The sequence below is a fragment of the Amblyraja radiata genome, chromosome 3 (genome assembly GCF_010909765.2).
Source record: "Amblyraja radiata isolate CabotCenter1 chromosome 3, sAmbRad1.1.pri, whole genome shotgun sequence".
Lineage (NCBI taxonomy): Eukaryota > Metazoa > Chordata > Chondrichthyes > Rajiformes > Rajidae > Amblyraja > Amblyraja radiata.
Window position 1 is genome coordinate 3,764,631 of NC_045958.1, and position 72,089 is coordinate 3,836,719.

Consider the following 72,089-nt stretch of genomic DNA (forward strand, 5'->3'; position numbering starts at 1 on the left):
ACTACCTCCTCTGGCAGCTTGTTCCATACACCCACCACCCTTTGTATGAAAAATGGTTCCTTTTGCTCCTTGCATTAGAGCATATTTAGCTCGTAACTGTGCATCTTTGCTCCAATATAGGTATTGGTTGCACGTAATTAAGTTTCACGTCCTATGTGTAAAAGGCCAGTGTAGTTCTCCACGTCATCTCTCATTCCGCATCCTGTCATTGCTCTTTAACATCTTCAGAGTAGAACAGGACAGGGCAAGGAATAGATTTCCAATTTATTAGGCATGGTTGTTGTCTGTGACATTTCAACATAGGTAAACTGAATACATTGAATGCCAGTATTAAATACACAAAAAACAACAGCGAAAGACCATTCTGCATCGTATCCTCTCACCAAAATGTTTAAGCTGACAGATAAAGCATCGTCAGATCCTTCATCCTTATTGACACTGTAAAACAGCAAATCTCTAGCTTGTAACTTTTCAACTTTTCATCGTAGAGCCTCTTGAGCAAGTGTGTAGGGATGTAATCTTTGTGGAGTGGAAGGAGCCACAGCATCACTCTATTCATGTTCATAAATTATAGTGGCTGAATTAGGCCATTTGGCCCATCAGGTCTACTCCATCATTTTATCGTGGTTGATCTATCTTTCTCTCTCAACCCCAATCTCCTACCTCCCCACAACCCCAGACACCCGGACTAATTAAGAATCTGTCAATCTCCACCCTAAAAATGTCCATTGCTTTCTGTGGCAATGAATTCTAAATGACGTCAACTATCTATATGGTTTCAAGTTGGGAAAAGGGGAAGTACAGCGGGATCTGGGGGACCTTGACCATCAGTCTATGAAAGTAAGCATGCAGGTACAGCAGGCAGTGAAGAAAGCGAATGGCATGTTGGCCTTTATAACAAGAGGAGTCGAGTATAGGAGCAAAGAGGTCCTTCTGCAGTTGTACAGAGCCCTAGTGAGACCACACCTGGAGTATTGTGTGCAGTTTTGGTCCCCTAATTTGAGGAAGGACATTCTTGCTATTGAGGGAGTGCAGCGTAGGCTTACAAGGTTAATTCCTGGGATGGCGGGACTGTCATATTCTGAGAGAATGGAGCAGCTGGGCTTGTACACTCTGGAGTTTAGAAGGATGAGAGGATATCTCATTGAAACATATAAGATTGTTAAGGGCATGGTCACACTTGAGGCAGGAAACATGTTCCCGATGTTGGGGGAGTCCAGAACCAGGGGCCACAGTTTAAGAATGAGGGGTAAGCCATTTAGAACCGAGACGAGGAAACACTTTTTCTCACAGAGAGTTGTGAGTCTGTGGAATTCTCTGCCTCAGAGGGCGGTGGAGGCAGGTTCTCTGGATGCTTTCAAGAGAGAGGGCTCTTAAAGATAGCAGAGTCAGGGGATATGGGGAGAAGGCAGGAACGGGGTACTGATTGGAGATGATCAGCCATGATCATATTGAATGGTGATGCTGGCTCCAAGGGCCGAATGGCCTACTCCTACACCTATAGTCTATTGTCCATTGTCTATTGAATTCCACAGATTCCACAACCCTCTGACTAAAGTAATTCCTCCTCATCTTCATTCTAAATGTATGTCTTTTTATTCTGAGGCTCTGGCCTCTGGTCCTAGACTATCCCACTAGTGGAAACATCCTCTCCATATCCACTCTATCCACACCTTTCACTATTCGGTAAGTTTCAATGAGGTGCCCCCCACAATCTTCTAAACTCCAGCGAGGACAGTCCCAGTAGCATCAAACGCTCATCACATGTTAACCCACTCATTCCTGAGGTAATAAGATGATTGTATGCCTCTTTATTTCCACTGCTCATTTCATCTTTTAAAATGTGAACCCTATGCTGGCCAAGAAAGAGGGCTGTAGTCTTTACAGACTTTGGTCTCTCTTTGTTTAATGTTGTTCTTGGAGCAGACGTGGCACAATTCCTAATCCTTAGCTCAGTGTTCATTAAAACATCTATATGGCTATTTCCGAATGGCCGTGCTCTGATACTCAGATGTGATGTTAAGACATTATGAGGTTGTACTTCACCTTTCGCTGCAATCATAATACGTAATTATGTCTGAACATTCAATGTTTGGACCTGAATTTAAAAACCTCTGAGTTTTATTCGAGGAGGAGATTTACCTTAATTACTTCCAGATGAAAAGCTTTTGTTTATTCCAGCATTTAATTTCCGATTGTCTGCTAACTGTAGTAGCAAATAGGCAATTTCCATTCATTACAGTTGACTCACCAATTGTACATGGGCCTTGTCACTGCAAACATCCAATAGTTTTTAATAATGGAAGTTCTTGCTGAAATAATATATGAATCCAAAGAGATCCCAAGATTGAAGTGTGTAGTACTTGTTAACACAATGAAACACTTCCAATTTGTGCAGTAAATCTTCCCCGACCAAACCTTGGTACAATACAATTTTTATTGTGCTGTTGGTTTCACTAATTAAGTAGACAACTGGAATGATTTGTATACAAAACAAAGGCAGTAGCTGTAATAATTAATCTTGAGTGATCAAGTATCATCCATCCCTTCACCCTGATGTTCGCATACATCTTGGCCAATATATCGTTCCTTTTTTTCACACTGTGATTTGTTATGTTTGGAATTCAACCACCCCCAACAACCCTCTCGCTAAATATTTGGCTGTCTTATGAACACTCAACAAATCATTCCTATTGAATCCTCCCTTCACTACTGCCAAAATAAATGGCACTTCTTGACCTCATGAACTTACCCACCTTTATTAACCCGGAGCTTACATCCACTGCTGCAATCATCTCCTATACAAGCAGAAGACCCACTTTTCTTTTGTATCTGTCCCAATTTAGCAGAGCTTGCATTCATAATAGACGCGCAAGAGGCAATAATCAATAGGATTTATGGGGGTCAAGATGGCGGTGGTGGCTGATGGAGGAAAAGAACCGAGCCAGTGAGTGGGCTGGGGTGTTCATATCCTGTACCCTCAGAGGTGCTGTTGGGTTCCAAGGTCAGCTGAGGGAGACACTCTGGGGCACAGAGGCTGAGTATGGCCATGTTGACGATTGTATTTATGTGTAGAATATAGAAACATAGAAACATAGAAAATAGGTGCAGGAGTAGGCCATTTGGCCCTTCAAGCCTGCACCGCCATTCAATATGATCATGGCTGATCATCCAACTCAGTATCCTGTACCTGCCTTCTCTCCATACCCCCTGATCCCTTTAGCCACAAGGGCCACATCTAACTCCCTCTTAAATATAGCCAATGAACTGACCTCAACCACCCGCTGTGGTAGAGAATTCCACAGATTCACCACTCTCTGTGTGAACATTGTTTTTTCTCATCTCGGTCCTAAAAGATTTCCCCCTTATCCTTAAACTGTGACCCCTTGTTCTGGACTTCCCCAACAGCGGGAACAATCTTCCTGCATCTAGCCTGTCCAACCCCTTAAGAATTTTGTAAGTTTCTATAAGATCCCCCCTCAATCTTCTAAATTCTAGCGAGTACAAGCCGAGTCTATCCAGTCTTTGTGTGTAGAAAGGAACTGCAGATGCTGGTTTATACCGAAGATAGACACAAAGTGCTGGCGTAACTCAGTCAGAAGAACAGTTCCAACCCGAAACGTCACTCATCAATTAACTCCAGAGATGCTGCCTGACCCACTGAGTTACTCCAGCACTTTGTGTGTTTTTTTTAAAATCAGCACCTGCAGTCCCTGTGTCTCCAATCAGAATAAAGATCCATAATTGCAGGAAAATGCTATCCTTGTTAATTGAGGGCAGCAGTTGGAGTTACTGCCTAACAGCACTTGCAGCACTGGAGACCCGGGTTTGATCCCGACTATAGGTGCTGTCTGTACGGAGTTTGTATGTTCTCCCCATGACCGCATAGTTTTTCTATGAGATCTTCGGTTACCTCCCACACTCCAAATGTAAATGGTCCTTAGCGTGTGTAGGGTAGTGTTCGTGTGCGGGGATCGCTGGTCGGTGCAGACTCGGTGGGCCGAAGGGCATGTTTCGCTAAAACTAAAAGCAAATTCAAGTTTCAGAAGTCTACTCAGCTGGTATCATTCTTGCACTTCATCTGAGTATTTTAATCAAGATGTAACACACATATACGAGATGCTGCATCTTTTCTTGCCTGGTTGAAAGTCTTTGTGTCGAGAGGCAAAGTGGAGAGGCTGTTATGTAATGATTCTACAAAGTCCACCCTCTTTCTGCCTTCACCCAGTGGCTGATGAGTGTGCCTGTCCTCAGCAAGAATAAACATCATGTGCAGTGTGTGTGCTCTGTGGTCATTAACCTCTCCAAATCCATTACAGAATGTAAAGATGTGGACACACGGAAAATGATGGACTTCAACAAAATGCGTGCTCTATTTCAAGGGTTCTTCACAGACCACTTCTGCATCTTTCTACAAACAATACTGGATTTCATGGAACTGGTACACACATGGCATTAACTTTAAAGGACTGCCGCCATAACGTAACAATTATTGTTCTTAATCAATGCCCAAAAATATAGCTAGCTTTAGGCAGTATTTCAGCAATATGTTCCTTTGGCTCAGAATGTTCTTGACTTCTATGCCTGAGACCAGTAGTGAAGTTCAAATTTTAATTTGCTTTATATTTATAACACATGGAAGGAAGGAGACCATTTGGGCCACTGGATCTTAGATTAGATTTATGTTTATTATTGTTACATGTACCGAGGTACAGTGAAAAGCTTTGATTTGCATGCTTTCCAAACAGACATATACTGTATAAGGGACAGAAGTTTAGTGGTAACATGAGGGGGAACTTCTTTACTCAGAGAGTGGCAGCTGTGTGGAATGAGCTTCCAGTGGAAGTGGTGGAGGCAGGTTCAAATTTTATCATTTAAAAATAAATTGGATAGGTATATGGACGGGAAAGGAATGGAGGGTTATGGTCTGAGTGCAGGTAGATGGGACTAGGGGAGAATACGTGTTCGGCACGGACTAGAAGGGCCGAGATGGCCTGTTTCCATGCTGTAATTGTTATATGGTTATATGGTTATATGGTATACCATACATTAATGCAATCAATTCAAACTCAACTAAGATAGAGCAAAGGGCAAGATGCAGAGTGCAGAATATAGTTCTCAGCATTGTAGTGCATTGTAGTGCATCAGTTCCATAGACCATGTCCAATGTCCCCAATGAGGTAGAGGTGAATCGAACAGTACCCTGGCATATGGAAGGAATGTTCAGAAGCCTAATAACAGAGGAGATGAAGCTGCTCCTGAGTCTGGCATTGTGCACTTTCAGGCTTCTGTACCTTGTCCCACATGAGAGCAGAGAGAAGAAGGAATGGTCGGGGTGAGGCAGTGTGAAGTGTAGATAGATAGATAGATAGATAGATAGATAGATAGATAGATAGATAGATAGATAGATAGATAGATAGATAGATAGATAGATAGATAGATAGATAGATAGATAGATAGATAGATAGATAGATAGATAGATAGATAGATAGATAGATAGATAGATAGATAGATAGATAGATAGATAGATAAATACTTTATTAATCCCCTTATTCAGGGGAAATTCTGATGTCCTTGCAGCACACTAATAAAAATACAACACAGTATTCATAAAGAAATTCAACACCAAAACATCCCCCCACAATGATTCCCACTGTGGGGGAAGGCACAAAGTCCAGTCCCCATCCTCTTGTCCACCCATAGTCGGGCCTATTGAGGCCTCCACAGTCGCCGCCACGGCGCCCGATGTTCTCGCCGGGTGATGGTACTCCGGCGTCGGGAGAACCCCCAGCAGCTTGGGGTGCCAGGAACGGCCACCTTCCCACCGGAGCCTGCGGCTTCCAAGCCAACAAACCACGCCAGACGGAGCTCCGCACACTGGTGATCTCGGCGAGATGTAAGTTCAAACGTCGCAGCTGGCCGCTCCGCAGAACCGCGGCTCCACGATGTTTTCCTCGGCGGTACCAAGCATACTGGAGTCCCAGCGCGGCGACCCAGGAAAGGCATCGCCCGCTCCGCAATAGCGCTCCAGCGCTGCGCCGCCGCCAAAGCCGATGTTCTGCGCCGCCGCCAAAGCCGATGTTCTGGCCAGGTCCCCTCAGGGAAACGTCGCTCCAGGACCCGCTGGTAGGCCGCGAGGACAGGTCGAAGACGCTGCTCGGAGGAAGGCAACCCCTCCGACCAGGTAGGGACTTAGAAAAGCAGTTTCCCCCTTCCCCCCACCACCCCCCACACATAAAAGATTTAGACCCCCTGACTGTACATTTAACGAACTAAAAATAATAAAAAAGAAGGGGAAAAAACGGACAGCTGCAGGACAGGCAGCCGTTCAGGACAGCGCCTCCTCCTCAATGGTGGAAAGTGTGATGGACTGGGAGTGGGCTACATCTACAACACTGCAATTTATTTCAGTCTTGGGCATAGCTGTTCCCAAACCAAGCTGTGATGCATGCCGACAGTATGCTTTCTGTGGGTACAGCTGTAAACGTTTGTAAGAGTGACTGAAGACATGTTAAATTTCCTCAGTCTCCTCAGGAAGTAGAGGAGTTGATGTACCATTTTGGCTGTCACTGCAGATCATTGTTAATATTAACGCCAAGGAACACGAAGATCTCAACCATTTCCACTTCTGCACCATTGAAGTCTGAAGAAGGGTCTCGACCCGAAACGTCACCTATTCCTTCGCCCCATTGATGCTGCCTCAACAGACAATAGACAATAGACAATAGGTGCAGGAGTAGGCCATTTGGCCCTTCGTGCCAGCACCGCCATTCAATATGATCATGGCTGATCATCCCCAATCAGTATCCCGTTCCTGCCTTCTCCCCATATCCCCTGACTCCGCTATTTTTAAGAGCCCTATCTAGCTCTCTCTTGAAAGCATCCAGAGAACCTGCCTCCACCGCCATGTGAGGCAGAGAATTCCACAGACTCGCCACTCTCTGTTGAGTTTCTCCATCATTTTTGTCTACCTCCGCACCACTGATGGTCACTGGGACATGTGCCCCGTCCTGCTTCCTGAAGTCAATAACTTACTCCTTCATCTTGCTGACATTGAGGAAGAGGTTATTATCCTGACACCATGCCACTAAGTTTACTCTCTCCTTCTTGTTCTTCCTCTCGTCATTGTTCATGGATTTTGAAAATGAGAAGGATCATGCTGGTTCCCAGAGAGGAATCCTATTAGTCCCCTTCCCACTCTCCTTCTTGCCCTGTAACCCTGCCACCTATTCTCTTCCACATGCCCATCAATGGTTCAATTGTCTTTGATTGTCACTCATACAAAGCTACAGTGAAATACATTTTTTGCATATAGATCAGTGAGATTATTGCCAGACAATGTCAAGTCAGTGGATATTTTTAAGACAGAGATAGATAGATTCTTGATTGGTATGGGTGTCAGTGGATATGGGGAGAAGGTAGTATCTACCTCTTTGGTGACCTTCAGACTATCCTTGATCGGACTTTGCTGGCTTTGCCTTGCACTAAACGTTATTCCCTTATTGGGTATCTATACACTGTCAATGGATTGATTGGAATCATCTATTGTCTTTCTGTTGGCTGGTTAGCATGCAACAAAAGCTTTTCACTGTACCTCAGTACACGTGACAATAAACTAAACTGAACTGAAACTGAAGGCAGGAGAATGGGGTTGAATGGGAAAGATAGATCAGCCATGATTGAATGCTCAAGAAGACTTGATGGGCCGAATGGCCTAATACTGCTCCTATCACATGAATTCACGAAGATAAAGGCCATCCCCAATTAAGTACCCATGCATGGGAACAGGCCACTGACTTCATTCCTCCTTCCTGAGTCAGTCTTCCATCCGATTCTTGGTCTTCGGGGGTGAGCAGCAACCTCGGTCCACTCCAGTCGGGCTCCCTTGGTTCCGCGGCTGGCAACCGTCCACGCAGCCTTCACAGAGCTTCCACCGTGTGGCCCTATGTCTGTCATTGCTGGTGGCTCCTCAGGTCTTCGTGGATGAGCAGGGCCAGGTTCGGCAGCAGGTTTCGGCAATCAACTCCACTTGATTATTTTTGCCATCAATGCATACTAAAGGGCCTGTTCCACGAGCATGCGACTGCATGCGGCGAGCGCGATCAAACCGGAAGCGGGGACCGCGCGCAGGTCGAGTGATCCCCGTACAGGGCCGGTCCCACCAGCATGCGCCTGCATGCGGCGAGCGCGACCAAACCAGAAGTAGGGGCCACGCGGAGGTCGAGTGAGTGACGTGAAGTTCGAGCGAAGTCTGCGGGAAGTTCGTGCGTGACGTACGGCGTCAAGATGCTGCATACTGCGTTGAGACGCTGCGCACGCCCGTCAAGGCGGTGCATACGGCATCGAAGCGGCTGCGGGCCGGCAGGTCGTTGCTGTGCGGAATTTTTGAACACGGCCAGTTTTTCGGAGCCCAGCTCCGCACAACTCCATACGGCTCCGGCGATCGAAGTGGGACCGGCCCCGCGAGGCCATACGGCTCAAGCGACCACGTTAGGTCATGCTTGCCGCATGGAGTCGCATGCTCGTGGGACCGGCCCTTAAGGGATAACTTACATTTATCAATGACCTTACCGGCATGTTTTTGAGATAGAGCACAAAACATAGAACATTGAATGTTATAGAGAGAAGGAATGGGTGACACAAGGGGCTTGACCCGAGTTACTCCAGTTTTTTGTGTCGATCTTCAGTTTAAACCAGCATCTGCAGTTCCTTCCTACACATTGCGCAGGAATATAGTGCAGGAATATGCCTTTTGTGCTGGCCGCGATGCCAATTGAAACTGCACATCCACTTACAAGTGTTTGACTAAACGTCTCATAAACATGGAAGGAAACCAAAGCACCCAGAGGAACTATCCTGAACCGAGGAGCCTGTTACATTTTACAATTGTCCGCACAGTTTTAGGCCAGGTTTATGCAATTGATCTGTGTGTTTGAACTGAATGTATGAAGTAAATGAATGTAAGTTGTTTGTTTCGAAGGTAGATACAAAATGCCGGAGTAACTCAGTGGGACAGGCAGCATCTCTGGAGAGAAGGAATGGGTGACGTTTCGGGTCGTGACCCTACTTCAAACTCCATCTGCAGTTCCTTCCTACATACGTTTGTCGTATATTTGCATTAGTATTCATGGGTTTTAATTATTTTATATATATATATCTTTAACAATTTAAAATCATTTAAAAATTTATTTAAACAATTATCAGAAACACCAAAAAATAATGGCGAAAGCCTTTGATAACACAATGTTTTCCAGCAGCCAGAAATGCAGTAAAGGTGTCCTCGCTTTTGGTCTATCTGTACATTGTTTGTCCTAATCTGAGACAGGAGATCCTGTGAAAGTTTTCCCTACAGTGTGCAGCCAAAAAGTAAGATGAGCTGACAAGTCTGGTTATTTGACCTCTCCTGCATCAACATGTGTTTATCAGCAGATCCAGGCTCTGCTCTATTCTTCAGGAATTATCACTCGAAGGACATGCCAAAACGGCCCTCTGCCCACTTTTCCTAGCCTAATAGGAATTCCCTTGAAGTGCAGATCATATAAAACAGCCTCTGTGATGGCTCTGAAACAACTGGATACCAGATCAGGACTTTAATGTGTAGGAGGGGTGGAAATACCAACTTGTCCCATTTTATGAACAGAATATTAATCAATACTAATAAAGTTCAGACCTCACAGTACAGAGTAGGAAATTAATGGATACAATTCCCACATTCCAAATCTCTCCAAATTGGCCATTTTCAGATCAAAGAGAATTAATGAGTAGCAATATTTACATGTATATATACATTTGAGTTTTATCCAGCAGTTTTCAGCAAATACATCCAGCTGGGAATTATTGCCACATCCCATAAATCACAAACACCAAGATCTGCAGGAATAGAATAACATCAGTATTTATTTACTGAAGTTATTCATACAATATATTTCAGTTAGGGCTAAAATCTTATTACACTGAAAGGATCTTTTTCAAAGGAATGTACTGGAAGAAAATTGTTTTAAAAAGCCTTTTTCTAGATCACAGTTTCCCCATTAACATGCCTAATTGTTTGATGCTTCTGTTTGCTGCCCAGTGTAAAGATTTAAAGAAATGTATCTCCAAAAGTAGTAGTGTAGGAAAGAACTGCAGATGCTGGTTTAAATCAAAGGTAGATACAAAATGCTGGAGTAACTCAGCGGGTCAGGCAGCATCTCTGGAGTGAAGGAATGGGTGACGTTTCAGGTCGAGACCGTTCTTCAAACAGATGTCAGGGGAGGGGGTGGGACAAAGATAGAATGTAGTCGGAGACAGTAAGACTAGTGGGAGAAGTGGGAAGGGGGAAGGAATGGAGAGAGAAAGCAAGGGCTTTCTGAAGTTAGAGACGCCATTGTTCATACCGCTGGGGTGTAAACTACCCGTGAAATATGAGGTGCTTTTCCTCCAATTTGCGCTGGGGCTCACTCTGACAATGGAGGAGGCCCAGGAATGAAAGGTCAGATTAGGAATGGGAGGGGGAGTTGAAGTGCTGAGCCACCAGGAGATCAGGTAGGTTAAGAAGGACTGAGCGGAGGTGTTCAGCGAAACGATCGCCGTGCCTGCGCTTGGTCTAGCCGATGTAGAGATGTTGACAGCGGATGATGCTGCCTTACAGTAGATGAGGTTGGAGGAGGTGCAAGTGAACCTCTGCCTCACCTGGAAAGACTGTTTGGGTCCTTGGATGGAGTCGAGGGGGGAGGTAAAGGGACAGGTGTTGCATCTCCTTTGGTTGCAGAGGAAAGTACCTGGGGAGGGGGTGGTTTGGGTGGGAAGGGAGGGGTTGACCAGGGAGTTTCAGGGGGAACGGTCTCTGCGGAAAGCAGAAAGGGATGGAGATGGGAAGATGTGGTCAGTAGTGGGATCCCGTTGGCGGTGACGAAAATGTTGGAGAATTATATGTTGTATATGACGGCTGATGGGGTGGAAGGTGAGGACAAGGGGGAGTCTGAAGAAGGGCCTCGACCCGAAACGTCACCCATTCCTTCTCTCCAGAGATGCTGCCTGTCCCACTGAGTTACTCCAGCATTTTGTGTCCAAAAGTAGTAGGATGTGCAAATTACTCATTGGGTCATTGTTAATAAAGAGTGGGGCAACTGACAGGTTTATAGATGCGCTGCAAGAAAGTTTTATTTCACTTTTGTTATTGACTTATTGCATGTGTGAACAGAGTTTGTGCAAATGCACAGCTACAATTTTCCATTACTTCTCAATGCCTCATCTCTAATTCAGGTATTTTTTAGGCGCAATTTGACACTTTCTTGATTAGTAATTCTATTCCGATATCTCACAAACTTATGAACTAATGCAACGGATCATTCTGAGTTATATATTGTTGCTGTCTGCCACTTAGCTGCCCATGGTTGCATAAATGCCATCTCTGGTGTACACCTCCAAACCCATGTGCATCATTGTAATTGGAATGCCTCTCTATAATCATTTGCCCTGGTAACACTGGTAGGTTTTCTCCACTGGTTCCTGACAAACACCCTCTCTTTACTCATATAGCCAGAGCCCAGTAAAGAAGAGGCAATGCTCATGTTGTTTCTGCAGAATCTGTGCCCTTGATTCACTCACAGTTTTTCAATACCATACCAACTGGGATGGCACAGTAGCTCAGTGATAGAGTTGCAGCCTCACAGTACTAGAGACCCGGATTTGATCCTAGCTCTGGGTGCCGTCGATATGGAGTTTGTACGTTCTCCCGTGACCACTTGGGTTTTCCCCGGGTGCTCCGGTTTCCTTCCATACTCCAAAGACGTACAAGTTTGTAAGTTAAATTGGTAAAACAAATTGTAAATGGTCTCCAGTGTGTCAGATAGTGTTGGTGTACAGGGATCATGAGATCATGTGATAGGAACGGAATTAGGCCATTCGGCCCATCAAGCCTACTCCGCCATTCAATCATGGCTGATTTATCTCTCCCTCCTAACCCCATTCTCCTGCTTTCTCCCTATAACCTCTGACACCCGTACTAATCAAGTATCGCTGGTCAGCATGGACTCGACGGGTAGTAGGGCCTATTTCCTTGCCGTACCTCTAAACTAAACCAAATCTCCATTTCAACAGCAATACTGTTTAGTAAGCCATCTCCACAGATGTGCCATCTCCAGTTAACTGCGCTCCTCAACATGTCCTTCAATGCTCAGTTCACACATGTTGCAAAATTACAATGTTTCCTATGGATTCCTAAACTCACCACTCTCCAAATATTTCCTTCTGCCACGTGATATTTCTGATGGTGTTGATCAAAGTGAATCTCCAACATCTGATTCATTTTATTAAGTGGGACATCAATTACACTGCACTACATGCCATTAAATTACTTAATAATAATAATATTTGTTTATAGGGACAGTGCATATTAATGAACATTTTGCATGTAAATATGCGAGATTGTAGCCAATCAGTAGCTAATTTCCGTCTCTAGTCCCAGGCAAAGGTAGGTGAGGTGTCTTGCCCAAGGACACAACGACAGTACACACTCCAAGCAGGATTCGAACCGGCCACTTTCAGGTTGCCAGCCGAACACTTAGCCCATTGTGCTATCTGTCGTTTAAGTGCCACAGCCCACTTCCTCAATAACAATTAAAAATAATGCATGGATATTGCATTTCCTTCATTAACAGGTGGCACAGTGGCACAACTGGTGGAGCTGCTATCTCACAGTGCCAGAGATCTGGGTTCAATCGTGACTTTGCGTGCTGTCTGTGTGGAGTTTGCACATTCTCCCTGTGACCGAGTGTGTTTTCTCTGGCTGCTCTGGTTTCCTCCCATGTCTCGAAGATGTGCGGGCTTGTCGATTCATTGGCCTCTCTAAATGTGGGGAGCGAATGAGAAAGTTGGTTAACATAGAACTGGTGTGAATGGGTGATCATTGCTCAGCATGGACTCAGTGGGATGAAGAGCTGTTTCCATGCTGAATCTCTAAAACTAAAACTAACAACTAAAATTACAACAGATGATAGATAATGATGAACATATCCATAATAATTTCCATAGGTGAGTGTCATGTGAAGATGAAGATGATCATGCTAATGGGGATGTAACACATGTAAGTCAGGTGAGAGATCAAAGATTAATATGCTGTTTCAAACAGACCATGCCATGGAGGCAAAGAAGAGTTGGTAGTTAAAAAGAAATTGCTGGAGGAACTCAATGGGTCAGGCATTATCTGTGGAGGGAAATGAACAGGCAATGCTTCTGATCGGGATCTTTCACCTGGCAGAAGTATGGGAAATGGAGAGTTAGATTTAGCTCTCAGGGCCAACGGAATCAAGGGTTATGGGGAGAAAGCAGGAACTAATTTTGGATGATCAGCCATGATCATATTGAATGGCCGAATGGCCTACTCCTGCACCTATGTTTCTATGATGCAACTGAGAGTTTCTCTTAGTTACTTCTTCTCTGCTGCATATGTTTTCAAGATGAGGTTTCCTGCTCCAGAACATCTGAAATGTCCAACTCTTTCATGAAACTTGGCTTCTCCTTCATGACTTCACCCGCATCCCCTCCACTTCCTGCAAGCTCAAGCAAATGTTGCTTCGATGTCAATGCTCTGGTATTTTATTTAATTCACATGTTTAATTGATAATGTTTAATGTTTTATATGTCATTCCTCACTGTCACTGTATGTCATGTTGTCACTTGTGGGCGGAGCACCAAGGCAAATTCCTTGTATGTGAATACTTGGCCAATAAACTTATTCAATCGTTCATTCATTCAAAGGTAGTCACTCTAACCTTACGTTTGGAATTCAGCTCTTTGGTCCATATTTGGAAAGAGGATGTGATGAGTTTTGGAATCAAGGGTCCAAGTAAACCACAAGTTAGGCTTTGGTGAGTACATTATAACAGTAAGTGTTGTTTAACAGCATTGTTGATGGCACCGTGCTTCACTTTGCTGATGTTTCAGAATGGTCTGACAGACTAGCAATTAGCCAGATCGCATTTTTCTGCTTTGTATGAACAGAATATGCTGAACAATTTCTCAGCTTGTTTAGAGAAATAGCACGGAAATAGGCCCTTTGGCCCATCAAATCCATGCTGACCATCAATCACCTGTTCTATGTTATCGCACTATCTCATCCTCTCCCTATACACTAGATGCAATTTGTAGAAGCCAATTTGTAGGAGGAATTTTGAGCATTCAGGGGAAACCCGCGAGGTCACATGGAGAATGTGCAAACTCCACGCAGACAGCACCCAAGGGCAGGATCAAGCCCGGGTCTCTGGCGCAGGATGGCAGCATCTCTACCACCTGTGCTACTGTGCCGCCCATAGCACCACTGTCCACCTTGTTGTGTAGGTGCAGTACCTGTACCATCCTCTCAATGGTTACGGATCAATTTCTATGGCATGCACCCATTTTTCCCACAATTTTAAAGTTGGTTCCTTTTAAATTTCTATTGTTTTGTGTCTATATCTCGCACTGTTTCATTTGTAACTTCATGGAACGCTTAGAAAGCAATGCAGAACTCCACTTGTAAATGAACATGAAACAAATCTTTAAACTTAGTTACCTGTGGTGAGAATAAAATGCCTATAACTAGTCACATCCTTGGCCTGTGGCTAAATTAGCTTTTGGCAAACTCCGTTTTTGGAAATGTTATACTCTCGATCGATCTTTATGTTTATACTTCTGAAAAGCTGTGTTGTTCTCTGTATTTTGCACACCATTTTTACTGAACAGTTTTGACCAGATACCAGTTTACACCTGGCCTTTACCCTCTATTCTATTTCTTTTTTTCCACAGCCCTTGTCACAGATTTACCATCCCATTCTCCCAAAAAATGAACTTGTGTTTTGCAGAGGAGCGGCAGGTGAAGGAGCGAGTTGGCTGCAGAAGTTAAAACCTTGAACAGCAAATAAAAGTTGGGCTTGCGCTAGGGGGAGCGGGCCTGTTGAGGTGAAGTGCCTTTAGTGAGTAAAGTGTGAGTCTTTGGCTCGAGAGTCTTCGGCGAGGAGGCCAGGAGCCTTTCATGAGGAACTTTATCGAACACTTTTGAAAAGCCCAGGATTGCCGTATGTATAGATTTCCCCTTATCTATTGTCCTTGTGATGTCATTAATAGTGACAATAAGTTGTGTTTCCATTGAACGTGTTGCTCTGAAGCCATGTTGTGAGTCCACCAGTATCCCGTTCTTTTCAAAATGGTCCATGAGGTGAGAGTGTATGATGTGTTCCATGATCTCACATGTAACACTGATCCATTTTTGAATAAGGCTGTAACATAGAAACATAGAAACATAGAAAATAGGTGCAGGAGTAGGCCATTCGGCCCTTCGAGCCTGCACCGCCATTCAATATGATCATGGCTGATCATCCAACTCAGTATCCTGTACCTGCCTTCTCTCCATACCCCCTGATCCCTTTAGCCACAAGGGCCACATCTAACTCCCTCTTAAATATAGCCAATGAACTGGCCTCAACTACCTTCTGTGGCAGAGAATTCCAAGGATTCACCACTCTCCGTGTGAAAAATGTTTTTCTCATCTCGGTCCTAAAAGATTTCCCCCTTATCCTTAAACTGTGACCCCTTGTTCTGGACTTCCCCAACATCGGGAACAATCTTCCTGCATCTAGCCTGTCCAACCCCTTTAAGAATTTTGTACGTTTCTATAAGATCCCCCCTCAATCTTCTAAATTCTAGCGAGTACAAGCCGAGTCTATCCATAAAAAATCACAAAAATGTGGAAAATGTGAAGGTGTCTGAATACTTTCTGAATGCACTGTACAAACTCTGTACAGATAAGCACGTAGTATACATATAAGGATCAAACCTCTGTCTTTGGAGCTGTAAGGCAGCAACTATTGCTGTGCCACCGTGCAGCTTGTTACATTGTGCCATTGCTCGGACCATTTAAAGGAACCTTTCGAATGAATGTAAAAATAACATAACATTTAAAAAACTTTAAAAAAATTGACTTTGGAAATTCAACTGATGTGAATCTAATTTAAAATACACAGTTAAATAAGTGCCCAATATGCTCAGTTCTGCCATGTTCTCCACACATAAACTGTTTCTGGTGCTTACTGAATTAATTGGCTTTTAGACCTATCTAATATGTTAAATAAATGAACATTATTTTGAATAATGCAATTACTTTGCACTAATCAGTATTTGCATGTGTTTAATGCAAAATAGAATCATCCAAGGCTTGTAACCAAAAGTCACATGATTGGGCAATAAAGTAATTTTATATTATGCCTGGCTTCTGAATGTTTGGAAAATGTAACAACTATCAAAAGCAATCCCATGACTAATCAACTGCATACTTTGGTCCAATACAATACCAACTTATGTCAATGCATTGGCAATAAACACAACCCACATCCTGTAAGATTAACAATAGGCAATAGACAATAGGTGCAGGCGTAGGCCATTCGGCCCTTCGAGCCAGCACTGCCATTCACTGTGATCATGGTTGATCATCCACAATCAGTGCCCCGTTCCTGCCTTCTCCCCATATCCCTTGACTCCACTATCTTTAAGAGCTCTATCTAACTCTCTCTTGAAAGCATCCAGAGAATCGGCCTCCACTGCCTTTTGAGGCAGAGAATTCCACAGATTCAAAAGTCTCTGGGTGAAAAAGTCTTTCCTCATCTCCTTTCTAAATGGCCTACCCCTTATTCATCAGGACGACAGATGGCACAATGGGCTAAGTGTTCGGCTGGCGACCGGAAGGTAGCCGGTTCGAATCCCGCTTGGAGTGCATACTGTCGTTGTGTCCTTGGGCAAGACACTTCACCCACCTTTGCCTGTGTGTGAATGTGTGTGAGTGATTGGTGGTGGTCGGAGGGGCCGTAGGCGCAGATTAGCAGCCACGCTTCCGTCAGTCTGCCCCAGGGCAGCTGTGGCTACAGAAGTAGCTCACCACCACCGAGTGTGACTGAGGAATGTATGAATAATGCGATGTAAAGCGCCTTGAGTATTCTAGAAAGGCGCTATATAAATCCCATCCATTATTATTATTATTATTCTTAAACTGTGTCCCCTGGTTCTGGACTCCCCCAACATCGGGAACATGTTTCCTGCCTCTAGCGTGTCCAATCCCTTAATAATCTTATGTGTTTCAATAAGATCCCCTCTCATCATTCTAAATTCCAGTGTATACAAGCCCAGTTGCTCCATTCTTTCATCATATGACAGTCCTGCCATCCCGGGAATTAACCTTGTGAACCTAAGCTGCACGCGCTCAATAGCAAGAATGTCCTTCCTCAAATTTGGAGACCAAAATGCACACAATACTCTAGATGTGGCATCACCAGGGTCTTGTACAAGTGCAGAAGAACCTCTTTGCTTCTATGCTCAACTCCTCTTGTAATGAAGACCAACATGCCATTAGCTTTCTTCACTGCTTGCTGTACCTGCATGCTTACTTTCGGTGATTGATGTACAAGGACACCCAGATCTCATTGTACTTCCCCTTTTTCTAATTTGACACAATTCAGGTAATAATCTGCCTTCCTGTTCTTGCCACCAAAGTGGATAATCTCACATTTATCCACATTAAACTTCATCTGCCATGCATCTGCCCACACACCCACTCCTTACAGGAAGACCTTAAATCCTTGGAATTATGGCAAAACACATGAAAGATTCGCTTCAACCCAACCAAATGCTCAATTATGGTAATTTCAAACAAGAATAAACCATCTACTCGAGATTACGTCTTCTGTGGACAAATACTTCATCATCCAAGTTCACAACCATACCTTGGAGTTCATCTTGATAACAAGCTTTCGTGGGGGGAACACATGGACAACACGGTCACTAAATCCAACCGGACACTAGGATTTGTTTGACGAAACCTCTGGCTTTGCCCAAAGGAAGCGAAAACCACAGCATATACAACATAGGTTCGACCCTTACTGGAATATGCCTCATGTGCCTGGGACCCATACCAAACTGGTCATATCAACAAACTAGAAGGGGTACAGAGGAAAGCAGCACACTCTTGCATCGTGAATTACAATAGATGCTGTCTGACCTGGAGTGGGAAACGCTGGAAACAAGAAGGGCAAGGAACAGACTAGTCATGTTGTACAAGATTCAAAGGGGGATCGTGGGGCATAACTGCAGATAGATACATAACGTACTCAACAGAAAGGTGAACATACTCAACAGAAAGGAGTACAAGAAAGAGAAATGATCTACAAATAGAAACCCCATTTGCCAGGACAGATATTTATACAAACTCATTCTTTGTAAGAACCTTAAGGGAATGGAATAAACTAGACAACAATATAGTCAAATCACCTTCACCAGACGGGGCACTAACACATCCAAGTTGGCGATATGCAGAGTACTGCCCTGCTGCCTACAAATTCAGAAGATTCAGAAGAAGGATTCAATTCATTTTTTTATCATTAATCAACACACAATACCCCATAATAAAAAAAGTGAAAACAGGCGTTTAGAAATTTTTGCAAAGTAATTAAAATAACTGAAATGTTACATTTACATAAGTATTCAGACCCTTTACTCAGTACTTTGTTGAGGCACCTTTGGCAGCGATTACAGCCTCAAGTCTTCTTGGGTATGATGCTACAAGCTTGGCACACCTGTACATGGGTAATTTCTCCCATTCTTCTCTGCAGATCCTTTTGAGCTCTGTCAGGTAGGATGGGGAGCGTCGATGCACCGCTATTTTCAGGTCCCTCCAGAGATGTTCGATCGGGTTCAAGTCCGGGCTCTGGCTGGGCCACTAAAGGACATTCAGACTTGTCACGAAGCCATTCCTGCATTGTCTTGGCTGTGTGCTTAGGGTTGTTGTCCTGTTGGCATGTGAACGTCTGCCCCAGTCTGATGTCCAGAACGCTCTGGAGCAGGTTTTCATCAAGGATCTCTCTGTACTTTGCTCCGTTCATCTTTACCTCGATCCTGACTAGTCTCCCAGTTCATGCCACTGAAAAACATCCCCATAGCCTGATGCTGCCACCACCATGCTTCACCATTGGTATGGTATTGGCCAGGTGATGAGAGGTGCCTGGTTTTTCTCCAGATGTAACGCCTGTCATTCAGGTCAAAGAGTTCAATCTTGGTTTCATCAAACCAGAGAATCTTATTTCTCATGGTCTGAGAGTTCTTTAGGTGACTTTTGGCAAACTCCAAGTGGACTGTCATGTGCCTTTTACTGAGGAATGGCTTCCGTCTGGCCACTCTACCATAAAGGCCTGATTGGTGGAGTGCTGCAGATATAGTTGTCCTTCTGGAAGTTTCTCCCATCTCCACAGAGGAACACTGGAGCACTGTCAGAGTGACAATCGGGTTCTTGGTCACCTCCCTGACCAAGGCCCTTCTCACCCGATTGCTCAGTTTGGCCGGGCGGCCAGCTATATGAAGAGACCTGGTGGTTCCAAATTTCTTCCATTTAAGAATGGAACCTTCTGGACCTACAATGCTGCAGAAAGTGTTTTATACCCTTCCCCAGATCTGTGTCTTGACACAGTCTTGTCTCGGAGGTCTACGGACAATTCCTTCATCTTCATGGCTAGGTTTTTACTCTGACATGCACTGTCAACTGTTGGACCTTATATAGACAAGTGTGTGCCTTTTCCAAATCATGTCCAATCAATTTAATTTGGTGGACTCCAATCAAGTTGTAGAAACATCTCAAGGATAATCAATGGAAACAGGATGAACCTAAGTTCAATTTTGAGTATCATAGCAAAGGGTCTGATTACTTATGTAAATGTGATATTTCAGTTATTTCTTTTTAATTACTTTGCAAAAATTTCTAAACGCCCGTTTTCACTTCTTCATCCTGGGGTATTGTGTGTAGATTGATGATAAAAAAGATGAATTTAATCCATGTTAAAATAAGGCTGTAACGTAACAAAACGTGGAAAAAGTGAAGGGGTCTGAATACTTTCTGAATACACTGTACGTTCTCACTGTGACCTGCGAGGGTTTTCTCCAGGATTTACGGTTTTCTCCAAAGACATACGGGTTTGTAGGCTAATTGGCTTGGTATAAGTATAAATTGTGCCTAGTGTGTGTAGGATAGTATTAGTGTGCAGGGGTCGCTGAGCATGGATTCAGTGGGCCGATGGGCCTGTTTCCACACAGTATCTCTAAACTATACTAAACAAGATTCAAGATTCAAGATTCAAGATACATTTAATTGTCACATGTACCAGATGACACAGTGAAATGAAATTCCCATACAGCCATACAATAAAAATAAAGGACACAACACTATAGAATTTAACATAAAACATCCCCACACAGCAGAATCAGAGTTGCCCACTGGGTGGGAAGGCACCAAAGTCAGTCTCTTCCTCCACTGTTCCTCGTGGTCAGGGTCTCCCCAAGCCCTCCGCAGTTGCAGCTACGGGCGGCCCGATGTCCAGGACCGCTCGCCGGGGTGATACAAGTCCGACGTCGGGGCTGCGGGACGTCCTCAGCGACGTGGACACAGAGTCGGCCCCCTCCTACCGGAGTCGGCGGCTCCCAAAGTCCGCAGGCCGCGCCGGGTGGAGACCTGCTGCTGTTGACCCTCTGCAAGGCGCCCCAGGACTCCACGATGTTGTTCAGCGCCGCCCGCGTTGGAAGCTCTCCGCACCAGAGCTCCACGATGTTGGAGCAACGGCCCAACGCTCCGGAGCTCCAAACGGCGACCCAGGTAGGCATCGCCCGCTCCGCGGTGACTCCAGCGCTGCGCCGCCGCTGTAGCAGCCCCGGTCCGGTTCCCGGTCCCCGGCAGGAAAGGCCGCACCGATCCAGCTGGTAGGCCGCGAGGTGGGGGGCGAGGACGCGACTCGGAGAAATAGTCGCGTCCCCGCCAGGAAGAGACTGGGAAACGGTTTCCCCCTTACCCTGACCCCCTCCCCCACATAGAAAAGTAAAAGTTCCCCCCCAAAACAGACTTTGGACTAACTGAAAATTTAAAAAAGATAGAAATGACAGACAGGCTGTAGGCAGAGGCTGCTGCTGTTAACAAACATCATTTTACTATGTTTGTTTCATTAGGGCACATGGTATTGGGGGTAGAGTGCTGACATGGATAGAACATTGGTTGGCAGACAGGAAACAAAGAGTAGGGATTAACGGGTCCCTTTCAGAATGGCAGGCAGCGACTAGTGGGGTACCGCAAGGCTCGGTCCTAGGACCGCAGCTATTTACAATATACATTAATGATTTAGATGAAGGGATTAAAAGTAACATTAGCAAATTTGCAGATGACACAAAGCTGGGTGGCAGTGTGAACTGTGAGGAGGATGCTATGAGAATGCAGGGTTGCAAGCTAATGATATGTTGGCCTTTATAACAAGAGGAGTTGAGTATAGGAGCAAAGAGGTCCTTCTGCTATTGTACAGGGCCCTAGTGAGACCACACCTGGAGTATTGCGTGCAATTTTGGTCTACAAATTTAAGGAAGGACATTCTTGCTATTGAGGGAGTGCAGCGTAGGTTCACTAGGTTAATTTCCGGGATGGCGGAACTGTCATATGTGGATAGAATGGAGTTGCTGGGCTTGTACACTCTGGAACTTAGAAGGATGAGAGGATATCTTATTGAAACATATAAGATTATTAAGGGATTGGACATACTCGATGCAGGAAACATGTTCCTGATGTTGGGGGAGTCCAGAACCAGGGGCCACAGTTTAAGAGTGAGGGGCAGGCCATTTAGAATGGAGATGAGGAAAAACGTTTTCACCCAGATAGTTGTGAATCTGTGGAATTTGCTGCCTCAGAAGGCAGTGCAGGCCAATTCTCTGGATGCTTTCAAGAGAGAGTTAGATAGAGCTGTTAAAGATAGCGGAGTCACGGGATATGGTGAGAAGGCAGGAACGGGGTACTGAATGTGGAGGATCAGCTATGATCACAGTGAATGGTGGTGCTGGCTCGAAGGGCCGAATGGACTACTCCTGCACCTATTGTCTATTGTCTATTATAAAATGCTTTTGGAAACCGTTTATTTATTATGCAGGTGTTTTTAGTTTAAATCTTTTTATTTGCATTTTGAATTTAACAGCAATTTGCATACATACAATGATAACAGACAGTGATAATCAGGACATAATTGTACAACAGTATGTAAACGACCCTCAAAACCCTTACCCTTACCCACCCTCGCCACCCGGGAACAAACAACACTCACATACGTACACATGCACACAAATACGATTTAAAATTAAAAAAAAAAAAAAAAATTAAAAAAAAAAATTAAAAAATAAATAAATAAATAAATAAATAGAAGATCAATTAAAAAAAAATAAAGAAAATTGTGGGGAGGGAGGGGGGGGGGGGGAGGGGTTGAGGGGATAGCAGCTGCAATAAGACAGAGCTGTGATAGAGGGCACTCAGTCCTCTTCCGAGTCCGGAAACAAGTTAAGAGAGTTAACAAGTTCCAGGAAAGGGTTCCATGTATCTAGGAATGTCTTGGTAGAGCCTTTGAGAGAGAACCTAAGTTTTTCAAGCTTTAAGTTGTAGAGCACCTCCTTGATCCAGCGGGCGTGTGTCGGGGGACAGGTAAGTCTCCAGTTAAGCAAAATCAGTCTCCGGGCTAACAGGGTTGTAAAAGCCAGGACCCGCTTCAACGCAACAGAGAGGTTGGTGTTGGGGGGAATACCAAAAATAGCTGACAGTGGGTTTGGAGGAATAGTCTGGCCATAGGCTCTGCTTAGCACGTCGAAAGCACTCCTCCAAAAGGTTGCTAGCTTAGGGCAAGACCAAAACATATGACTATGGTTGGCAGGGGATTGATTGCATCTGTTGCAGGTGTATTTAACAGCGGGGTATATTCTAGATAATCTTGCGTTTGTGTAGTGGACTTTGTGAAGGACTTTGCATTGGATTAGGCCATGACGGGCACATATGGAGGAAGAATGGATCAAATCCAAGGCAGAGTCCCATTGCTGGTCTGTTAGTTTCGTATTCAGCTCGCCCTCCCACGCAGCTTTTAATGAGGTATAAGGTTTCAATATAACCGACCCTAACAAGTTGTACAAAAAATAGATGCATTTCTTCCGGTTGGGATCTAGAGCTAGGATGGAATCGGTCAGGGTTTCAGGGGGACGATTTGGGAAATGGGGGAATATCTTCTTCACAAAATTCCTAATCTGGAAAAAATGATAAAGGTGGGAGTTTGGGAGGCTATAGTTGTACGAAAGCTCCGCAAAAGACGAAAAAATACCATCCTTGTATAGGTTTTTGATACTACTGATGCCATTACTATGCCAGGTTTTGAATGCGGAGTCTGTACTTGAAGGTTTAAAGATGTGATTTTTAAGCAGTGGGGTCAAGATGGAAGGGCCTTGTAAACCAAAGTTTTTCCTAAATTGACTCCATATCTTGAGCGAGAGGGACGCAATTGGGCCTGCACCCGCAGATGTTATAGAAAGGGGGAGTTGAGAGCATAGGACAGACCGCAACGGGAGATGTGAACTCGCCTTTTCCATGTGTACCCAGGTCGGTAGGTGGTCGCAATCATCATTCATCCAGTACAGGATTTTTTGCAAGTTAGCAGCCCAGTAGTATCGCCTAAAGTCAGGAAGTGCCAAACCGCTGTCACTCTTAGGAGACTGTAGTAGCGTCTTTCGAATTCTGGCCGGTTTGCTACCCCATAAACATTTAGATATTCTCCTTTCTAATTTATCAAAAAAAGATTTAGTGATAAATATAGGAACATGCTGGAAAAGGTACAGGAATTTGGGTAGGACGACCATCTTGACCAGATTTATCCGGGCCGCGAGGGATAACAGTAAGACTGACCAGCGGTCAAAGTCTCTTTCAGCTTTCTCAACCAGAGGCAGGAAGTTTGTGCGGAACATATCAAATATAGGTGTTGTAATAAAAACGCCGAGGTAGCGAAATCCGTCCTCCGCCCATTTGAATGAGGTTAAAGAGCGAGGGAGCTGCTTAGCCAATGAGTTAATCGGTAATAGTTCACTTTTTTGGTAGTTAAGTTTATAACCAGAGTACACCCCAAACCGTTCTAAAATATCCATAATCATAGGGAGAGAGCTGACTGGATTCGAGATGTACAGGAGCAGGTCATCCGCATACAATTTGACTTTATGAATTGTGTCAAACCGTGTGATACCTTTAAAGCCCTTCTCTGAGCGTAACCAAACCGCCAAGGGTTCTATCGCGACAGCAAACAGGAGTGGTGATAACGGGCAACCCTGCCTGGTACCTCTCCGAAGGGGGAAGTGGGGCGACAGTGTGTTGTTTGTTTGTACTGAGGCCACCGGGGACGAGTATAATAGACTGACCCAATGAATGAAACTGTTACCGAGGCCAAACCTGTCCATCGCCTCGTATAGGTACTTCCACTCGACCCTGTCGAAAGCTTTTTCGGCGTCGAGGGAGACCACTATCTCCGGGGTCTCACTACTTGGTGAATGGATGATGTTAAGGAGACGCCTAGTATTGTGGGAGGACTGTCGGCCTGGCATAAACCCTGTTTGATCTAATGAGATAATAAAGGGAATCACTTGTTGAAGACGGAGCGCAAGAACTTTAGAGAGGATTTTGAGGTCCACATTCAAGAGTGAAATTGGTCTATAGCTACTACAAAGCAGAGGATCTTTCTCCTTTTTAAGAATTAGGGAGATAGTAGCCAACGACAAGGTGGGCGGTAGGCGGCGATGTAAAAACGCCTCATTGTACATATGTCTCAGGACTGGTGCGAGGAGAGCAGAGAAAGCTTTGTAATATTCTACAGTGAAGCCGTCAGGGCCGGGCGACTTTCCACTTTGCAGCGATGTGATGGCTGCTTGGACCTCAGTGACAGTTATGGGACCACCCAAGACTCTCGTGGCTTCATCGTCAATTCAGGGAAACGTCATACTACGGAACATGTCATCTGCAGTGGGAGGACAATCGGAAGCGTATAGCTCAGCATAAAATTTAGCAAATGCTTCATTAATTCTAAGAGGATCGGTATGAATCTCCCCTAAGCTGGACCTAATGGCTGGAATTAGCCGTGAAGTCACCTTTATGCAGGTGTTTTTGTCACATTAATTTAGATCATATCTTATTATTGATGATGAAAATTATTCTTGTTAGGACTGTAAATTTTACTATTATTTTATTAAAATGATCCGGTTTCCACTTCTCGGCTTCTTGTGTGTTCCATTCTTTCTTATGCAATGTGTCTCAGTAATAACCTCCTATTCCCACAAGTTGTTTGATTTCTGGAAACCATTGAGAATACACATCACCATCTTCTTTAGCTTTTGCTGCATTGAATCAGCTTGAAAGATAAATAACACTTGTATCATTAATGATATAACTTAGCCCAAAGAAATTAAGCTTTACATGATCATACAAGTCATCGAGTGAATACTAAATGCAGGCAGTGCCGAGTTTTAAAATCTTTCCGTTCTTGAGACCTGACTTTTTTGCAAATGTACAAAAATGTAAATGTACAAAATGTACAAAAATGTACAAAAACATTGTTCAGGAGAGGACCACAGAACAACCTGTGATGGGAGAGTGTGTAGTTTAGTTTAGTGAATAAGCGTGGAAACAAAGTCTGCATGTCTTCGAAATGTGGGAGGAAACCGGAGTGCCCGCAGAAAACCCACATGTCCAAGGTTTCAAGGATTCAAGGTCAGTTTATTGTCACGTGTACCAATTAAGGTGCAGTGAATTACCATACAGCCATACTAATAAAAAGCAACAAGACACACAACTACATAAAGGTTAACATAAACATCCACCACAGCAGATTCCCCACATTCCTCACTGTGATGGAAGGCAATAAAGTCCAAACCTCTTCCTCTTTTATTCTCCCGCGGTCGGGGGAGTCGAACCATCCGCAGTCGGGGGGGATAGAAGCTGCCGCAGCCGGCGGTCAAAACCTCCGCGTGGGGGCAATCGAAGCTCCAGCATCGGGGCGTCGAAGCTCCCGTGTCGGGGCGATCGAAGCTCCTGCGGGTTGGTTGTGATATTGAACTCTGACCAGAGACCGCGAGCTCCGTGGTGGTAAAGTCCGCAGGCACCCGCGGTGGAGCTCTCGAATTCGGTCTCCAGCAAAGGCCGCCAACTCTTCGATGTTAGGCCGCCAACTCCTCGATGTTAGGCCGCAGTCCGGCGGAGATACGATATAGAAAATAATCACATCGCCGTCGAAGTAAGAGATTAGAAAAAGTTTCCCACAACTCCCCCCCCCCCCACCCACCACATAAAACAAGCTAAAGAACACTAAAAACATACATTTATCACATACAAACAAACAACAAAAGTAGGAAGGGCTGACAGGCTGTTGACGAGGTAGCCATTGCTGGTGCCACCCAGTGGTATTCCAGGGTGAACTCACAGGGACAGCTTACAAACTCTGTACAGATAGCACTCGTAGTCAGCATCGAACCCAGATCTGTGGCAAGTCAAGACAACTTTATTTGTCGCATACACATACAGGATGTGCTGTGTAATGGAAGTGGCAATGCCTGCGGATTATGCTAAACAACAGAACAACAGAACAGAATAGAACAAACCCAGTATTTACATTTTAGAAAAAAAACACAACACAACAGTAAATCAGTCCCTGGTGAGATAAGAGTTTACAGTCGTGACGGCCTGTGGGAGAAACTCCGCCTCATCCTCTCTGTTTTCACAGCATGACAGCGGAGGCGTTTGCCTGACCGTAGCAGCTGGAACAGTCCAATGCTGGGGTGGAAGGGGTCCCCCATAATGTTGCTGGCTCTGGATCTGCACCTCCTGGTGTATAGGTCCTGCAGGGGGGTGAGGGTAGTTCCCATAGTGCATTCGGCCGAATGCACTACTCTCTGCAGGGCCTTCCTCTCCTGGGCAGAGCAGTTCCCAAACCAAATTGAGATGTTACCGGACGAGATGCTTTCTACAGCCCCAGAGTAGAAGCACTGAAGGATCCACAGGGAGACTCTGAATTTTCTGAGCTGCCTGAGGTGGTAAAGGCGCTGCCTTGCCTTACTCACCAATGCGGGGCAGTGTGTGCTGTCAATGTCAGGTCCTCTGCGATGTGGACTACCAGGTTTGTTGTTGCCACTATGCTGCCCTGCGTGGGTGTGGGAAGATGGGCTGCTAACTCCTTCTTTGCAAGATGATAAGATCATAAGTGATAGGAGCAGAATTAGGCCATTCGGTCCATCAACCGTGATCAGCCATGGCTCGAAGGGCCGAATGGCCTACTCCTGCACCTATTGTCTATTGTCGGTTGTCTATCAAGCCTACTCCGCCATTCAATCATGGTTGATCTATCTCTCTCTCCTTACCCCATTCTCCTGCCCTCTCCCCATAACCTCTGACACCTGTACTAACCAAGAATCACTCTTAAGCCTAAGGAAGGGTTCTGACCTAAAACGTTGCCTATCCATTCTCTCTAAGAAGGACAAGTTGGGCTAAAGGACCCATTTCCATGCTGTGTGACTCTGATTAACTCTTGTGTTTCTCTTTACTTTGTAGGATGTGATCCTTTTGTACCCTTCTAGTCTTCTAGGTGAAGGATTTATTACTAAGCTCCAAGATACAAATCCAGCAATAATGAAGAAATACTGATTTATTTTCATGGTAGGATGGTTTTTTAGGGGTTATGGTGACATAAGACTTAAATTGTTATAATTGTGTCCAGTTCCTCGATAATCGAGAAAAGTGAGCTCGGATCCAAACATAAATATTGAATAAAAAACTATAAAGGCTTGTATAGCCCATTAGGCCCATCTGGTTCACTTATGTCCTTCAGAGGAGAGAATCTGTTCCACATACTTGACTGACTCTAGGCTGCCTCTGAGATGGTTGGATGGTTCAAGGGGCAGTGAAGGGTGGACTGTAAACGGATGGCCTTGTCAATGACGTCCACATCACATCAACAATTTAAAATAATCAAGTTGATTTTTTGGGGGTGGTGAGTGACAGATTCTTGATTGGTAGGGGGTGCCAGGTGTTGTGGGGAGGGGGCAGGAGAATGGGGTTGAGTGGGCAAGATCGATCAGCCATGATTGAATGGCGGAGTAGACCTGATGGGCCAAAAGACATAATTCTACTCCTTTCACTGATGAACTAATGAACTTATGAAGAACGAAAAATTATTCTTCATGGAATCTTACTAGTGATTCCTTAAATCTCACCACAGTCAGAAGTATTTAAAATTTACTGCTCTTTGAATGCCGCTCCACATCCTTGCAGGCAGGAAATAAATTATTCCGCAAGTTATTTGGCGGGTAGAAGATTGGCGCAGCGGTAGGAGTTGCTGCCTTACAGCACCAGATGCCTGGGTTCGATCCTGTACATTCTCCCCGTGACCATGTGGGTTTTCTCTGGGATCTCCGGTTTCCTCCCACACTCCGAAGACGTAAAGGTTTGTAGGTTAATTGGCTTCAGTAAAATGTCAATTGTCCCTAGTGTGCAGGATAGTGCTAGTGTACGGGGTGATCGCTGAACGTTATGCCCTTGGTGGGACGAAGGGCCTGTTTCCGCGCTGTATTCTTAAACTAAACTAGAAGTTGGAGAGGAACAAGGTCGTCTTGTGCTCCTACTGCCCTTTACGTCGTTGGCGGGAGAGAACACTGGACTGAGTGGTGTTGTTGCAGCACTGGTAAATTGCAAAAATATAAAATTAAGAGAAAAATCATTTACAGTCGTTTTTTTTGTGTTAGAAATACATCGCTAACAGGACGTAGAGTTTATTTTTAAAGATACATCGCGTACAGGTCCTAGAGTCCACTGAGTCCACACCGACCAGCAGTCCCCACACATTAACACTATCCTACACACACTACAGACATTTACACTTATACCAAACCAATTAACCTACAAATCTGTACGTCTTTGGAGTGTGGGAGGAAACCGAAGATCTCGGAGAAAACCCACGCGGCCACGGGGAGAACATACAAACTCTGTACAGACAGCACCCGTAGTCAGGATCAAATCCGAGTCTACCGCATCAGCCAGCAACTCTACCGCTGCCCAACCATGCCATCCTGTTGTGCCACCGTTCTGCCCTGTACTGAAAGAACAATAAAATCACCATAAAGCTACAATAAACAGCAGCAAGACAGCAAATAAAGACTGAGTCTCACTCGTCCTTCAACAGCAAACGCTCATCAGGAACTCATTATGACAGCTTGTACTGGAGACTTTTCCAAGTATCTTGAGCCTGTGGGTGCTAGCACCATTCCGGATTCATGGCCCGTGGTGAAGATGCATGCACAACAGAGCTCATGCACAACAGGCATTTATATCCTCAATAAGCCCACACTTCCACAATCTATAAACTACAGTCAACTACATTTTAAAACCAGCAATCCTCCCTAATACTCTCGCTCGCTCGCTCGTGTGTCACACAACCTTCTGCCATCGCTTTGCCACGGCCAGTGCCACATCTGTGCCTCTGCGGAGATCGTCTGCAGTGCATGCCTCTCCGCTGCAAGTCAGTAGGTGGGCCGTTGTCTGTACCTCTCCACAGTTGCACTTGTCAGAGTTCGAGAGGCCCCACTTCTTCAGGTTGAGTCTGCAACGTCCCAGTACAATGCGGAGGCGGTTTAGGGCTTTCCAGGTAGTATAATGCAGGTGGTGTCCTGGTGCCATCTGTGGTTTGGTTTTGGTGCCTGGTACGGTTGGCTCTAGTTCCATGAAGCTGTTCCGAATCTTCAGGCGTTTCTTGGCATGTTGGTGATTGTGCAAGGGGTGGCGGGGGTCTGTGGCCGTATTGAAGCGTTCTACTGCAGCTGCCCAATCACGTCTTTGAGATGGTTCGTCGATGCCTGCCATCTCGTACAGATGTTCAACCTCTGTCGACTTCAGGCATCCTGTGGTTTACCTGCAAGCAGTGTTCAATGCAGAGTCCACCTTTGCGTGCATGTTTAGAGCAGCTCCAGACGGCTTGCATATTCTGCCACTGAGAAACAGAGCGCAGGGCTGCAGTGCGGATTGTTGTTGGGTCGCTTCCAATTTCGATGACATTGTTCCGGGTGTTGACCTTTGCCTTGGTTTTCTCAACATGTTGGCGATATGATAACGTGCGATCGAGGACCACACCTCGGTACTTTGGGGCTTTGCAGTGTTCCAACAGGACATCATTCCATCGCACCTGCAGTTGAAGTTTCACATCCCGGTTCCAGAGGTGGAAAGCTGCGCTTTGCGTTTTTGTTGGGTTTGGGCGCAGGGAATTGTGTTGGTAGTTTGTTGTCATATTCTGCAGAGCAGCCTCTAGTACGGTCTCAATGTGGCTGAAGTCTGAGGATTGCATTGTGATGCATAAGTCATCAGCATACAGAAACAACCTAGTTTTCAGGGTGATGGGTTGGTCATTGGTGTATATATTGAACAACATTGGGGCAAGGTCACTGCCCTGTGGTAGACCATTCTATCGGCTGTTCTGACCATTCAGGCATATGAAGAAGCTGCGGTTTCCATCATTGTTATGATGAGCTGGACAAGATGACAGTCCTGTAGTGTTAGTTACAGTTTGGCTTTCATGGTACGGTGGTTTACAGTGTCATATGCTGCAGACCAGTCTACAAATACTGCACCTGTGATCAGCTTCCACTCGAAGCCATCTTCAATGTGCTGAGTGAGGTTCAGAAGTTGTCCTGTTGTTGACTTTCCCTGGTGGAATCCAGCCTGTTCAGGTATCAAAACATCGTCTACATCCAGCGTGATGCGGTTCAGTGTGCATCTTTCCATCAGTTTGTATGGGTGGCACAGCAGGGATATAGGCCAGTAGCTGCTGGGAAGATTGGCATCTTGGCCTGGTTTTGGTAAAGGAACAACCTTGGATTTCCGCCAGACTCGTGGAATGGAGTTGGTTGCTATGCAGATGTTAAACATCTCCAGCAGATATTCTCGTGCTCTGGGACCTAGATGTTGCAGCATCTCAGTTCTGATGTTGTCTACGCCAGCTGCCTTGTTAGGTTTCATCACATTCAGAGCTTTGTTGAGTTCGTCCATGGTGAAAGGTTGGATGTACCATCCGTGGTTTCGGTTGTTGCCATTAACAACCCTTGGGGGCGGAGGTTTCTTACCACTACTCTTGCCGTTTAGCAACAACTGGTGGGCAACCTGGTTAGCAGTCACATTTCCACGTGGTTTACTGTAGGTGGGGTCATTACTGAGATATCTCAGTGTCACCCATGCCTTCCTGATGCTGTGTTGTAGGTCTGTTGTTCCTATTAGCTCCTACCGTTGTCTGCGTTTTGCCTCATTGAGTGCATCTATCAGCTGTTTCCCCATCTCAGCTGTTTTGTCTGCGAATGGATCTTCATCGAAAAGTTCTCCGTACAGCAGTTTCAGCGTCCACGCCTGCAATGTAGTTAAGCCGGCAGCCCTGCGGAATGTTCTTTCGTGCTGCTGTGTGGATCGCATCAACAAACTGTTTGTAGTTGTGTGATGAACTTTCCATATATTCCACAAGTTCATCAGTAGCCTTAGAGAAAACCTCCCTAGTACTGAAAACAAGAGTTATCGCTCATATCAGGTCAAACTAATCTTGGGTGTCTCTGGGAAAGTTTGTCTTGTCTTAACAAAAAGTTTGGACGTCTTTGTAATTGCATGATATGCGGACTAGGCCTTCCATGTGAGCAGAGAATATATGGGTGGCATGGTGGTGCAGCGGTAGAGTTGCTGCCTTACAACGCTAGAGACCCCGGTTCGATCCTGATACGGGTGCTTGTCTGTACGGAGTTTGTACGTTTTCCCTGTGACCAGAACTTTGGTTTCCTCCCACACTCCAAAGACGTACAGGTTTGTAGGTTAATTGGCTTGGTATAGATGTGAGGTTTGTCCACAGTGTAGGATGGTGTTAATGTGCGGGGTTCGCTGGTCGGTGCGGACTTGGTGGGCCGAAAGGGCTTGTTTCCGCGCTGTATTTCTAATACTGAAAAGCTAAAATAAACCTCGTACAGTACAGCACAGTGTCTGTGCCGAACTTGATGTCTTGACCAAACTGCACATAATCCAAATCCCTCCATTCCCTGCATATACATACTGTATGCCTATCCAAAAATTGTACCTGTCCCAACCACAACCCTCCACAACACATTCCTGGCACTCATCATCCTGTGTATAAAGAAAACCTGCCTCTCAGCTTATAACTATGCCCTCGAGTATTTTGGTTTTTTTTCATTTCTGGGAAATAGGTTTTGACTGTGGTTCCCAACGTGGGTGGTACTGCCCTCTGGGGGGCTGTGTTTAGTTTAGTTTAGTTTTGAGATACAGCGTGGAAATATGCCCCTTCGGCCCACCGCGTCCAAGCAGACCAGCGATCCCCGCGCATTAACACTATCCTACGCACTAGCGACAAATTTTACATTTACCAAGCAAATTAACCTACAAACCCGTACGTCTTTGGAGTGTGGGAGGAAACCGAAGATCTCGGAGAAAACCCACGCGGTCACGGGGAGAACGTACAAACTCCATACAGACAGCACCCGTAGTCGGGCTCGAACCTGAGTCTTCACTGCCACCCCCTTGCTTCTTGATTGCCCCTAGGAAATCCCACAGGGATTTCCTAGGGGCAATCAAGAAGCAAGGGGATGGTAGTGAAGTGGCGGAGCGTGGCGGGGAATTGGGAAAGAGCCGTGTCTGTACGCGTTCTAAATGCTTACGGGATGGTTGTTCTGCCGTGCGCTTCAATTACCTACTCTTTAAACGAGCGCTCAGTTTTTCCAATAGTAAATGATGTCTAAGAATCTTGCTAAATAAATATCAGACTTTGAAAAGCTGGTATCATGGGATGAAGACAGTTTAGTTTAGTATAGTTTAGAGATAACACCTGGAGTGTTGTGTGCAGTTTTGAACCCCTAATTTGTGGAAGGACATTCTTGCTATTGAGGGAGTGCAGCGTTAATTCCCGGGATGGCGGGACTGTCATATGCTGAGAGAATGGAGCAGCTGGGTTTGTACACTCTGGAGTTAAGAAGGATGAGAGGTTATCTTATTGAAACATAAAAGATTATTAAGGGTTTGTACACGCTAGAGGCAGGAAACATGTTCCCGATTTTGGGGGAGTCTAGAACCAGGGGCCACAGTTTAAGAATAAGGAGTAAGCCATTTAGAACGGAGACGAGGAAACACTTTCTCACACAGGGAGTTGTGAGTCTGTGGAATTCTCTGCCTCAGAGGGCAGTGGAGGCAGGTTCTCTGGATACTTTCAAGAGAGAGCTAGATAGGGCTCTTAAAGATAGCGGAGTCAGGGGATATGGGGAGAAGGCAGGAACGGGGTACTGATTGGGGATGATCAGCCATGATCACATTGAATGGCGGTGCTGGCTCGAAGGGCCGCATGGCCTACACCTGCACCTATTGTCTATTGTCTGTAGCGTGGAAGAAGGCCCTTCAGCCCATCGAGTCGGCATCGACCAGCGATCCCCACATATTAACACTATCCTACACACACTGGGGACAATTCACACATACACCAAACTAATTAACCTACATACCTGTACATCTTTGTAGTGTGGGAGGAAATCGAAGATCCCGGAGAAAAACCATGCAGGTCATGGGGTGAATTTACAAACTCCGTACAGACAGCATCCATAGTGGGGATTGAACCCGGGTCCCCGGCGCTGCAAGTGCTGTAAGGCAGCAACTCTACCGCTGCGCCACCGTGCTGCCCTAGCGGTAGTTTGAAGCAAAGGGCTTCAATTTGCAGGTATTGTGAGATTTGCCGTGTACTTGGTGCATCACTGCTCAATATGTGAAATAGAAGGAGGGGTCCAACCCGAAACGCCACCCATTCCTTCTCTCCAGAGATGCTGCCCGACCCGCTGAGTTACTCCAGCATTTTGTGTCTATCTTTGGTGTAAACCAGCACCTGCCATTACTTCTTACACAATATGTGAAAGAGGTGGCCTTGTTTTACGACAGAGGAACGCATTCTGAAGGTGGCTGTTGTAAAACGTTGCCACTGACATTCTCGGCTAATTTTCTCTTGCCGGATAGTTTCAGTCTCATTTCAAGTCTCCCAAAGATTCTGTGATATTGGAATAAGCTTGTTTTACACAGTGTAACCGTGGTGTTGGTGAGGAGTGAGTGGGGAGGTGGGGCAGCTGAGGGTACATGTCTGAGGGTGGTGATGAGGCTGGAGCTACAATTCCTAGAGGAACTGCATTTGCTAGGGTTGTGTTTTCTGGCTTGCATTCAAATATTTGAAATTATATCTGGCCCTTTAGGTATATAATTCATTTTAGAATAGATGGTTGAAGTCATTTGGCTGACATGGTGGAATTTACCTGCCAGCTGTTATATAAGCATACATTTGCCTCTGTTGAGAATTTAATCTTGTCTAATAATTCATTTGTTTTGACCCAAGCTTAGACCCATACCAGATGCATTTGGGAGTTCTCCACTGAATTTGGTGGATTTCCAAGATGATAGAGACATCTGTCCAACCAAATATGTAAAGAGCAATTTACTTTGTGCCTTCCATGACCCCAGGATGTTCTAAAGTGATTTATAACCGGTGACATGCTTTTGAAGTGTAGTCACGGCTCTATTATAAGTACATCGCTTGCTCATTTGGCTTACTGGAAGATTCCACAAACAGTAATCTAATTAAAACAGCAAATAATATATTTAGTCCTACCAGAGAGTCATCAGGGAGAAGTTGCTTTATCTTCTTGGAATAGTGCCATGGAACCATGTATGTCAACCCAAGATAGTCATTAGCTCAATGACTCGTCCGCAATGAAGTCTATCCAACATTGCTGTGTTCTCTCAGTACTGCACCTGTGGGTCAGCCAAGGTGATGTGATCAGATCTCTGATGATGGAGTGGAAACACAACCTGAACCATCTTACAAACAATGAAAGTGCGGTCCTGAGCTATGATCCACCTCACTGGAGACCCTTGGACTATCTTTAATCGGACTTTACCTTGCACTAAACGATATTCCCTTTATCGTGTAACTGTACTCTGTGGATGACTCAATTGCAACTGTGTGTAGTCTTTCTGCTGACTGGTTAACACGCAACAAAAGATTTTTATTGTCCCTCATTGCACATGACAATGAATTTAAAACAAACTAAACTAAACTAAACTCAACTGAACTAAACAACCAAATAACCTAGATCACAAATGTGCTTTTCTGGAAATATAATGTGTAATGTGGATAAATGTGAGGTTATCCACTTTGGTGGCAAGAACAGGAAAGTAGACTATTATCTGAATAGTGGCCAATTAGGAAAAGGCGAGATGCAACGAGACCTGGGTGTCATGGTACACCAGTCATTGAAAGTAGGCACGCAGGTGCAGCAGGCAGTGAAGAAAGCAAATGGTATGTTAGCATTCATAGCAAAAGGATTTGAGTATAGGAGCAGGAAGGTTCTACTGCAGTTGTACAGGGCCTTGGTGAGACCACACTTGGAGTATTGCGTATAGTTTTGGTCTCCTAATCTGAGGAAAGACATTCTTGCCATAGAGGGAGTACAGAGAAGGTTCACCAGACTGATTCCTGGGATGGCAGGACTTTCATATGTCGAAAGACTGGATAGACTCAGCTTGTACTCGCTAGAATTTAGAAGATTGATGGGAGATCTTATAGAAACTTACAAAATTCTTAAGGGGTTGGACAGGCTAGAACAAGGGGTCACAGTTTAAAGATAAGGGGGAAGTCTTTTAGGACCGAGATGAGAAAAACATTTTTCACACAGAGAGTGGTGAATCTCTGGAACTCTCTGCCACAGAAGGTAGTTGAGGCCAGTTCATTGGCTATATTTAAGAGGGAGATAGATGTGGCCCTTGTGGCTAAAGGTATCAGGGGGTATGGAGAGAAGGCAGGTACAGGATACTGAGTTGGATGATCAGCCATGATCATATTGAATGGCGGTGCAGGCTCGAAGGGCCGAATGGCCTACTCCTGCACCTATGTTCTATGTTTCTATGTTTCTATATACAAAGATTGCGTCTGGGAATTAACCACAAACCTCTGGTCTTCAATGTGGAACCTTGAGTCACTGTTAGGTGATCCACTATTAGAGTCCAATATTGAATCTTGATTTGCCTTTAAGAAGCTGGAGGTTTGTGAACCATGTGCACTTTTTCTTCTTTGCCCTTGGGAAGTTGGACGCGTGGATGTTTTAATGTTCTCATCCATGTTTGGCCATCCCTGCCATGTAACATCTGAAACAGAAAAAGAAGGGAGGAATCTGTAACAATTTTTATGGTGTTTTCTTTTGCCAGAGATAATATGAACACATTGTACTATTTACTGATTAATGGCCAGGGCAGTGACGTGGAATTTTGTTTTGCACAGTCACCTGATTTAGGAATTGTCACAATGCCTGGTTATTATTAAAAATCAACTACACAAAAGGTTGGTTTTCATGTACCCCAGCGTTCACTTAAATGTACGCTTTACGCTGGGATAATTGAGATTGAAATACGGAAATTAGTTACGTAAAACGTTATTGCAATCAATATATCACTCCTCCAAGTCGTACTCCCGGAAGCTCAGAGTTCCCTTGATGCGAACTGCTAAAAAAAGATTTACGAGGATGTGATCAGGACTCAAGGGCCTGTGCTGTAGGGGGAGGATGGGCAGAGTACGACTTTATTTATAGGAGCGCAGAAGGCTGAGGGATGAATTTATAGAGATGTATAAAATCATGGGGGGGGAGAACAGATTGAGTGAATGCACAGAGTTTTTTATCCAGAGTAGGGGAATCAAGAACCAGAGGACATAGGTTTAAGGTGAGAAGTGAAACTTTTTCACACAGAAGATGGTGGGTATATAGAACAAGGAGGTAGTTGAGGCAGGTACTATAACAACATTCAAAAGACATATGGACAGAGATATTCCCTTTGTCTTAAATGCCCTCCCCTGCCCCATCCACCTTTCAATGTAAAACCCAATTTCCCTTATTACTCTGTTTGCCGGATGGTGTTGTAATCATTGTTATTTCTGGCCTCACCCAATCACAGATATTCTCTTTACCCTATCCACCTCAGTGCAAATTAAAACTTGGTTGACAAATGTTTTTTGACCTGAAGGTTTAACACTGTTTCACGTTCCACAGCTGCTGCCTGACCAGCTGAATGTTTCCAGCATTCTGCTTTTATTTCAGACTTGCTGCATCTGCAGTTTTTTAAATAATTATTTTATAATTTTCAAAATAAAAAACACAAATAAGCAGATATATATTTCTTTGCTGTGACGCTTTCTTCGTGAATGTGACAACTTATACAATATACAATACAAATTTATTGTCATTTGAGCCCCAGTGAGACTCAAACGAAATTTTGTTTCCACAGCCATACAAACAAAAACAATGTCCTACAGACATACACACAATTAAGTTCACACAAACATCCATCACAGTGAACCCACTGTGATGGAAGGCAAAAGTCTTTTCTCTCCCCTGCTCTCCATGTCTCTCCCGATGTCCAAGCCCCAGGCGGGCGATGATAAGTCCCATGGCCATTTTAGGCCGTGCCGGGCGATTTACGGCCCCGCTCCCGGTCTAGAAGTCTCGAAGTTGGAGCCCCCGGCGGGCGCTGTAATGTCCCACGGCCACGAAGCCGTGCCGGGTGATGTACTTCCCCGCTCCGGGTCGTTCCAAACCCCGCGACACGGGCTGGAGAAGTCGCGTTGCGGGAGCTCCGGGAAGCGGTCTCTCTCTCCCCCCGGACCCGCGAGCTCCCGATGTCCCAGTCCACCGGACCTGCGGCTGCGTTGCTGGAGCCTCCGAGCCCCAGGAGTCGAGTCGCAGCAGCGAGTCACCACCGCTCCCCACGTTCCGAGGCCGGCCAGCCCCACGATGGTGAGTAGTCCGCACCTCCGCAGTCTCCCGAGCCCCCGGGTCGTTCAGGTTGGAGGCCGCTCCACGGTGCTAGGCCCCAACGACAATGGAGACCCGACAGGGAAAAGGTTGGGTCTCCCAGACAGGGAAGAGATTTCAAACAGTTTCCCCCTCCCCCCCCCCCCGCCCCCCACATATACACATTTAAAAACCAGTATTAAAAAACACCAAACACTACATTTAACTAGACAAAAAATAAAAAAAAGACAGACAGGCTGTAGGAGCCGCTGCAACGAGTCGCGCCGCCACCAGGAATCAGGAAACTTGTTGCCCTTGATCTTGAAGCTCATCACAGACAGTGTATGAAATGTTAAAAAAATGTAGATATTATAAACCTAAGAGGTCTGCGTTTGTACTCTTTCTATCAAACGACGTCTTTCATCGTAAATACGTAAATACTTATAAATTGGTGAGTATTTCTCCATTAATTGGAAGAAGAATAATGCCCCTGTCCCACTTAGGAAACCTGAACAGAAACCTCTGGAGGCTTTGCGCCCCACCTATGGTTTCCGTGCGGTTCCAGGAGGTTCCCGGAGATTTTTGCCAGTCTCCCTACCTGCTTCTACTGCCTGCAACCTCCGGCAACCACCTGCAACCTCCGGGAACTGCACGGAAACATTGGGTGGGGCGCAAAGTCTCCAGAGGTTTCCGTTCAAGTTTCCTAAGTGGGTCAGGGACTTAAGGAGCTCATATTTCCATGCTAAATTTTCACCTGCCATAATAAAATGTAATATGAATGCAATCAAACATTGGGTGGAGCCTGGATGTGGACGCACCTTCTTTGACCGAATAACTCTAGAGGGTGATTCAGATGCATTGGTGACCGAGGAATGTCATCTGGATCCGATACAATTTTCCCAAAGTTTCCATGAACTGTGAATCAGTAAGCTGAAAATGGCTTGCTGTTTTCCAGATGTGATCTCTACAATAGTGATTAGGCTTGAATTCTTCAGATGATTCAAATCCCTGCAGCGTGATTAAGTAGACTGCACATCTGGGACAAAGTGGCTGCTCTGAAATTGAAATGCTTCCTCTCGGGCATGATTTATGCAATATGCGAGGCTGTTTAATACCTTCTCCCATTCTAGCCCATCGAATGTTGCAAAGGTACAGAAGACACAAAGCAGATATGTCTAGGATGGAAGGTACACAAAATTGCTGGAGAAACTCAGCGGGTGCAGCAGCATCTATGGAGCGAAGGAAATAGGCGATGTTTCGGGCCGAAACCCTTCTTCAGGATGTAGGATGGAACTGCAAATGCCAGTTTACACCAAAGATAAACACAAAAAGCTGGAGTAACTCAGCAGGGCACAGCATCTCTGGAGAGAAGGAATGGGTGACGATTTGGGTCGAGTGTCTAAAGCTGATATAACTAATTGCTGTCAATTTATAGACCAGGATTTCCCATCAATAGCCTAAACAGCTGGACTTGCTGCTGACAAAATGATATGAGTCATGTCTTGGTTAACTGTCCGGCTAAACAAATTGAGTGGATATTTATTTCTATTTTGCTTCATCACTGTTAGCATTTTGATCGGCAATGTAAATAATCAGTTCTCTTTGCAAGTCACTGATAGGAAAGCTAACAGAATATGTTCAATGTTATGCAAGGCAGGATTCAATGCATGGTGAATGAGACAAACAGAAGTAACGCAAGAAGTGGGATTCAGTTAGCATTTGTGCCGTGGGAGCAATCTGCTTAAAGAAACCATTGAGAATGTAATGCTTTGGATGCGCTGTGATTCCAATGGCCTTCCTTCCTCTACTGACCAGCACTCAGGCACAAACAGTTACTTATCCTTCCAAATTTCTTAAGGGTAGATCCGTTTCAGAAACTGAGGAGCACACTTAGTAAGTGAATCAGGAGGGCAAAAAGGGGACAGGAGATTCTCCCCCATGTCGGGCCCTCTACATATTGCCGAGGGAAAATTTCCTGAACACATTTAACAAATTCCACCTCATCTAAGCCCTTGGCACTATGGCAACCACTGTCTATAATGGGATAGTTAAAATCTTTTATTGAACAATAGAAACCTAAATAATTAATGGACATTTTTTTTACTATAACCAATAGTTATTTATTCTTAGTTACATGTATCAAATCAATAATAATATAGTGGACAAGGGCAGAGTCCCCCTAGTCCTCACCTTTCACCCCACCAGCTGTCACATACACACAGGTAATCCTCCGTCAGTTTCGCCACCTCCAACATGACCCCACCACTCGCCACGTCTTCCCATCTCCCCCCATGTCTGCCTTCCGCAAAGACCGCTCCCTCCGCAACTCCCTTGTCAATTCTTCCCTTCCCTCCCGTACCACCCCCTCCCCTGGCACTTTCCGTTGCAACCGCAAGAGATGCAACACCTGTCCCTTTACCTCCCCCCTCGACTCCATTCAAGGACCCAAGCAGTCGTTCCAGGTGCGACAGAGGTTCACCTGTATCTGCTCCAACCACATCTATTGCATCCGCTGCTCTAGATGTCAGCTGATCTACATCGGTGAGACCAAGCGGAGGCTGGGCGATCGTTTCGCCGAACACCTCCGCTCGGTCCGCAAGAACCTACCTGACCACCCGGTGGCTCAGCACTTCAACTTCCCCTCCCACTCCGTATCCGACCTCTCTGTCCTGGGTCTCCTCCATGGCCAGCGTGAGCAACACCGGAAATTGGAGGAACAGCACCTCATATTCCGCTTGGGGAGTCTGCATCCTGCGGGCATGTACATTGAATTCTCCCAATTTTGTTAGCCCTTGCTGTCTCCTCCCCTTCCTCAGCCCTCGGGCTCCTCCTCCTCCTTTTTCCTTCTTTCTCCCCGACACCCCCTATCAGTCTGAAGAAGGGTTTCGGCCCGAAACGTTGCCTATTTCCTTCGCTCCATAGATGCTGCTGCACCCGCTGAGTTTCTCCAGCTTTATTTTTTTTGTGTACCACCAAATTCAAATCCATGTTCCTACCATTTCAAGCAGGGTGCAAGGCCACCGAATTCAAGTGCAGTTTCATACCACTTCAAGCTGGATCCAAGGCCACCGAATTCAAGTGCAGTTTCATACCACTTCAAGCTGGATCCAAGGCCACCAAATTCAAATGCAGCTTCATACCATTTCATGCAGGGTGAAACCACTATAAAACCACACAAAACACCAAACTCACAGTTCAGTAGACATTCAGTGTGTTCAGTTGATTCACAGCTCAGACAGAGTCATGACCTCTCCCTACCCCATCATGCAGAGACTGAGCCACACCCACACTTCCAGGTTTTATAACCCCTCCCCCTCCCACCGGAAAAGGTGTGCCTTTCAGGGCGTGATTGACAGGAGTGAGATTCTCAACATTTTTTAAACACTAATAACACTTTTATTTTTCATTGATGGGAAGAATTCTCTGCACCTGCTCAGCCGAGGAGAGACTGAGTAAGATGGCCAAAAATCACAGCCGTAAGTGGTAGCATTTTATCTAAAATCAATATACAGTGCAAACAGGAAATAAGTGCATTTGCAGTAGTGCCTTTTAACTTCAAGCCAAAGCACCCAAGCCACCATTTGCAGTAAGTAGAGCCTTTCAACTTCAAGCCACCATTTGCAGTAAGTAGTTCCTTTCAACTTCAAGTTAAAGCACCCAAGCCACCAATTGCAGTAAGTAGTGCCTTTCAACAATGCCACCATTTGCAGTAAGTAGTGCCATTCAACTTCAAGTCAAAGCACCCAAGCCACCATTTTCAGTAAGTAGTGCCTTTCAACTTCAAGCCAAAGCACCCGCCACCATTTGCAGTAAGTAGTGTATTTCAACTTAAAGCCAAAGCACACAAGCCACCATTTGCAGTAAGTAGCGTCTTTCAACTTCAAGCCACCATTTGCAGTAAGTAGTTCCTTTCAACTTCAAGCCAATGCACCCACGCCACCATTTGCAGTAAGTAGTGCCTTTAAACTTAATGCCACCATTTGCAGTAAGTAGTGCCTTTCAACTTCAAGCCAAAGCACCCAAGCCACCATTTGCAGTAAGTGCCTTTCAACTTCAAGCCAAATCACCCGCCACCATTTGCAGTAAGTAGTGCCTTTCAACCTCAAGCCAAAGCACCCAAGCCACCATTTGCAGTAAGTAGTGCCTTTCAACCTCAAGCCAAAGCACCCAAGCCACCATTTGCAGTAAGAAGTGCCTTTCAACTTCAAGCCAAAGCACCCAAACCACCATTTGCAGTAAGTAGTGCCTTTCAACTTCAAGCCAAAGCACCCAAGCCACCATTTGCAGTAAGTAGTGCCCTTCAACTTCAAGCCAAAGCACCCAAACCACCATTTGCAGTAAGTAGTGCCTTTAAACTTCAAGCCAAAGCACCCAAACCACCATTTGCAGTAAGTAGTTCCTTTCAACTTCAAGCCAAAGCACCCAAGCCACCATTTGCAGTAAGTAGTGCCCTTCAACTTCAAGCCAAAGCACCCAAACCACCATTTGCAGTAAGTAGTGCCTTTCAACTTCAAGCCAAAGCACCCTAACAACCATTTGCAGGCAGTGCCTTTTTACTTCAAACAACCCGTATTCTCATTTTCAAACCACATTAAGGGTACTCACAGTTGTGTGGACATTGGTTTAGTGTTATTCAGAGCTCAGAGAGATGTGACCCTTGGCTTCGTCCATCTTGCAGAGACTGAGTGAAGCACACCACTTCCTGGTTTTATAGTCCCTCCCCCTCCCTCCAGCAGGGGCAGCAGAGAGAATGGTGAATGTTTTAAACTTCAAGCCAAAGCTCCCAAGCAACCATTTGCAGTAAGTAGTGCCTTTCAACTTTAAACCAGAGCTCCCAAGCCACCATTTGCAGTAAATAGTGCATTTCAACTTCAAGCCAAAGCACCCAAGCCACCATTTGCAGTAAGTAGTGCCTTTCAACTTCATGCCACTATTTGCAGTAAGTAGTGCCTTTCAACTTCATGCCAAAGCACCCAAGCCACCATTTGCAGTAAGTAGTGCCTTTCAATTTCAAGCCAGAGCACCCAAGCCACCATGTGCAGCAAGTAGTGCCTTTCAACTTCAAGCCAAAGCACCCAAGCCGCCATGTGCAGTAAGTAGTGCCTTTCAACTTCAAGTCAAAGCCCCCAAGCCACCATTTGCAGTAAGTAGTGCCTTTCAACTTCAAGCCAAAGCACCCAAACAACCATTTGCAGTCAGTGCCTTTTTTACTTCAAACAAACCATATTTTCATTTTCAAACCACATTAAGGGCACTCACTGTTGTGTAGACATTTGTTCAGTGTTATTCAGAGCTCAGACAGATGTGACCCTTGGCTTCATCCATCACGCAGAGACTGAGTGAAGCACACCACTTCCTGGTTTTACAGTCCCTCCCCCTCCCTCCAACAGGGGCAGCAGAGAGAATGGTGAATTTAAAAAAAACATTAATATCTCTCTGATTTTCATTGATAGGAAAAATCCTCCACACCCTTAAGGCAGAGGGGGGCTCTGAGCGAGGTGGCCAAAAATGATGGCCGTAGGTGGCGGCGTTCTGTCGGAAATCGCAGCACAATAAGCCAAAAGCGGTCAAGATCAGAGATTTAGTAATATAGATATTCATATATACACATATACATATATCAGTTTTTTTTATCACAGAACCTGACAGAAGTTAATGGGCACTGTGAAATATGTAAACATTATCTGAGTTGCAGGCGTACAAAAATACACCTATAGATCTTTAAAGGCATATTTATGATACAATACAGATAACATGGTGAGTTAAAGCATTGAAGATTGCATTTGATGCTTCATTTGCTTGATGTATCATTAGGGCTAGTTTTGAAAGATTGATGCTTTAAGCACTAGAATAGAAGATTCATAGATTTAATGTATGCTCTGCCTTTATGTTTATGTTTATTGTTATTAAGAATCTTTGAAAATTAAGGATTTACCGTAGGATCATTGAAGATTAACAGATTCTAATGGTGGTTTTAAAAATGGTGAAAGCTTCTGAAAAAAACATAGAAAAAGTATATTTTCTTCTGCCTGGTGAATCAGATTTTTGGATAAAATTAACACAGCAGGGACTACAATTAGGGATTGAATAAGTATTTGAATAGAAACAGAATAAAAAGCGATTGGAGACGGGTAGGAAAAAAAATGATTAGAGAGGAGGAGGGGTAGACATACGTTAAGGAGATTTTGCAGTTGTGCAGACGAGATGAGCAGCAAGGAGCTGCAGATGCTGGTTTAAACCGGATAGATATAAAAAGCTGGATAGCCCAGCGAAACAGGCAGCATCTCTGGAGAGAAGGCATGGGTGTCGGGGAGAGGAGGAGAACTTTTTCAACCTACCTTGAGGAGATTTCGCAGTCAAGTAGACAATTCCTTTCCTTCTACCCATTCCATGTCTACCTTGAAGTTGTCCTCCTCTCTCCAACAGTGAAAAAGGGTCTCAACCCTGAAACGTCAACCATTCCGTCTCTCCAGAGATGCTGCCTGTCCCGCTGAGTTACTCCAGCTTTTTATGTCAATCTTCGGTTTAAACCAGCATCTGCAGTTCCTTCCTGCACATTCCGTCTGCTCCACTGTAAAATCTCGAGGCTTGTCTACTTTGAAGTTCTCCTTCTCTCTCCAACAGTCTGAAGAAGGGTCTCGACCTGAAACATCACCCATTCCTTCTCTCCAGAGATGCTGCATGTCCTGCTTAGTTACTCCAGCTTTTTGTGTCTATCTTAAAAAAAAAGATTAAATGGATTCAACTGAAGAAAGTGGCACAGGAGCTGAAGTACAAATGGCCTGCATTTGATTCAATTATTAGAATTCATTTTTTTAAGTATAGTCATATAAATGTGTTAATTGGTGTTTATGTGCAACTTAGTTTAGTTTAGTTTAGAGATACAGCGCGGAAACAGGCCCTACGGCCCACCGAGTCTGGTGCGACATTAACACTACCTTACACACACTAGGGATAATTCTACATTTAAACCAAGCCAATTAACCTACAAACCTGTATGTCTTTGGAGTGTGCGGGGAAATCGAAGATATGGGAGAAAACCTACGCGGTCACTAGGGGAATGTCCAAACTCCGCACAGCCAAATACCCGTAGTCAGAATCGAACCTGGGTCTCAGGCGCTGTAAGGCAGTAGCTCTACCCTACTAAAATGCACAGTAAAATAAAAATATCCAAAAGTTATGGATATCCACTTGACCACTTTACTTTTGTGATAATTGCACTTTGCTGTATTTGATAGCACTGGAAGGCATCAACAAATTCAAAGTTGTTGCATTGCACAGTATGTATCAAGTGAATTTGTGACAAAAAACATCTTTATCTGCAATGATTCACTGACTGTAACCTGATGTCAATTAACTGCCCTGAGACTGAAAGTGAAATTTACAAGTGTAAAGGGCCTGTCCCACTTTCACGACCTAATTCACAACTTTTTTACTCACGGACATTTTTTATCAGGCTAGAAAAACGCCCCGACCTACTTGATGCCACGAGTACCTACGACTAGCATCACGACCTACCTACGACCTACCTACGTTCTCCTACGACCTCGAGAGGACCATGCTGCGAGTATGAGTCAAGGGCAAACTCGGCAGGTCGTGAATTAGGTATTGAAAATGGGACAGGCCATTTAATCCCATTTTTTAAGACTTTAATTGTTTGTTGAAATTTAAAAAATCTTAGATGTAAAACTTAATTTTAAATTTAACTCTCATTTCTGTTCACTCAGGTAGGAGTAGCTCAGTTTCGATTACTGCAACTACATCAGCTCATCATCCAATTAATTTATAAGCTGAACAAACAAGGGCAATCTAACACATAGCACACGCTATCAGAAGACCTGGGAAAATAGAATTACCCTATTTCCATTTGGAGTTAATACAAGAGAGTGATAAACCAAGTGATGGGAGACTTCACTTATTATTAGTGCATATTGGAATATCATCGCAATTGCCCGCGCAACTTACAAATGTACACCGACATATTCTTGTGATATTAGAGAATGGAGCAGCTGGGCTTGCACACACTGGAGTAGAAGGATGAGAGGTGATCTCAATGAAACATATAAGATTGTTAAGGGCTTGGACACGCTAGAGGCAGGAAACATGTTCCCGATGTGTGGAGGAGTCCAGAACCAGGGGCCACAGTTTAAGAATAAGGAGTAAGCCATTTAGAACGGAGATGAGGAAACACTTTTTCTCACAGGGAGTGGTGAGTGTGGAATTCTCTGCCTCAGAGGGCGGTGGAGGCAGGTTCTCTGGATGCTTTCAAGAGAGAGCTAGATGGGGCTCTTAAAAATAGTGGAGTCAGGGGATATGGGGAGAAGGCAGGAACGGGGTACTGATTGGGGATGATCAGCCATGATCACATTGAATGGCGGTGCTGGCCCGAAGGGCTGAATGGCCTACTGCTGCACCTATTGTCTATTGTCTATTGTCTATTACCACAAATGGAGTCACGGCGAGCTTGGGTCACCTCCAGTGGAACCAGGCATGCTCAGGGAGGGAAGCTTGACAGGTCGCGGCCCATCACAACGGCAGGCCCGGCTCACCATTGTGGAACTGGGGAACCCAGAACCTGCCCTGACAGGAGGATGGAGGGGTGATTCACAAGTTCACAAGTTATAGGACTAGAATTAGGCCATTCAGCCCATCGGGTCTACTCCGCCATCCAATCATGGCTGGTCTCTGCCTCCTAATCCCATTCTCCTGCCTTCTCCCCATGACCCTCGACACCCGTTCTAATCAAGAATTTGTCTATCTCTGTCTTAAAAATATCCACTGACTTGCCCTCCACAGCCCTCAGTGGCAATGAGTTCCACAGATTCACCCCCCTCTGACTAAAGAGATCCCTCATCATCTCCTTCCTAAAAGAACATCCTTTAATTCTGAGGCTATGACCTCGAGTCCGGGACTCTCCCACTAGTGGAAACATTCTTTCAACAACTATTCTTTCCAAGCCTTTCACTATTCTGTATGTTTCAATGAGGTCCCCCTCATTCTTCTAAACTCCAGCAAGTACAGGCCGAGTGCTGTCAAACGCTCATCATATGCTAACCCTCTCATTCCTCGGTTCATTCTTGTAAACCTCGTCTGGCCCCTCTCCAGACCCAACACATCCTCTCTCAGATATTGGGCCCAAATTTGCTCACAATACTCCAAATGCAGATGGCAGCAGATACGGGACAAAAGGCCCCCGTGAGCCAAGGTCCATTTCATCAACAGGCCTGGCTTGCTGCCCACCGTCCGCCTTGGAACAGTGTACCCGACCGGAGAGGGAACCCCGGCAAACCGTAGCCCATCTCAACAACAGGCCTGGTTTTCCCGCTGCCAGAGGAGGATGGAGGGAAACACAGCAATGCTGTTATTTCCTTAGAAGCCTCAGGAAGTTCGGCATGTTCCCAACTACTCTCACCAACTGCTACACGTCCATCAAAGACCGCAAGAAATTGCAGCGAATTGTGGACGCAGCCCAGGCTATCACACGAACCAACCTCCCTTCCATTGACTCCATTTATACATCACACTGCCTCGGCAATGCCAGCAGCATAATCAAGGACGAGTCGCACCCTGTCCACTTCCTCTTCTCTCCTCTCCCATCGGGCAAAAGGTATAGAAGTGTGAAAACGCACACCACCAGATTTACGGACAGTTTCTTCCCAGCTAATATAAGGCAACTGAACCATCCTACCAACAACTAGAGAGCAGTGCTGAATTACTATCTACCTAATTCGTGACGCTCAGACTATCTATGATCAGACTTTACAGCTTTATCTTGCATTAAACGTTATTCAAGTTCAAGTTCAAGTTCACATGTATTGTCACATGCACCATTTGGTACAGTGAAATTTGAGTTACCATACAACCATACGAATAAAGAGAACACAATACACAATAGAATTTAACATAAACATCCACCACAGTGGAATCAACATTTCTCACTGTGATGGAAGGCAATAAAGTTCAGTCATCTTCCTCTTTGTCCACCCGTGGTCGGGGCCTAGAACCCTCCACAGTCGCCGCTACGCACGGCCGGATGTACAGGCCCTCTCGCCGGGATGCTCAAAACTCCGGCGTCAAAACGGATCGGAACACACTCTGTGGCATAGAGTTCCCGAATCGGCCGCTTCTTACCGGAGACCGCGGCTTCCGAAGTCCACAGGCCGAGCTGGACGGAGCTCCAACACTGGCGATCCTCGGCAAATGATCCTAGGCTCCGCGATGTTAAACTCAACGCTGCTCCCGTGGCTAGAAACGTACAAAATTCTTAAGGGGTTGGACAGGCTAGATGCAGAAAGATTATTCCCAATGTTGGAAAAGTCCAGAACAAGGGGTCACAGTTTAAGGATAAGGGGGAAATCTTTTAGGACCGAGATGAGAATATTTTTTTTTACACAGAGAGTGGTGAATCTGTGGAATTCTCTGCCACAGAAGGTAGTTGAGGCCAGTTCATTGGCTATATTTAAGAGGGAGTTAGATGTGGCCCTTGTGGCTAAAGGGAGAGAAGGCAGGTACAGGATACTGAGTTGGATGATCAGCCATGATCATATTGAATGGCGGTGCAGGCTCGAAGGACCGAATGGCCTACTCCTGCATGTATTTTCTATGTTTCTATGTTTCTAGAAGCTCCACAGACAACAGCTCCATGATGTTAAAGTTATCAGGCCCCACTGATCGGAGCTCCAACATTGGCGATCGTCGACAAGGATCCCAGGCTCCGTGATGGTAATTCCATGCTGCGTCTGCTGCTGAAGCTCTGGGCCAGTCTCCGGTCAAAAAGGCCGCGCCAATCCAGTTGGTAGGCCGAGAGGAGGGGCGAAGACGCGACACGGAGAAAAGACGCATCTCCGTCCAGGTAAGTGACTGGAAAATGGATTCCCCCTTACCTTACCTTGTGTCTATACACTGTAAAAGGCTCAATTGTAATTATGTATTGTCTTTCCGCTGACTGGTTTGCACGCAACAAAAGCTTTTCACTGTACCTTGGTACACGTGACAATAAACTAAACTAAACTGAACTGAATCGAGGGCGACATTCGCTGGACAAAGGGCCCGGTAAGAAGAACAGGACAGGCTAGATGTAGGGAAAATGTTCCCGATGTTGGGGGAGTCCAGAAGCAGGGGTCACAGTTTAAGAATGATGGGTAGGCCATTTAAAACTGAGATGAGGAAAAACATTTTGACCCAGACAGTTGTGAATCTGTGGAATTCTCTGCCACAGTAGACAGTGGAGGCCAATTCACTGAATGTATTCTAGAGAGAGTTAGATTTAGCTCTTAGGGCTAACTGAATCACAGAGATGGGGAGAAAGCAGGAACTGGGTACTGATTTTAGATAATCTGCCATGATCACACTGAATGGTGGTGCTGGCTCGAAGGGCTCAATGGCCTCCTCCTGCGCCTATTTTCTACGTTTCTATGATAATTTGCACCAAACTGTATGAATATGGCCAATTGCCTAAAAGCCCTGTCCCACTGTACGAGTTCATTCCAAGAGCTCTCCCGAGTTTGCCCTGATTCGAACTCGGAGATTTATGGTAATGGCCGCTCGTCGTACTCATCATGGTGAAAAATCTTCACGAGTCTTCCCGTGCTTACCTGCCGTTAGCGAGTCTTCCCGAGTACCTGCCAATAGCGTTACCAGCCACTAAGAGACGTCCCCGAGCTCTGACGTACCCGCTACGTTCATTCTCCGTGCTTACCACGAGTTTGATTTTTTTTTAACTCGGGAGAGCTCTTGGAATGAACTCGTACAGAGCGACAGGGCTTTTATTTGTACTTGATGGCAGGAGAGGCTTATGAAATCCAGGCAGATACACACATTTTCTATATTTACTGTTCAGTATTCAGTTTTGAAAACAATTATTGGGTCATCAAAATAAAACCCTGGAGAAGTTGAACAATCATCACTTTAAGTGGAAATTATTCCATAATTAAAATCATATGGCAGATCATTGGCCACAATCATTTGGATTATAGTCAGTTAGCTGATACTGCTGTGAAGAAGATTGCCAGTAGATTTTTGATTTGTATAAATAATATTGTCATTGATCAATTTTCTAATATTTTGACCCTCTGAGAAACGTATAAACGCCGGGGAGTGCATAAACAAGCAACTGCGGATGCTGGTTTACCAGGAAAAAGACACAAAGTATTATTAGTGTGCGGGGATCGCTGGTAGAGCGGACTCAGTGGGCCGAAGGGCCTGTTTCTGTGTGTATCTCTAAACTAAACTAAACTAAAAAGTGCTGGAGTATGTCAGCGGGTCAGGCTGCATCTCTGCAGAACATGAATTAGTGACGTTTCGGGTTTTGGCAAGGCTGGTACATGTATTTTAAAATGCGATATATAGTAATCAGCTAACATTACAGCAACTGTAAATATGATTTTTATTGTGTCTTCTTGTACATGATGGCTTTAGAAACATAGAAACATAGAAACATAGAAAAATAGATGCAGTAGTAGTCCATTCGGCCTTTCAAGCCAGCACCGCCTTTCAATAGAATCATGGCTGATCATCTAAAATCAGTACCCTGTTCCTGCTTTTTCTCCATATCCCTTGATTCCTTTAGCCCTAAGAGCTTTCATCATTGAATATTTATATTGATATTAAGGATGAGTAGTTTCTTCCACCAGATGATGCAAAACCACAAGAAGATAATGAATAACAGCAGAAATATGTAATCAGGGCTCTGTGCAGGCTCTCCGACGGCTAGGATGCTGGCTGATTTTTTACTTCAGTGCCATTTACTTGCTTTTAATTTTCTTGCATTAACCAAATATTCTTTGGTCCTTTAATACCCCAAAATCTATTAGTTTTCGTTATAGAGATATAATTCGGCCCACCGGATCTGCGCCAACCAGCGATCCCTGCATTTTAATACTATCTACACACACTAGGGACAATTTACATTTATACAAAGCCAATTAACCTACAAACCTGTACGTCTTTGGAGTGTGGGAGGAAACCGGAGATCTCGGAGAAAACCCCGCGGTCACGGGGAGAAAGTAGAAACTACGTACAGACAGCACCCGTAGTCGGGATCAAACCCGGGTCTCTAGCGCTGTAAGGCAAATACTCCTTTCATTATTTATGAGGTTCAAAGAGTCACTGGTAATGCTGCAATTTTTCAAGCCGGTTGAGTGAACATCATGTGTATATTTCACCTCAACTATTGAAGTTCAACATCATCCCGCAGGGAGCTTTGTCATCAAGAATGAACTAGTCTGAACTAGTCTGTAGAATTAGTCAATGCCTATTGGGCCTGTCCCACTTACTCGACTTTTTCGGCGACTGCTGGCACATGTCATAGGTCGTTGCAGGTCATAGAAACATAGAAACATAGACAATAGGTGCAGGAGTAGGCCATTCGGCCCTTCGAGACTGCACCGCCATTCGATATGATCATGGCTGATCATCCAACTCAGTATCCTGTACCTGCCTTCTCTCCATACCCCCTGATCCCTTTAGCAACAAGGGCCACATCTAACTCCCTCTTAAATACAGCCAATGAACTGGCCTCAACTACCTTCTGTGGCAGAGGGTTCCACAGATTCACCACTCTCTGTGTGAAAAATGTTTTTCTCATCTCGGTCTTAAAAGATTTCCCCCTTATCCTTAAACCGTGACCCCTTGTTCTGGACTTCCCCAACATCGGGAACAATCTTCCTGCATCTAGCCTGTCCAACCCCTTAAGAATTTTGTAAGTTTCTCTAAGATCCCCCCTCAATCTTCTAAATTCTAGCGAGTACAAGCCGATTCTATCCAGTCTTTCTTCATATGAAAGTCCTGACATCGCAGGAATCAGTCTGGTGAACCTTCTCTGTACTCCCTCTATGGCAAGAAGGTCGCCGAAAATTTACAACATGTTGAAAATCCAGCGGCGACAAGAAAGACGCAACGACTCTTTGGGCGACTGAGGAGACGACTCACGACCATACAGGCGTCACCACGGCGATTTGTCACGGGGTGAAGCCTGTATGGTCATGAGTAGTCGCCCAAAGTCGTACCTTGTTCTGGTCGCCGCTGGATTTTCAACATGTTGAAAGTTCTCGCCGGCCTGCAACGACCTATGACGAGTGTCAGAATCAAATCCAGGTCTCTGGCCCTGTAAGCACTGTAAGGCAGCAACTACCACTGTGCAACTGAGCTGCCAAATCTATTCCTATTATCTTTTTTTCTGGTTCAGTGTCCTTTTCAATGGTCAAATACATACTGTGCTGGAGCAGTGTATTTTTTTACATCCTTGCATAATTTTTGTAAGAATCCCATTTTTCCACAATTGTGGTATAATTCATGACAAAATGTAGAGGGGTCACTCCAAATGCAGTATATACTTGGTTGCATTGCATGATAGTGGTTTGTGGAAGTTTTCTGAGAATTCAGTGTCTGCCCATGTTATGGAGGATGATGGTGATCCGCTTTGTGAACAGCAACTCTGGTTGGGTCAGAATAGTGGCCCTAATGCTTTGAAATTCTTTCAGGCAAGTTCCAAAGCCACTTGAAGGCTAATCACTTGAAGGCAACATTTTCTTGACAGACCATCTGAAGAAGGGTCTCGACCCGAAACATCATCCATTTCTTCTCTCCAGAGATGCTGCCTGTCTCGCTGTGTTACTCCAGCTTTTTATGTCTATCTTCTGATCTTCTGGAATACAAGCACAGTACCTGGAAGTATTGGGGAGGCTTCCATCGTGTGAGAAAATTCACAAGTTATAGTAGAATTAGGCTATTTGGCCCATCGAGTCTACTCCACCATTCAATCATGGCTGATCTCTGCTTCCTAATCCCATTTTCCTGCCTCCTCTCCATAACCCTTGACACCTGTTCTAATCAAGAACTTGTCTATCTTTGCCTTAAAAATATCCAGTGCCTTGGCCTCCACTGCCCTCTGTGGCAATGAGTTCCACAGATCAATTACCCTCTGACTAAAGAAGTTCCTCCTCACCTCCTTTCTAAAAGAGCACCATTTAATTCTGAGGCTGTGACCTCTGATCCGAGACTCTCCCACCAGTGAAAACATCCTTTCCACATCCACTCTATCTTTCCCTTTCAGTATTCTGTAAAATGTGGTTGCTCGGAAGCCCTTCAAAATACTGAACTGTCCCTGCATATGACCCCAGCTCCCTAGCATCCATCTGACCATATAACCATATAACAATTACAGCACGGAAACAGGCCATCTCGACCCTTCTAGCCCGTGCCGAACACGTATTCTCCCCTAGTCCCATATACCTGCGCTCAGACCATAACCCTCCATTCCTTTCCCGTCCATATAACTATCCAATTTATTTTTAAATGATAAAAACGAACCTGTCTCCACCACCTTCACTGGAAGCTCATTCCACACAGCTACCACTCTCTGAGTAACGAAGTCCCCCCACATGTTAACCCTAAACTTCAGTCCCTTAATTCTCAAGTCATGTCCTCTTGTTTGAATCTTCCCTACTCTCAGTGGGAAAAGCTTATCCACGTCAACTCTGTCTATCCCTCTCATCATTTTAAAGACCTCTATCAAGTCCCCCCTTAACCTTCTGCGCTCCAAAGAATAAAGACCTAATGTTCAACCTTTCTCTGTAACTTAGTTGCTGAAACCCAGGCAACATTCTAGTAAATCTCCTCTGTACTCTCTCTATTTTGTTGACATCCTTCCTATAATTTTGCATTTGGTGGAGATCAAGGTGGAAGAGCTAAGAGCAAGACTGCCGTATCAGATGGAGATGAAAGGCTACCGTGTACTCTGTTTCCCAGAGCCATGGCTAATCTCCAAATCTCTAGACTCGTCGCTCCTGCGCTGGAGTTTTTTGTCATGGACCGGACAGCAGTGTCAGGAAAATTAAGAGATTGCTGCTTTATGATAAACTAATTTTGGTGCTCAGGCGTGTTGGCTTGTACCATTCCTGTTCCTCTGACCCGAAGCATCTGGTGGCAAGTGCTGACCATTCTACCTAATGAGGGAATTCGATCGCTGAGGTCAATGTTAGGGACAGTTTCTTCCCAGCTGTTATAGACAATAGACAATAGGTGCAGGAGGAGGCCATTCGGCCCTTCGAGCCAGCACCGTCATTCAATGTGATCATGGCTGATCATGGCTTATCAGGCGGCTGAATCATCCATCCACAACCAGAGACCAGTAACTATCTACTTCTTTGATGCCCCTCACTCTATCCTTGACTGGACTTTGCTGGCTTTATCTTGCACTAAACTTTATTCCCTTATCATGTATCTATACACTGTAAATGGATTGATTGTAATCATGTATTGTCTTTCTGCTGAAGATAGACACAAAATGCTGGAGTAACGCGGCAGGAATCTTAATTCTTTGTAAATGATGAGTTAGCATGCAGTAGATAGATAGAACACCTGGTCGAGTGGTTCCACAATAACCTTGTACTCAACATCTACAAAACTAACGAATGACTCAGAAAGGGCAAGTCGGGAGACCATGTGCCAGATATTCAGCAATGGGGAGAGTTAGCAACTTTAAATTCCAGTGCATTAACATATCTGAACCTCTCCTGGACCCAGCACATAGATGTAAAGCGGCCTTTTCACGGGGCGACTTGACGCAAGAGTTAACCAGAGTTTAACATCGTGGGAACCTCGTGCGATAACAGTGCGGCATTCGTGGACCACCGTAGCGCTAACGGCAGGTCATCGTGTAACTTGGTCACTCGGGAGAAAATTCAAGAAAGTTTGAATTTCTCCAAGAGTGACTTGTACACTTGTGGTTGAGTATTGCAACATTATATGAACGTAGTGGCCAGTGCGATATCCGTAATAACTCTTGCGGGTACCGTGGGAACTCCTGCGAACGGTGAACCCGGAAGCTGGACAGAGGGGACAGAAGGTGAGTAAAAATTATCTTATGTGGGATTGAATTTAAAAAATAAATAAAAATAAAGATTTGCATCCGCATATGGACATCAACTTATTCATGAGTTATGTTAATGAGATTCAAGAAAATAACTATAATCTTTAAAAGGGACTTTAAAAGGGACTTTACTGAAAGGTTACGCATTTTTATGGTCCGTGAGAAATTTTTCACATGTACTTCTTTGAGAGATACAGGTCGGAGTCCTCGGGTCCAGGGGTCCGGAACGCTACCAATCAATGTTGTACAGAGACCCGTGTAAGGAGTGAACTGCACATGCTGGTTTAAACCGAAGACAGACACAAAAAGCTGGAGTAACTCAGCGAGTCAAGCAGCATCTCTGGAGAAAAAAAGCTGATGTTTCGGGACGAGACACATCTTCAGACTCAATTCCGATTAGGCTGTCTGAAGAAGGGTTCCGGTGTTGGGGGAGTCCAGAACCAGGGTCCCAGTTTTACAGTCTACCGTGGGAACTCTTTAAATCAGTAAAGTAAAGTAGCCTTTATTGTCATATCAGCGCACAGGCAGCAGTTGATTGTTGCTCTATTCAGTTTCCCAGGGGGTCGGGACGGGACTGGAGTTGGGAGAGAAAGGTGGGGGAGTCGAGGGAGAGGAGGGGGAGACAGATGGGGGTGTCTTCATTTACTGACGGCGGGTGTCTGTCACTGAAACAGGCAGGTGAGATTTCACATCCACCTTGTGTGTGCCTCTCTCTCTCTCTCCCTCCCTCTTACACAGGCTGAGAGACTCTGCCTCTGTGAGTGTACGTCTCTTTCTCCCCCTCTCCCACACACAGTAAGACCGAGGTACTGTGCTCAGTCCATCTGTGTCTCCCACATACACAGTAAAATATGTCTCCAAATGAGCCAATTCAACCAAGGGAGGATATTTATAGTGTGTGAAAAAAAAAGTTACATCATTTGTGTCACGTGTAGTTCACGATGTTCATTCAAGATTTAACGGGAAAGCTCGGGAAACGGACAAGTTCACTCGCACAAATAGCAGAAATGCCGAGTACCGTGGGAACTCTTTATCTACTGCCGTTATATCGTGCGAGACTCGTGCTGGACCATGACCTCTTCACTCTGGTGACATCTTGCGTCAACTCGCCCCGTGAAAAGGCCGCTTAAGCAGGATGAAGGCACACCAGCACCTCTATTTTCTTGAAAGCAAAGAAATTCAGAATGTCACTGAATATTTTCACAGACCTCTACTGATGCATTGCAGGAAGTATCTTGACTGGTTGTATCATGACAAGGCCAATGCTCAGGAACACAAGAGGCTGCAGTCAGTGGTAGCTCTGCCCGATCCGTCATGACTCTCACTCAACACTCCGCACCACTGAGAACATCTACTCGAGGCTCTGCCTGAAGAAGGCAGCATCTATCATCAAGAATGCCCACATATACGGGCCAGGCCCTCATTCAATGCTACTGTCAGTCAGTAGATACAGAAGCCTGAAGTCACACACCACCAGGTTCAGGAATATCTACTTTCCTAAAACTTGAACCAACTCACAATGCTAACCGCACCCCCCCCCTCCTTGGCAACAAAACACTATAGACCACCCTATAGAACACTATAGATCACACAGCTACCTCTCGCATTTCCATGAGCTTGTTTCCTAACTGTGCATTTTTGCATTAAATTCTTGTTCATTGACAGTCTTTTCCTTCACACTGTCTTGTAGAATGTATATGTAATTCTGCATAATTGATGTTTTTTTCCTGTTATTGTCTGAGTCCATGTGTCAGTGATGTTGCTGCAAGCAAGGTTTTCATTGTACCTCATTTTATCTTCTGAATATGGCAGTAAACTCAGCTTGACTTAACAACAGCTGTTTGTGATCAGTTTTCCCATGGAGAGTGCAGGGAAACTGATCTTGGAGGTTATCATCTGGGAATGTACCAGAATCACACCAGCTTGCCAGATGCTTCAATGCAATGATAAAATCAGCAAGAATTTCTTCTTCTTGGTGCCAACAATGAAATCTGACATTTTCTGCATTGACAATTGGCTTGAGTTTGGTATGCTTTGACAGTCATTTGTTAGGCTTTCTGTAGGGCAGATCCACCCATTTCTTTGGTGTAAAACAAGATGAACATTGACCAAATATAGTGAAGAATATTTTAGCTTTATTTTTCCATCTGCAATGTCTCTTGCCCTGAACCACCACTAAAAGTTTCCAAATTAAAATCAAAGATTTATTTCGATCCTTCCAACTGTTGCAGTTTTATTCATCTGCAGTCATGTTGTAAACTGTGGTTGTTTAATCACAAGAACAACTTTGCTGGTTACTCACACTTGGAACAAGGTGCAGTATATTTATAGTGCAATCTACATCATCCTTTACAATCCTTGACTCACTGGAGAGTAGTCAGGGCAAGATCAGGTATGCTTTTATAAGTCCCTCCTAACTTAACTATCCATCAATTTAGAGTCATAGATTCATAACGTCTTACAGTGTGGAAACAGACCCTTCGGCCCGACTTGCCCACAACCCTGTTGAAAGGGTCAAGAACTTCAAATTCCTGGGCGTGCATATCTCTGAAGATCTTTCCTGGTCCGAGAACACTAACGCAATTATCAAAAAAGCTCATCAGCACCTCTACTTCCTGAGAAGATTACGGAGAGTCGGATTGTCAAGGAAGACTCTCTCTAACTTCTACAGGTGCACAGTAGAGAGCATGCTGACCGGTTGCATCGTGGCTTGGTTCGGCAATTTGAGCGCCCTGGAGAGGAAAAGACTACAAAAAGTAGTAAACACTGCCCAGTCCATCATCGGCTCTGACCTTCCTTCCATCAAGGGGATTTATCGCAGTCGCTGCCTCAAAAAGGCTGGCAGTATCATCAAAGACCCACACCATCCTGGCCACACACTCATCTCCCTGCTACCTTCAGGTAGAAGGTACAGGAGCCTGAAGACTGCAACAACCAGGTTCAGGAATAGCTACTTCCCCACAGCCATCAGGCTATTAAACCTGGCTCGGCCAAAACTCTGATTATTAATAACCAATTATCTGTTATTTGCACTTTACCAGTTTATTTATTCATGTGTGTATATATTTATATCATGGTATATGGACACATTTATCTGTTTTGTAGTAAATGCCTACTATTTTCTGTGTGCTTAAGCAAAGCAAGAATTTCATTGTCCTATACAGGGACACATGACAATAAACTCACTTGAACTTGAACTTGAACACCCAACATGTCCCATTTATACGAGTCCTACCTACCTACAGTTGACCCATATCCCTCTAAACCTCTGTTCATGTACCTGTTTACATGTTACTCAAACATTGCAATGGTACCTGCCTCAACAACCTCCTCTAGCAGCTCATTCCGTACACCCACCACCATATGTGTGAAAAAGTTTCCTATTAAATCTATCCCCCCTCACCTTAAACATATGTCCTATGGTTCTTCATTGCCCTACTCTGTGCATCTACCTGTTCCATTCCTCTTATGTCTGTTATAATAACTGTGTCAAACTGACATGGTTCAATTCTGCATGGTGAATCTTTCATGTTATAACCCCATACTCTTATCTCATGGGAAAGCCGAGAAAGCCAACATGGATACTTCAGTAATGCACGGAGAAATGTTAATAAATGTCATTTCAGAGACTATCTTATAGAGGTGTATAAGATCATGAGAGGAACAGAGGCTCTTGCCCAGAGTTGGTGAATCGAGGACCAGAGGACATAGAAGCATAGAAATTAGGTGCAGGAGTAGGCCATTCGGCCCTTCGAGCCTGCACCGCCATTCAATATGATCATGGCTGATCATCCAACTCAGTATCCTGTACCTGCCTTCTCTCCATACCCCCTGATCCCTTTAGCCACAAGGGCCACATCTAACTCCCTCTTAAATATAGCCAATGAACTGGCCTCAACTACCTTCTGCGGCAGAGAATTCCAGAGATTCACCACTCTCTGTGTGAAAAAAGTTTTCCTCACCTCGGTCCTAAAAGATTTCCCCCTTATCCTTAAACTGTGACCCCTTGTTCTGGACTTCCCCATAGGTTTATGGTGAAGGGGAAAAGATTGCATAGGAATTTGAGGGGTAACTTTTTCACACATAGGGTGGTGGGTGTATGGAACAAGCTGCCAGAGGAGGTGGTTGAGGCTAGGACTATCCCAATGTTTAAGAAACAGTTAAACAAGTATATGGATAGGACAGGTTTAGGGATATGGACCAAACACAGGAAGGTGGGACTAGTGTCGGGGCAAGACCACCCGGTGAGAACAGCCAGGGACATCGGGCCTCCGTAGAGGCAATTGCGGTGGCCTCAATAGGCCTGACTTTGGGATGAACATGGGGTGGGGACTGGACATTGTGCCTTCCTCCACAGTGCTATCCACTGTGGGGGGATGATTTTTTTGTCTAATTGTAGTCCTGTAGGTCTGTGTCCAAGATGGCTGCCGTGAAGAGAGAGTGAACGCTGGCGCGCTTTGGCTGCCGCTGCTCTCTCTTCACACTGTGTTTTTGATTTTCTGTTTTTGGATTGAATTCTGTTTTTAATTTGTGTCTCTGTGATGTCTTTATTACTTGTTATATTCCGATTATATGTTATTCCGATTACTATGTAAGGTGTCCTTGAGATGTCTGAAAGGCGCCCATTAAATAAAATTTATTATTATTATTATAGTGTAGCTGGGACATGTTGGCCGGTGTGGGCTGTTTTCACGCTGTATAACTCTATGACTCTAATATAGTGAAAATTAATCTGGGTAATTTCTAAATTCTAGATTCACTAGATAGTAGTCAGACCTGGATCAGATATGCCTTTATAAGTCCCTCGTAATTTTACCATCCATTAACTTCTGCTATAATGACTGTGTCAGACTGATACGGTTCAATTCTACATGGTAAATATTTGATGTTTTAACCCTACCTTCTTATCGTGTGGTAAAACTGAGAAAACCAACAAAGATATTTCAGTAAGGCAAGGCAAAATGTCAAAAAATGCCATTTCAGAGACAATCTGGAAGGAAAGGCTTACAACTTTTTACACCTTTATGTTATTGCCAAGTGCATAAAGGTTACACTGATGAATCCTGTCATCGAGCATGGTGCCCAGCTGGGACAATGGATTATTGCTTGCAACCATCGATGCTTGAACAAGAACACCCAGAGATGCTTCAAAAACATTTAGTGGCGTTACCACCAGTTTGAGAAAATAAATATGAAAAGATAATGGGAGGATGGTGGCAGATGCTTTAAAATTACCTTAGAATATGATGAAAGCAAAGGTAATACTGGAGAAAATTGCAGAGCAGAAGTGCATAGACTTTGAAAGAATGGACATTAGTGATGGAATAAACAATTCCTTGTATGTCAATACTTGGCCAATAAACTTATTCATTCACTCATTCACTCATTCACTCATTCATTCATTCATTCATTCATTCATTCATTCATTCATTCATTCATTCATTCATTCATTCATTCATTCATTCAAAGTGCAAAGAACAGAAATAGTTGGCAAGATCAGAGAATCAAAGGAGTGTACAGGTGGGAATATGGCTGGCATTGAAGCTGTGATAAGTGTATGTGTTGTGAAGTTGGCTGATCAACAGACTGATGTGTTTTGAAGGAATTGTAATTGCAAAGGATCGAGACTATTATGAATTGTTGGATAATTTGGCACCAGAAGGTATAAATATATTAATCTCTAATTATGTCAACTTAAAATGTTAATGTAGATAGTGAACAACCATGGATAGGAAAGCTTTAGAGGGCCACGGGCCAAAAGCAGGCAAATGGGCATGGGCAAGATGAGCCGAAGTACCTGTTTCCATGTTTTATGACTCTGACTCCACTGTTCTTTCCCGCTTGCTTATAGTTTTGCTTTACCTTTTTAAAGATAGGCTATGGAGAAACCCCAGAAACCATATTCCTAAATGTTATTTTCATAGTCTATCTTAATTTTGTGCAGGGCCACTTAGTTTAGTTAAGTTTCGAGATACAGCGTCCTTCAGCACACCGAGTCCACACTGACCAGCGATCCCCGCACATTAACACTATCCCGCACGCACTAGGGACAATTGACACATACAGCAAGCCAATTAACCTACATACCTGTATGTCTTTGGAGGGTGGGAGGAAACCGAAGATCTCGGAGAAAACCCACGCAGTCACAGGGAGAACATACAACCTCTGTACAGATAGCACCCTTAGTCAGGATTGAACCTGGGTCTGCACCACCGTGGCTGCCCACTTGTGAGGGAATAGTGTGTGTGGTCAATGCTCTGGCTATCCAGATAATTCTGCAGCTAAACAGAGATTGATTTTTGCCCAATTATGATTTTCCTCCCTCTCTCTATCTCTCTCGCTCTGTCATATACGTGCACAAATAGGCTGTATGGCATAGAAAAGTAAACTGTTGCTAAGGGGCCTGTTCCACGCGTCTAGCGCGATCAAACGTGGTCACTTGAGGCGTACGGCCTCGCGGGGCCGGTCCCACTTAGATCGGCGGAGGCGTATGGAGTTGTGCGGGGCTGGTCCCAACATCGCGCGGGGCTCCGAAAATCTTGCACTGTCCGAAAGTCCCGCGCCCGCAGACGCATTGAGGCCGTACGCAGCGTCTTGATGCCGTATGCAGTGTCTAGACGCCGTATGCCTAGCACATGGCGTTGCGCAATGATGTCACCGCCCGGCGTGCCGTTGCGCCATGACGTCACCCCCCGACGCCGTGCGACGTTCAAATTCAGTCGGCCCGCCTCCTGCCCAGCTGTTTGGTGAGTTTGACGTAAATTACGTCACGCGCGAACTTTGCGCGTACTTACCGCGAACTTAGCGCAAACTCAGCGTGAACTCCGCTTCCGTTTGTTCGCGCCAGACGCATGCAATCGCATGCTGGTACGACAGGCCCTTAAACTACCATACTCCATTTTCTGAACTGGTGTGTGACTATTTGGACTAAATAGGGTGTAGTCAAATGCCGTACTAGTTCATAACAATGTAGGATAATGTTAATGTGCGGGGATCGCTGGTCGGTGCGGACTCAGTGGGCTGAAGGGCCTGTTTCCACGCTGTATCACTAAACAAAACTAAGCTAAACAAAACTAAACCAAGGAATTGTCATAAGGAGCAACCCTTGACTCAGCTCAAAGATCAGCTACATTAGCATGTTTTTTTTTCATTGTTTTCCATTCAACATGCTGTCAAAAAGGGAGTTTCATGATGCTTCATTTCTGGTGTTCTGTCATTGTGTTTTGCTCTTTGATGACATAGATCATAGTCACCAGTGAGTTCTCCTGATGCATAACATATTCTAATGGAAAGTTCTCTTTGTCACCTGTTCCTCTGTTCAACCTGGTGTAGGTTTTTTCCAGCACAAAGAATGATACTAATGACAGGTAATTTAAACAAACCTGTTTTCTTACTGACACTCGATGATTTATGCTCTCTATAACTTTACATAAACACTTCAACTGAACAAAATGTGACACATCTTTAAAACAATATGTGAATTTAAAGGCACAGCTGATAGAGCTGATGAGACCTGGGTTCGATCCGGGACTCGGCTGTTGTCTGTATGGAGTCTACACGTTCTCCCTGTGACCATGTGGGTTTCCTGCAACATCCCAAAGACGTACAGGTTTTTGTAGGTTAATTGGCCTCTGCAAATTGCCCCTCGTACATGCAAAAGCGGAGTAATATGGAACTAGTGTAACTGGGTGATTGCTGGTCGGCATGGACTCTGTTGACCAGAGGACAAGTTCCATGCTATATCTCTAAAACAAATTCTACATTTTTCTGTTACATTTTAGTGGCTGTTCTACAATAATCTTGCATGCATTCACATTGCATTTTATTCTTGCTTTGAAAATTGTAAATGTTGCTTTTAAAATAGATATTTGCTTTATTTATTTATTTGATTTTACTATTATTTCAAATTCTGAATGTTTCAAAATCAATGGTCATATTAGGAAATTCACACATTGTATCTAGGCCCTCTGCCCAACATTGTCTGGTTTGGTTCTTTTAGTTTCTGGATGGGCCTTGCATTGTTAGCAGATTGATGGGTCTTGGAAACCCACAGAAAATGTTGGAAAATTAAGACATATGCGATGAAAGAAATAACATTTCCCATCTGTCAATCTATCAATAAGGAACTGGTTGAACACAGAGGCTGCTGCAAAAAAAACAAAATGGCGGCACGGTGGCGCAGCGGTAGAGTCGCTGCCTTACAGCACTTGCAGCACCGGAGACCCGGGTTCGATCCTGACTACAGGTGCTGTCTGTACGGACTTTGTACGCTCTCCCCGTGACCTGCGTGGCTTTCCTCCAGGTGCTCTGGTTTCCTCCTACACTTCAACAACATACAGGTTTGTAGGTTAATTGTCTTGGTATAAGTGTAAATTGTCCCTCGTACGTGTAGGTAAGATAGTGTTAATGTGTGGGGATTGCTGAAGGGCCTGTTTCCGCCCTGAATCTCTAAACTAAACCAAATTGAAAATGAAATGCAAAATATATGCAGGTACTGTATAATTCTTTCACAGTCCAGATTACAATAATTAACTGTTCATGTTTCCTTATCTTCTGCCTGTGAAAATGATTCATTGCTTATAATCACATGGTCCATTAAGGAACAGGGCTATTGTCTACCAGGACAAGGTGATGAATGTCATGTAGTGCCATTATCTAATGCCAGAGTTTCAGCCTCTGTGCCTGCAGCAGTGGCGTAGCATGAAATGTGCTTTGACTTCAAGGCCAGGCAAAATATACATGCAAGTGATTAAAAATTGATTTTAACCTTGGTAAACTGTGTTGGGATTCTTCATTGTGAGCATCACGCATTTGTAGAAAATATTTCGGCAGTATTTCAAGTAATTTCAAATAATCCTGCACTGATGACAAATGGGCATGATCGATTTAACTAAGAGCCTGGCAATAAACATGTCTCCCTGCATCATTTGAACCTCAGCAATGCCCTCTTGATCAGATTTCCTGAAAATGTTGTTAAGAAAATGACATCATGTGTTTGGAAGAAAAGATTTGTCTTCAGGATTGAATGGGTCTAAATTAGTTTTCTATCAAGTGCCTGTAGAATTTAATAGTAAATGAATCAGCCAAAGAAAATACAAGTCAAATCAAAAAGATCTTAAATGCTCAGCCGGGCGGCATGGCGGTGCATCAGTAGAGTTGCTGTCTTAAGGGCCTATCCCACGAGCATGCGACTCCATGCGGCAAGCGCGACCTAACGTGGTCCCTTGAGCCGTACGGCCTCGCGGGGCTGGTCCCACTTCGATTGCAGGAGTCATATGGAAAAGTAATGCTTCTAATGAAGTGGTTGTTCTGGGGCATATTGATGTCAGAATATTTGATATTCAAGTGTTATACTGTAAGTCATGATACCAGAAAAATTGGCAAGAAATTAATGCTAACAGATAAGTAGTTTTCAAGTTATCTCAATGTTTAGAAAAAATAAAAGTTAAACTTGCATTGCACAATATGAGTTGAACAAACTACGGATTATGGGATGTAATGTTAAAATTGTACAAGGCATTGGTGAGGCCAATTCTGGAGTATGGTGTACAATTTTGGTCGCCTAATTATAGGAAGGAGGTCAACAAAATAGAGAGAGTACAGAGGAGATTTACTAGAATGTTGCCTGGGTTTCAGCAACTAAGTTACAGAGAAAGGTTGAACAAGTTAGGGCTTTATTCTTTGGAGCGCAGAAGGTTAAGGGGGGACTTGATAGAGGTTTTTAAAATGATGAGAGGGATAGACAGAGTTGACGTGGAAAAGCTTTTCCCACTGAGAGTAGGGAAGATTCAAACAAGGGGACATGACTTGAGAATTAAGGGACTGAAGTTTAGGGGTAACATGAGGGGGAACTTCTTTACTCAGAGAGTGGTAGCTGTGTGGAATGAGCTTCCAGTGAAGGTGGTGGAGGCAGGTTCGTTTTTATCATTTAAAAATAAATTGGATAGTTATATGGATGGGAAAGGAATGGAGGGTTATGGTCTGAGCGCAGGTATATGGGACTAGGGGAGATTATGTGTTCGGCACGGACTAGAAGGGTCGAGATGGCCTGTTTCCGTGCTGTAATTGTTATATGGTTATTATGCATTCACAAGCCACTCAGGAAAAAATGATCATATAATTTATTAAATTGTAATGAGCAAAGAGAAGGCTGTGATATCAACAAATATAACATCAGATCAGGTACTAAGTTTGTCCTCACAACCTTTTTATTCATTTTGACAAATTTTCACTCCAGATATATTTATTCCTCCGTGGAATGTAGATATTACTGGCTAAATGTATATTATTGCTCCTTAATTGTCCACGAATTGAGGATGCATTGAGTAGAATTTTATTCAGACTACATCAGACAACGATGACAAGTTCCTTTTGCTGAATAATGATTTAAACCAGTTATTAAACCACTTATAGACACAAAAATTTGGAGTAACTCAGCGGGTCAAACAGCATCTCTGGAGAATAGTAGGTGATGTTTCGGGTCGAGACCCTTCTTCAGACATCAATCGTCTCGACTTTTTCACTCCCTTACTTACTCTAACCTCACCCCCTCTGAATTCGACTCTACGACCACTTATTAACCAAAATATCTAGTCTGTGAGCTCTGGTTTCAACGGGCAGGCTCCTGAGAAGGCTACTGGATCTAGAAACCACAAGACATGATGCCTGGGGTAGCCAGCCGGACAGCCTATGTTCAAAGTCAGCAGGAACCAAGGAGTCAAGTACTTAACAACAAACATTACATAGGGCCTGGAACATAAAATTCACTCAGCAAAACTTGCACAAACAATTACTCAGATACTGTCGACTCGTGTCTCAGCATTCTTTGCTGCAAAGTGGTGGTGCACAGTTTGTGGGCTTTCCACTCTGTGTGCAAAACTCTCTGTTGTTAAGTGCTTAACTCCTTCAACCTCTTTGACATTGACCGCAAGCTGTCTGGCAGACTTCCCAACACATCATTGTACTTTGTAGATCTAATGGCACTCTGTGGAGGCCTGGTCCATTGAATCCACGGTCTGTAGACTAGAGATTTGGCAACTCTGATTCACTTGCATTATTCAGCAATTCCTGACCCAATTCCTGCCACCGATAGAGTTCACATCTTGACTTGAGATGCTCATGTTAAAAGTGGATTGTAGGCTGTTCCAGTGATCCACATATGGACAGTTAAAACCTAAGCCTTTTAATAGAAATTGGAAGGTTTTAAAATTTAAAATTATGACTTTTATAGAAGGAAAGAGGAAGATGAGGAAATGCCTTTCCCCATTAACACCATCTTACACGCACTAGGGACAATTTAAATTTATACCAAGCCAATTAACTAACAAACCTGAAGGTACACAACATTGCTGGGGAAACTCAGCGGGTGCAGCAGCATCTATGGAGCGAAGGAAATAGGCGACGTTTCGGGCCGAAACCCTTCTTCAGACTGATGGGGCGTGGGGGGGGGGGGGGAGAAAGAAGGAAAAGGGGAGGAGGGGGAGGAGCCCGAGGGTGGGAGGAGACAGCTAGAGGGTTAAGGAAGGGGAGGAGACAGCAAGGGCTAGCAAAATTGGGAGAATTCAATGTTAATGCCATACGGACGCAAGGTCCTCAGACGGAATATGAGGTGCTGTTCCTCCAATTTCCGCTGTTGCTCACTCTGGCAATGGAGGAGACCCAGGACAGAGAGGTCGGATTGGGAATGGGAGGGGGAGTTGAAGTGCTGAGCCACCGGGAGTTCAGGTAGGTTATTGCGGACTGAGCGGAGGTGTTCGGCGAAACGATCGCCCAACCTACGCTTGGTCTCACCGATGTAGATAAGCTGACATCTAGAGCAGCGGATGCAGTAGATGAGGTTGGAGGAGATACAGGTGAACCTTTGTCGCACCTGGAACGACTGCTTGGGTCCTTGAATGGAGTCGAGGGGGGAGGTGAAGGGACAGGTGTTGCATTTCTTGCGGGTGCAACGGAAAGTGCCCGGGGAGGGGGTGGTGCGGGAGGGAAGGGAAGAATTGACGAGGGAGTTGCGGAGGGAGCGGTCTTTGCGGAAGGCAGACATGGGGGGAGATGGGAAGATGTGGCATCAACTAACAAACCTGAATGTCTTTGGAGTGTGGGAGGAAACCGAAGATCCCAGAGAAAACCCACGCAGGTCACGGGGAGAACGGACAAACTCCGTATGGACAGCACCCGTAGTCAGGGTCGAACCTGCTTCTCTGGCAGTATACGGCAGCAACTCTGCCGCTGTGCCACCATGCCGCCCAAGTTTAGGAAAAGGGGAGGTACAAGAGACCTGGGGGTCCTTGTACATCAGTCTCTGAAAGTAAACATGCAGGTACAGCAGGCAGTGAAGAAAGCAAAGGCATGTTGGCAGTCATAGTGAGAGAATTTGAGTATAGGAGCAAGGATGGCCTACTGCAATTACCGTACAGGGCCCTGGTGAGACCACACCTGGAGTATTGTGTGCAGTTTTGGTCTCCTAATTTGTGGAAGGACATTTTTGCTATTGAGGGAGTTCAGTGTAGGTTCACCAGGTTAATTCCCGGGATGGCGGGACTGATATATGATGAAAGAAAGGATCGACTGGGCTTATATTCATTGGAATTTAGAAGGATGAGAGGAGATCTTAAAGAAACATGGAAAATTCTTAACAGATTGTACAGGCTGGAGACAGGAAAAATGTTCTCAATGTTGCGGGAGTCCAGAACGAGGGGTCACAGATTAAGAATAAAGGGTAGGCCATTTAGGACTGAGATGAGGAACTACTTTTTCACCCAAAGAGTTGTGAATCTATGGAATTCTCTGACTCAGAAGGCAGTGCAGGCCAATTCATTGGATGTATTCAAGAGAGTTAGATATAGCTCCTAAGGCTAATGGAATCAAGGGACATGGTGGAAAGCAGGAACAGGGTCCTGATTTTGGATGATCAGGCATGATCATATTAAATGGCTGTGCTGGCTCGAAGGGCCGAAAGGCCTACTCCTGCACCTATTTTCTATGTTTCTATGTTTCTATGTATTGTGATCCACCATACATTCTGAAGAAGGGTCTCGACCCGAAACGTCGCCCATTCCTTTTCTCCAGAGATGCTGCCTCACCCGCTGCGTTACTCCAGCATTTTGTGTCCACCATACATTCTGACTCTGCAGGTAGGCAATCAGCCTCTTGAGATACAAGCATGCATATTCATCTACCCTAGTCAACAGGACTACCGGGCACCACCCTGCCTGAGGTTATCTGTGGCTGACCTTCAGTGATCCTGGTCTTTTTCTCACCTCAAGCTCTTCATTCCCCCCCTCCCCCCTCCACCACCCCCTACTTTCAATCTGAAGAAGTGTTTCCACCCGAAACATCATCCATCCTTTTTTCTCCAGAGTTGCTGCCTCTTTCTAGTCAATGGTGACTTTTGGGATGTTGATATTGGGGGGTGGGGTTAGTTTGATGCATATCACAGTGAAATACTTTGTTTTGCAAACCATACATAAGGTATGCAAAGAGTCGCCACGTATAGGGCACCGACAAAATTACAAATCATCAACTATAGTCCTCAATAGTCCCTCTTTGTTCTTGGCTGAACTCCCCCCCCCCACCCCAACCCCCCGCACATCAGGTCCCCCTTTGTTCTCTGCAGCGTGCCCTCGACCGACCTCTGGCACCCACTGCGGGCCCATCTGACCTCTGGCACTAACCGCTGGGAGTAGTCCACAGTTCAGCTGCACCACACCAGCCATACGGGTTCAATCCTCACTTCAGGTGCTGCCTGAATGTTTGCACATTCTCCCCGTGACTGTGCAAGTTCTCTTCAATTCTTCCGCATCCTAATGGGCCTGTCCCACGTCTGCGATTTTTCAGGCGACCTGCCGGCGACTGTCAAGTTGCTGGCAGTCACCTGAAAAACCGGCAACTGAAACGGCGACTGTCAGAGTGGAACACACACACACACACACATCGCAAAGGTGGGGGACAGGGCAAGTGGGGAGAGCGCTGTCTGAAATTCACATGGTGTAAAGCCGAGGTGATGCAGACACACACCACGATGGTGCTGTAATTAACATGGCTAAAGCACAGTGTACGATAAGTCCATTAAAAGGGGGGACGAGGGGGAGGAGAGGGTGGGAGAGGGGAGAGAGGGTGGGGGGGGGAGGGAGCGGGGGGAGAGGGGGAGAGGGGGGAGAGGGGGGAGAGAGGGAGAGGGGGAGAGGGGGAGAGGGGGGAGAGGGGAGAGGGGGGAGAGTGGGAGGGATAATGAGTGCAGACAACTTTTAAGAAGCCAGAGATACACGGCTGTGAAGTTTGGCGGACATTTAACATTATCCTTGGTTCGGAAACCTACTGCTTACGTTTTTTTCCCCCAATGAGCCAATGAGTCAGCACCGGCGACAACCTACAAGAACCTACGAGAACCTTCGACCACCTGGCAACCTACTAGGACCTCCTGGCGACCCACCTTGGGCACAAGAATTCTCGCTACTCTCCACGTCGGCTTCATTCTAGTCGCCGCTAATTTTTCAACATGTTGAAAAATTCGCGGCGACCATAATGAGGCCGCGATGCGGGAACTCCTCACGGCCATGAAGGCGACTATCCGGCAACTACTTGCGAACATGTGGCGACCATGTGGCGACTGCATGGTCTTCTGCAGTCGCCTAAAAAGTCGCCTAAGTGGGACAGGCCCATGATGTGTTAAAAGTCTGAAGAAGGGTCACGGCCTGAAACGTCACCTACTCCTTTTCTCCAGAGATGCTGTCTGACCCTGAAGATTGAGGGGGGATCTTATAGAAACGTACAACATTGTTAAGGGGTTGGACAGGCTCGATGCAGGAAGATTGTTCCCGATGTTGGGGAAGTCCAGGACAAGGGGTCACAGTTTAAGGATAAGGGGGAAGTCTTTTAGGACCGAGATGAGAAAATCATTTTTCACACAGAGAGTGGTGAATCTGTTAAATTCTCTGCCACAGAAGGTAGTTGAGGCCAGTTCATTGGCTATATTTAAGAGGGAGTTAGATGTGACACTTGTGGCTAAAGGGATCAGGGGGTATGGAGAGAAGGCAGGTACAGGATACTGAGTTGGATGATCAGTCATGATCATAATGAATGGCGGTGCAGCCTCGAAGGGCCGAATGGCCTACTCCTGCACCTATTTTCTATGTTTCTATGTTTCGATGACCCGCTGAGTTACTCCAGCTCTTAGTGTCTATCTTGTGTTAATAGAGTAATAGGTGATTGTAAATGATTGCTAGTATTAATGAATGGCAGGAGCTTTGGATGTAATTGGGCAGCATTGAAAGGAAATAGGTTACAGAAAAACCAGGAGAGACAAGGAGGGTAATGGGATCGATGTATATGTTCTGAAAGAGAACATATGGGATCAATTACCTCCCTTTATTTTATAAGAAAATTTGAATAAAATAAATAGCGATAGCAATGCAATTTAATGTCCAGGGAAGGTGATTTGATTGTCTCATTGAAGATGTTCATTGATTGGCACATTTGTTCCTTATGAGCCTATAAATAAATATTATCTTGGCCATGCTACCTGCAGGCATGGACCGTTTCATTTTCTGAAGAGTTCCAAATGGAATTAAATGTTGTACCATTAAAAATCATATACATTTATGATTTCATGTTAGAAAGAAGGTTATTATTACAGCAATTGAGAATGATTGGAACGTGGGCAGCAAGTAGCCTGTGGAATTTGAACTCCGATTACCTGGAGCTGGAGTCATAGATAGAAGCATAGAGATGTGTAGCACGGAAATACGCCCTTCAGCCCAACCCATCCACGCCGACCAAGTTGCCTGATCGACCAAAGTTTACCCTGCCATTCTATCATGGCTGATCTATCTTTCCCTCTCATATAACTATATATAACCATATAACAATTACAGCACAGAAACAGGCCATCTCGGCCCTTCTTGTCCGTGCCGAACACTTACTCTCACCTAGTCCCATCTACCTGCACTCAGACCATAACCCTCCATTCCTTTCCCGTCCATATACCAATCCAATTTATTTTTAAATGATAAAATCGAACCTGCCTCCACCACTTCCACTGGAAGCTCATTCCACACAGCTACCACTCTCTGAGTAAAGAAGTCCCCCCTCATGTTGCCCCTAAACTTTTGTCCCTTAATTCTCAAATCCCTTAACTCTCAACCACATTGTGTTTCATACGTGGAAAGTGGCTCCGAAATAACATTTTTTCCACAATAACAAGGACAAATGCAAAGACAATATCTGTCGTCTGCAAAATAGTGGAAGGTGCAAGTGATAAGATTATTAAGTGACATTTACTCACCCGCAACCCACTCACCAGTGTTCAGATTGGGTTTTCGACATGTTCTCAACCTTTCCAACGCTTTGGTAACACCACAGGCCGAACAGCTGAGCTCAAGAGTTAATGTGAAAGTGATTGCCCTTGATGTCATGGTGGCATTTGACCAAGTGTGACATCAAGCTATCTGGCTTCAACTGAATTTGTCAGCATCAAGGAGACACAACACTGCGGAATCTGGATCTATGAAGGCCTGGATAGAGTGAATGCGGAGAGGATGTTTCCACTAGTGGGCGAGCCTAGGACCAGAAGCCATTGCCTCAGAATTCAAGGACCTACCTTTGCAAAGAAGATGAGGAGGAATTTCTTGATATGGAATGAGCTGCCGGAGGAGGCAGTTGAGGCAGGTACTATCACGACTTCAGAAACATTTGGACAGGTACATGGACATGATAGGTTTAGAGGGATATGAGCCAAACCGTGTGCGGACGTGGCGCCAACGTACGAGAGGCCGACGCAAAGAAGTCGAAGCCAAAGAACCGAATGGAAACAAGGCCGAAACGGCAATAAACCGAAAGAGTATGAAGACGAAATGCCTACTAACCGAATGGATGTGACGCCTAAATGCAAACTAACCGAAAGGGCAGGACGCCTAAAAGCCAACGAACAGAAAAGCTGCGTCGCCTAAAAGTAAAGTGCGCTCAAATTGAAATCTCACATCTTTGCGAGGGAGGGATATAATCTCTTTTTAATGCCGAGTTAAAACCCCGTCCCGTGGGAAAGGCTTGCGGCCGCTGGTTTCACAGTGCCTTCATTGTTGGTAGGTACCTGTACTGTATTTTCACACTTCCCACAGGACGTGGTTTTAACTCGGCATTTAAAATCAAAACAGAGCTACATTAATTTAAAAGCAAAAATGTCATATGTATAAATCGTTCTTGCATTCGGGAACATGGTTAATTAACTGGTGGCATTATTTCCCCGTCCTAACGGCCTTTGCTTCAGCCGGTGATTACATCCCTCCCTCGCAAAGATGTGGGATTTCAATTTGAGCGCAATTGTTTGAATAGATACAAGCGGAATGTACAGAGTCTCTTCTGGGCGTGCAATACACGAAAACTATGAAATGAGACAACTGCCACACCAAAGATAGTCACAAAATGTTGGAGTAAACTCAGCTGAACAGGCAGCATCTTCAGACGCACTCTGAAGAATGGTCTCGGCACGAAACGTCACCCATTCCTTCTCTCCAGAGATGCTGCC

General features: G+C 44.9%; 1 long non-coding RNA gene across 1 annotated transcript; it reads right to left on the reverse strand.

The window, feature by feature from the left end:
* Positions 1–34,784: 34,784 nt before the first annotated feature.
* On the reverse strand, positions 34,785–46,145 carry LOC116970633. The gene is made up of 3 exons (XR_004411219.1): positions 46,116–46,145; positions 35,439–35,442; positions 34,785–34,879 (listed from the first exon to the last, which is right to left on the reverse strand). It is a non-coding gene; the product is annotated as an uncharacterized LOC116970633 (long non-coding RNA).
* Positions 46,146–72,089: the final 25,944 nt, after the last annotated feature.